At 38.7% G+C, this 66,095-nt stretch overlaps 1 protein-coding gene and 1 long non-coding RNA gene across 2 annotated transcripts; both read right to left on the bottom strand.

Annotated features, from left to right (window-relative positions):
- Positions 1-9,384: 9,384 nt before the first annotated feature.
- Positions 9,385-10,816, bottom strand: LOC140234816 (uncharacterized). Its single transcript, XR_011901654.1, has 3 exons — positions 10,782-10,816; positions 9,946-10,007; positions 9,385-9,615 (listed from the first exon to the last, which is right to left on the bottom strand). It is a non-coding gene; the product is annotated as an uncharacterized lncRNA (long non-coding RNA).
- Positions 10,817-24,996: 14,180 nt separating this feature from the next.
- On the bottom strand, positions 24,997-60,065 carry LOC140234688 (phosphatidylinositol-3,5-bisphosphate 3-phosphatase MTMR8-like). The gene is made up of 15 exons (XM_072314723.1): positions 59,659-60,065; positions 48,258-48,374; positions 47,146-47,308; positions 46,212-46,369; positions 44,648-44,776; positions 41,348-41,482; positions 39,717-39,849; positions 39,141-39,250; positions 38,524-38,649; positions 35,786-36,036; positions 33,523-33,657; positions 32,458-32,584; positions 27,838-27,993; positions 25,864-26,079; positions 24,997-25,416 (listed from the first exon to the last, which is right to left on the bottom strand). Exons 1-15 carry the CDS (start codon positions 59,716-59,718, stop codon positions 25,156-25,158), a joined length of 2,277 nt encoding a protein of 758 aa, XP_072170824.1. The 5' UTR covers positions 59,719-60,065; the 3' UTR covers positions 24,997-25,155.
- Positions 60,066-66,095: the final 6,030 nt, after the last annotated feature.

The following is a 66,095-nucleotide window of genomic DNA, read 5'->3' on the forward strand; positions in this document are numbered from 1 at the left end:
TCTCTAATACATATACCTGATTTTCACAAAGACTATTATTAAATTTCCAATATGATCCTCTTCTTGTTTCCCATCTATTTCCTGTTTTATTATATAAATGCAAAAATATTGCATGATGATCCGGAGCAACAGATGGAATTATTTCACATGTTATACTTACTTCATCCAAACTTTCAGATATTATCCAATAATCCAATCTACTTTGCATAAAAGGATTTTTTTGAGTATAAGTAAATTGCCTTTTCAAAGGATGCCTAATTCTCCAAATATCCAAATAATTATTTTCTGACATAAATTCCTCAACTACTTGATTAATTCTTTTTGGAGTCCTATCCACAGAATAACCAAAATAATCTAATTCAATATCCCTAATCATATTAAAATCACCGCCTACTATCACCGGATACCCTTTCTTATTAATTTTAGCAAGAGTTTTACAAACCTCTTTCCAAAATATCAATTGATCACTTTCATGATTTCTTGTGGGAAAATAAACATTACCTAATACCAATCTGGTACCTTGTATCTTACAATCTATAAATATATATCTACCTTCATTGTCTCGAAAAACCTGAAACACATCAATATCAACCTTTGGGGAGATTAACACAAGCACCCCTCTACTGTGATTAGAACCATGACTAAAATAACAGGGACCTTCCCACATCGAACTCCATCTGTCCTCTATGTCTCTGGTACTAAATGTTTCCTGTAAAAAAACAATATCTGCACCTTTATCTTTGCACCACAAAAAAATTCTATCTCTTTTCCCCCTGTCTCTAATTCCCTTTACATTAAGTGAATACATTTTGCAATCTATAGAATCTTTTCCAGATTCATCTGTATTACTCATTATCAAAAATATCTGAAATATGTCTCAAAAACAAACCTAACCTCAGAAAAGTACGAAGTTGCCCGGAACCAGATGCCCACCTCTTAAAACCCCCAGTAACAATAATCCAGAACATCTTTTCTTGACCCCACAGCCCTCTCCCCCACCTACCAAGCAATCAGTATTCAAAACTCAAGCATTGTACATATAACACATGAAATCTTAAACAAAATGACTCTTTGCAACCAACATTGCCTTCAAGACGAGTTTAACATGTTCAAATAAAACATCGATCTTCATTTGCATGTAAAAGCTCCCTAAGGCCTTCACCAATTCCTTCGCGCTAAAATTGATAATGTACATTGCACCATAATGACTGACAAACTAATAACCCTCACTCACAAACGAAGAGAGAACGAGAAAAAACACACACACTTGTCTGTTCTCATTGTGACATCATCTTATGCGAAATATAAGCTGGTACATTCCTTCCCCGTAGAACGCCGCAAAGCGACTGAAACGGAGAAGAGATAAGAAAAAATGGCATTCCTAACCCCAACACTCCTCGGAAAACACCCCCGACCAGCCCTGTGAATACTCAGACGAGTGTCCGCGGACCTTCTGTGCCGCGCTCCCCAATCTCCCATGCACGCCATACCTGAAACTCGGAAAAAATGCCGCCTTTAGTCAATACAGATAAAACACATTCCTAAATCAAAATACATCAAAATCAGACACTTGTTTCTATTTTTATCTTAAAACAAGTCCTACATTTACAGAGCAGATACAAAAAAAAGAAAAAGAAATCTTATCATAACTTTTGTATTTAAATGCATGAGAGACCGTGGGGGCGCGACCCACCAACCCGCCCATCTAAACACCAAACATGGCCGGCCTATAGAAGTATCCCCCGAAAACCGTGAAGCCTCCGAACCCCACAATCCTTCCACCCTCTTTTAACAACCTCAGCATCAGGTAGATGTTGGTACAGCTGTACTACCAGTGTTATCATTCCACAAACACCCCGTATCTGCTTTCGGCTGTAATGCTTTGGAAAAATGAATAAAAAAGCTTCATAGTCACCGAATACCAAAATGCAAAATACTTCGCAAAAAAAAAAAAAAGAAAAAAAAAAAAGGACTAAGTCTTTTCCTTCTGGCACACAAACATCCAAAACATCCAAATACCGTATTATTCAATAATCAAAGTACAGTTTGGCCCCACTTTAAATCCCTGTGCACATCTTTATTGTCTTTTAAGACGAAGAGCGAGAGGGGAAAAAAAAAAAACGACGACAAAAAAAAAAAAAAAAATGTCGTCCTGTGGACCGAAGCACTCAAAACTTCAGCCTTAAGCACTGTGCCACTCCCTATATCCTATACATATTGTCTGTAACAAAGCTTGTGGCGCTCAAGCAGAATTTGACATAATGTATTCAAAGAAACATACACAGGCTGCGTGGAAAAGCTCCTCATAGAACTTCACCAATTCCATCACCCTAAATTTGACATTCTTGCGTCTTGTAACTTGTAAACATCAGTTCAAACATATTCAGAGAAACATCTCATTGTCTATTGGGCTGGTTGCATGAAAAAGCTCCTCATTATCTATTAGGTTGGTTGCATGAAGAAGCTTCTCATAGTACTTCACCAATTTCGTCACACTAAACTTGACATTCTTGTATCTTGTAAACCTATTCAACGAAAACATCTCATTATCTAATTTGCTGGTTGCATAAAGAAGCTCCTTACAGACCTTCACCCATTCCCTCACCACAAACTTGACATTCTTGTGTCTCATTAATTCAATTTGAGAAACAGTTGGGGTGTGTGTGTCCCACCAACCCGCCCATCTGAACACCAAAACATGGCCGGCCTATAAGTGTCCCCCGAAAACCGTGAAACCTCTGAACCCCACAATCCTTTCACCCTCTACTCGGGCCCCCCCTCTCTCTCCACTCCACAGGGAACTTCCTCTCTCTCTCTCTCATATTAATGGATTTGCAAAACTCTGGAGAGGACCTCCTTTTCAAGGACAAATCACTGTGTACTTACTATAAAGAATATATGTAAAATATGCGTAAAAAATCACCGAATAACCATATTTCGGCCATTACAAAGGATGTAAGCATCCTGTTTAGCATGTACATATCAACCTGGTCACAGCAACATACTTTATCAGAATCTTTCCTATCCTTATTCTATAATTAATGATGGTTCCTTTTTTTTCCTTCTTTTTACCTGTGTCTCTCCATACGCATCTCATGACATACAATCGACGTGTGATACTTCCCTTCAAAGTGTGATACTTCCCCTTCAGCACATGTGCCTCTTCCTATCCACGATACATACTACATACACATCGACTTTTGCATTAAATACAAATACCACGCAATAGCCATTCCCCATAGGGGGGGGGGGGGTAACTTCAACCTTAGAGGGAAAATAAATTTTTCCTTCTGACTCTTCCATAACAAACTTTCAAAAGAGGTCATGGTATAAACAGTATAGACAAAAATGTATCCATCTGCTGTCCTTTCTAAATTTCAGATCATCTTGTATAGATGTAAATTTGTATCGCAAAAATATATGTGTACTAGCAGCAGAAAAAGAGGAGAAATAAAACCTAATGCTAATCTTTTGGCCATCAAAACATTCTTCTCTTTAACATACATCTATCGACTTGTTTAAATACCATGCTTTTTTAACAACCTCAGCATCAGGTCGATGTTGGTACTACCAGTGTACAGGATGTTTCCCAACCAGCTTTCATAAGTAACAATTTATATATCACACCCTTTCAACTGCCTGTTCCTTATTTTTTTTTTTTTCATCTTTATCTCTCTACAAACACCTCGTATCTGCTTTCAGCTGTAATGCTTTAGAAGAATGAATAAAAAAGCTTCATAATCACCGAATACCAAAATGCAGCATAATCCACAATATAAAAAAGTCTTTTCCTTCTGGCACACAAACATCCAAAACATCCGAAATACCGTATTATTAAATAATCAAAGTACAGTTAGGCCCCCACTTTAAATCCCTGTGCACATCTTTATGGTCTTTTAAGACGAAGAGAGAGAGGGGGAAAAAACGACGACAAAAAGTCGTCCTATGGACCGAAGCACTCAAAACTTCAGCCTAAGCACTGTGCCACTCCCTATACACTATACATATTGTCTGTATCAAAGCTTGTGGCGCTCAAGCAAAGTTTGACATAATGTATTCAGAGAAACATCTCGTTATCTAATAAACAGGCTGCATGGAGAAGCTCCTCACAGAACTTCACCAATTCCATCACACTAAATGTGACATTCTTGCGTCATGTAAACATCAGTATATGCTGTCCAAACATATTCAGAAAAACATTTCATTGTCTATTGGGCTGGTTGCATGAAAAAGCTCCTCATTATCTATTCGGCTGGTTGCATGAAGAAGCTTCTCATAGTGCTTCACCAATTCCGTCACACTAAACTTGACCTTCTTGTATCTTGTAAACATATTCAAAGAAGCATCTCATTATCTAATTTGCTGGTTGCATAAAGAAGCTCCTCACAGAACTTCACCCATTCCCTCACCACAAACTTGACATTCTTGTGTCTCGTTAATTCAAACATTTTCAAAGAGACATCTCATTATCTAACAGGCTGATTGCATGAAGAAGTTCCTCACAGAACTTCACCCATTCCATCACAACAAACTTGACATTCTTGTGTCTTGTTAACATCAGCTCAAACATATTCAAAGAGAAATCTCATTATCCAACCAACTGGTTGGACAAAAGAGCTCCTCACAGAACTTCATCAATTCCATCCCACTGAAATCAACATTGTTATGTCTTGTAGACATTGATTCAAACAGATGCAGTTCACTGCTTGTACCCTTATGCCCAGAATGTTTCACCAGTACCTGCATAATATTATGCAGTTTCACCAGTACCTGCATATATCGCAAAAATATATGTGTACTAGCAGCAGAAAAAGAGGAGAAATAAAACCTAATGCTAATCTTTTGGCCATCAAAACATTCTTCTCTTTAACATACATCTATCGACTTGTTTAAATACCATGCTTTTTTAACAACCTCAGCATCAGGTGGATGTTGGTACTACCAGTGTACAGGATGTTTCCCAACCAGCTTTCATAAGTAACAATTTATATATCACACCCTTTCAACTGCCTGTTCCTTATTTTTTTTTTTCATCTTTATCTCTCTACAAACACCTCGTATCTGCTTTCAGCTGTAATGCTTTAGAAGAATGAATAAAAAAGCTTCATAATCACCGAATACCAAAATGCAGCATAATCCACAATATAAAAAAGTCTTTTCCTTCTTGCACACAAACATCCAAAACATCCAAAATACCGTATTATTAAATAATCAAAGTACAGTTAGGCCCCCACTTTAAATCCCTGTGCACATCTTTATGGTCTTTTAAGACGAAGAGAGAGAGGGGGAAAAAAACGACGACAAAAAGTCGATATAACGATGATAATCGATCGTTGTAGTCTGTGTTACAGCCGCTTATTTGGTGTTTAACCACAATTATTACGTTGGCTCGACAGTAAAAAGTGGAAGAAAGAAAGTGATCTTGATGCGTCTGTTTTTTATCGTTTTAGTTCATTTTCTCCTGCGTGTGACTGTATATCTGTCAACATTTTTGCTGACCAAAATGATGGAAGGATATCTATGTTTTCAAAACAATAAAAGATACATATATATGAAAAAAATGAAATTGATTTATCCATCATGAATACTGCACAATAAAATGGACCATTACTACTACATGTCAATTTCAATATTCTGTTTCCACAGCGCCATGAGTATCTTTTAGTTGAAAATAATGAGCACTTTATAAGAATTCCACTATATTAATACATGATTACATACACTTTTTCTAACACTATTCTAATTAAATTAATTTATTATTATTAGGCCTATGTAGATTTATACCGGTACTACAAACAAATCCCCATTGAATTCAACTTGCTTCTCATCTTCTTTTCTCTCTCTCTCTCTTTCTTTCTCTCCCTCCTAATAGCCTTCTTCTTCTTCCACTTTTCCTTCACCATCATTCTATTCCCTTCAACACTATTCAAATTCAATTATCAACTTTTGTCATAATAAAATCAGTACTTGCCACAATTTTTAAAGAAAGGACGTTCAAATGCTGCAGTATGAATAATCTGTATCAATCATTTGAACAGTGATAACCAAGATCGTGAAGATAGTGGCAATGAAAACAATGAGAAAAAAAGACGAAAAAGAAAGTAGGGCCTACACATATTGCACAAGTCGTGTTCGATATTGTTAGTAAGTGGCTAATTAGAGACTACCAGAATCGATTATAATCATTGACATCGTTCTCTGCGAAATCGATGCACCACTTACTATACGTCGCCTACCGACGTACTTTTCAGCCCTGATTTCTAATTTTTCTTCCCTTTTCGGCTTTCTAATTCCATGAAAATATCTGATATGGTTCAATTTAGCATCTCCAATAGCTGCACAAAATTTGATTGACAAACGGCGAAGCGAACGGTAGGTGTGCATTTCTACATGATTACCAGAAAGGTAAAGTAATATGCCGTAGGTACTAATTCACTTTGCCATTTATTTTACCAGGCACTCACGTTCAATGTGACGTACGGATGTGTAAATAATTATGCATTAGATGATCAACAACCACAGTTGTAGTAGTTGTAGTGACAAACTGCAATGATATATATACTTCCAACAGAAAATAAGGGGAATCTTTGGGACTTTAATTTGCATACGCAAAGCACATCTAAAGTATACGTTACTTGCTCACTTCTGTTTTTGTCATGAGAGTTTAATAGTATTAGGCTCCATGAATTTCAAGACATGTTATCTTTGATAGCCTCCAAACTGTGAAAAATGATGTATGGTTGCTATGTGTCATCAATTCAATTCAATTCAGTTTATTTGACATCTCTTAAAAATTCACATACGTAGACATAATATACAGAACATAACACGGAAAAATACACAATACAATTTTGAAACGTAAATAGTACAAGGACTGTTACTGTAAACATGGTATAACAGTAAAAGCAGTATTAAAAATGCAGCGGATGTGAGGGAACAACAAAGGCCCTTGGCCTACTAGACGTCAAACCCTAATTTACCCTTGTGGACTGCATCTTACGAATTTACATCATAAAAATTGGCATCAACAACAAAATGGTGTATCGAAATTCATTCATAATCATAATTCTGCTTTTGTATTGCATCTTTCCGTTAGTACAGGGAGTTGAAAAACAAAGTTCTCAAAATGTCACAATTTATTACAGCACAACTGTCATACGTGTCAGATAAATGAAATTACACTGCTAGAGAACATCAAAAATCAATATATTAAATATTTGCCATGCTTCTTTACTATGAATTCAATCACATCTTTCGTGAAACACGTGGTCACCGCGCATGATGAAATTTGTATACAACATATTGTTGTTAACCACAGATCATGAAGTCCTATTCCAGAGACCATCAGATTCTGCAACCTACGCAAGCCCTTGTCCTCTACCTCCTTCAGTATGGGGCAGATGTCAACATAACGGACAAGACAGGGAATGTCCCTCTGCACTACGCACGAGATGAAGTTGTGCAAGACATGATTGCAAGGTAACCTTTACCATATTTAGGGATCAGGATATTTTGAACAATGTCGACATGAATGGATCCGGAGGATATCATGTTGTATTCAACTAGTGAGAAGACGTTGTGAGCAGTTCATCCATTTGCTGATACAATCCGAAGATAGATTCCCATTAGAATTCCTTGGAATCTGTTCCTTTTCGTAGTCATGTAAGCTCTTACTACTGTCTTTTTTTTTAAAGCACGTATACGATTAGACCTGTGTTTTCTCGTTACGTGACCCTCACCTAGGCCTACAACACCGGGCGCGCGATCTGTCACTAGCGTCTTTTTCCAAGACATGGAGATTTTTTAATGATATTTTCCAGATCTAATGTAAAATTTAGCCCGCAGTAAGGCTTTTCTTAGAGTCCCGTCGGCTTTTTCCCCTCTTTCATTACTAGACAGACGTAAGCTCAACGGAGTTATTGTGATGTTTACAGTGCAATGTGAGCCGAAAGTGGTTGCGATATTGGGCTATATTTGGTCTGTTTTTAGCATTGGAGCTTATTTATATTTACACTCCGTCTGAGATTGGTGTTAATTTTTTGATCTCATTTTTTTTCCTCCAGAATTTCTAGCTGTCAACGCTCCACAGCCTTCATCAGTTCACTGACCTGTCTTCACCTTGATCACGTGACGGTCGATAAGTGGATACTTTCGGAGTTGTTCTTCCTTATGTTAATTAAAAGAATTTCCGATACTATGCCTGATAAGTTCAACACGTTTAGCATTAAGGGCTTCAAATCCACTAGGACATTACGTCAGTGCTTAGTAGCGCCAAAATGACAAAACTGAGAAAAGGGACAGCACTGGTCCCATGTACAGGGTTCTTCGCCAATTGAAGACATCTAAAGGAATCGTACATTGGTGAAACAGCTCCACCTACCTCTGAAGTGCACAATCGAATTTCCAGGCCATCACGTGGACCTATAGATAAGGTGGAGGCTCTGAACCTGGAACCTCGATAATTTGAAAATGAAGTGAAGGAAGCAATCCACATCAGGGCCTGCCAACCATCTCTTAACAAAGATGGGAAGCGCTGTAAACTTCCGAAGGCCCTAAAGTGACGTGCTTATCAACCGTGATCAAGGTGAAAATGGGTCAGTCCGTTGCCTGAACGCTGGACGTTGACGGATGATTTTTTTAAGGTAAATAGTTTGTATTGAGAGTAACAGCTTAAGACCACTTTCACATTATCTAAATATTTTGACTTGATTCACTTTCTAGTTAGTATTGTTCACATTTACCTATCTTGCCATTTTGATTACGTTTATTTTTATGAAATTGGTTCTTTCCAGGGTTTGTAAAGTATCAGATGATCAGCTTACCTGGCTTTCTGCAAGAGTCCCACCAGAGAAGTACCATGAGTTTTGTAGCAAACTTTACATCCCTTTCACAAGAGCTGATCAGATCCTACGTGGGCAAAGCAATGACTTCAAAATGGCTACTCGACATTGCCTGAACACCTGGATGAATTCTACGGGTGGCAATTTAGGTGATCTTCTGAGGGCCCTACGTGACGCCGAGCTTGGAGGATTATTTCCACTAAAAGATTAGAATGATACAATTGAATTGAAAAAATGATAACATAGACTGATAACTGTTAATATATGACATCTATCTATCCCTTCATGTGTGTAAATCTTGATAATGCTTTAGAGCTCTGAAGCTGCCTGAATAGAAAGGCGATCCAAGGAGGTTGAAAAGATGGAGTTCCAACTGGCTGTAATTATTCAAACTGTCGTAGTCCGGCTTTCACGTGGGACGGTAACCACTACACTTTCACTCTCATGTAGGATATAACTGAATAAACTGAATTTATTTACAATTTGAAAACAACAAACTCTGGATCAAAACTTTTAACATAAAGACCTAAGACCGTGTTGACGAATGTCAAACATATGAACTGGTAAACACTGTGGTAAAGTCTGTTTCGAAGACTGCAATGGACCGCTTGAACACTATGGTAAATACGTTGACCTCTAAAAGAGACCACGTCCACTAAAGGAGATGATCCTCTACACAAGAAAAGAGATCTTGTCCTTAAAAGAGAGACTGGATAAGAGACGACCTTACAAGAGACTGTGTCTGGATAAGAGACGACATTACAAGAGACGACCCCTGTGAGATTTAAAGAAATCAGAAACAGGGCAAAGAAACAGCATGACAATATGCTAATAGTATTGATTTCTTTGTACATACAATTTCAGTGAAACAATATGAAACTTATCCTTTTTTCTCAATTAGATATTCAATGCATCAACAATCAACATTGCTTCCTTTGAATTGTTAATTTCTGAATGTGATCAATACTGTACAATATTTCATAATAACATGCTTTGATATTCTGCATTCTGTCATATTCATTCCGCAAAACACAATAGCGTAAATTGTATTCTGTCAAGAAAGTAATTTCTGTATACATATGAACATCGAGCCATCCTGACTCACCCAACTGTCTCCTCATCGCTCTGGTTTTCCAACCAGCTGAGTGAGTAACCCAAGTCCTTTATCTACAAAAAGATAACAATTTACATATAAGCCTATATGTAAAATCTATGCATTGTTACCAAGTCCTTTATCTACAAAAAGATAACAATTTACATATAAGCCTATATGTAAAATCTATGCATTGTTACAAAACACATATTTCTTGTGTTTACATTTTTTTTTACCTTTCATTCCTCATCTATACAGAAAATAATTATTGAGAAATTATTCACATATCACACATTCTTTGACAAGCGTATATCTAGCAATGTGCAAGTTGTATGACTATTATGCATAATGTGTATACATCCTAACATACTCAGTAACAACAATGCACTGTGATACTATAAACATTGCAATAGGTCTTTCCCCCTTTTTGTCAATATAAACATTGCCACAAATTCTTTCCCACACTGTCATTGCACTTTTCATTCATAACTTCACATACTATCTGTGATTATGAATATAGTGTATAGTGTATTGCAAACTTCATACACACATGCTGCAAGAATGCCTAGATCTAAAAATGATACATTTCAAATTGATTATGCCAATGCACTCTGACTGCTGTGCAGTGAACCAACATTCCTGTGTGTGCGTGTGTATACACTAGGCACATTTTACGCTTACACACACAACGGAGCTGAACCTACTGTAAACAACAAAAACAAATTGCTACATGCCTAGGTACCTTTCTCTGGGTATGTGGCTACTACACACAGGATGTGTCTGTGCTTATTTCTTATACATGTCACACATGTACTGGAAGTAATAAAAGAAATATTTACAAAACTTACTCAGCTCTCGTGAGCTCCTGAGAGGTTCCACCTCTCAGTACTTGGCTACTACTGAAGCTCTCCCAGTGTTCCATATTACTCCACAGAGTGAACACTTCATCTTGTACAATTTAAAACTTCTTTGCATTGTACTCTAAAACTCCACTGTTTCATATAAACTCTGTAATATAAATCAACTATTATATACAGATGAATCATTGTTTACAAAACAATAATTATACAAACCTATGAACATACAACAAAAGAACTTAGTTTTTGTGATGTATGAACATTTTATGTGCACACTTGAATGACTACCCTGGGAGTCATGCATATTCATGAGGATGATGAATATTCATGCTTTTCATATCATCACACAAATTCAGTAGTCAACTGATATAGGTGTAGAAATGAAGAGCACACTATGTTTCCATACAACTCACAATTATGTCTTCCCCAAGATATAACCAACATTTCTCTTTAATGAGAGATAAAACAAATTTGTCATTCTGTCTTTACTTGAGCTCCTGGATGACAGAATCAATCAACCACTCATTTAAGGGCCGTTCACACTGGAGCGGTTTTGCGGCAGCGGCAGCGGCAGCGGCTTGCCGCAAAAATCCCTCGCGTGTTGTACATGTACGACCGTTCACACTGGAGCGGTAGCGGCGACTTTTCAGAGCGGCAACCGCAAGCGGTTTTCTCGAATCGCTCTGCTGAGCGATTTTTCTTGTCTGCCGCTGCGGCGAGGTTGCTGTTGACCAATCATAATAGAGCTAGTTTGTGACGTTTTAATGTGGGTGGGGTCATAAACTTTAGCTTGAAAATAAGAGTCTCGCGAAGGTACAACACGTCGATCGAAGAGCTGAACGAAGACGTCCAGAAAAGACAACTTTTGTACAATAAACTCAATTATGTTCACAAAAACACTCCTGAGGAAAATACCGAATTGGAGACCATTGGTGATGAAATCGGGCTAAATGGTAAGTTGCTCGTTTGGTTTTCTCAAGGTTTTGCCATTTGTTTCGACCCATGACATCTTGTTAAGATTTGTGAAAAACATTCACATTACCACAAAACAGTTGTCAGATTTCTATTGATGTACAAAAGAATTTCACAGGTGCACTTGTGCCTTTGAAGATCGTTGTTCCAAGCCGCCGTCTTGCTGAGCAATCTGAAGATTCATTTTGAAAGTTATCATAATGTTGGCCATATTTTGCTTATTTATTTATTAAATGAAATGAAATTTCACTTGATAATAAAGCATGTAAAACAATAGTCAATTCCGTTCAGAAAATTACGCAAAAGTGCAAATCAGAGCTGTATTATGTGAAAATGTTTAAAACTGTACCATCCTGGAAAGCTGGTTTTATAACTTTTCGACTTAATTTGCCCAAATGAAACTAATATGTAATCTTCAGGGTATAATTCTTTATTGATAGATATATCAAATTAGTGCCCGCGTATGCCCAGTCGAGTAATTTTCATCCTCATTTCAGCATTTTTTCCTCAATTTCTGTTCGCGCATCCTCGTGTCTGTACTACCTATACCTTTTATAAGAAGGGATAGCGAAAAGTAATTACCATCACAAAAACATATCTTCCTTTGAAAGTGGCTGGTGATTATGCAATGAGACACGAGTCAATTGTCTTCGTATCGGCGCGGCAGATCCTGTTTGGCACATACTTCAAATATTTTTGAGCGGCGGCTTCGAACATAGATCAAAGGGAATAACTCTGTTGTTACTCCAACTCTTCGACCTCCTTGGGCGATCTAAACTCACCTTTGTGTTCAGTATCTGTAGGTCCTACCTTATGGTGCCGTGTATGTGCACCAGTTGAACATGCTTGAGAGTTCTTTATCTAGATTCAAGACAAAAACTGCGTCGTTTCATTCATTCAAATTTATAGCAGACACACAAACTCAATCAGCCACACACATCACACACCACACACACACACACACACACACACACGCTTCACAGAGTGATAGAAAGTTGATATATCGTTTAATAAAAGCGAATTTGTCATTTTTATCAGGCACGCCATCATAGTAAGCAGAATCGATACTTGACGCTGTAGTCTTTGAATAAGTCCACTTTAAAACTTGAAAAACTCAGAATGGGTGCAGTCTCGTACAAGATAATTGCACATTGTCGATGGGTTTGTGTCTTTGCCTGTGCATGTGTATATGTTTTGGCGTGTGTGATGTGGACGTGACATAGGAGGCGAAGCGATTTTGTTGATTGTTGCCATAACCCATTTAAAAGATAATTTCTCATTTTGAAGTGACGGCATAACACTGACAAGTCGCGAATGTTGCACTCTATCATGGAATCAATCCGAAATCTTGAAAGCTGGAGAATCCTCCACAGAATATCTAATCAAAATGTTACAAAAGAATTCAGGAATTTAGATATGTGAAACAGATCAAGTCAATAAATTCTGCTCTAAATCACTTTCTTATTGTCATAACCGTGAATCGTTAAAATATTTCCATCATATGTTTGATAACTACTCTAAAAAGTGAAAGTTCTTCTGTGGAGCGAATATTTGCTAAATGTCAGTTCTATGGTCAGTCAACTTGGTGTTAGTAGCTGTGATCAATAATGGAAGAAGAAAATGCCACTGCTCTTGGATAATAATTATTGTCTTGTGCGTATTGAGTCATTTAGCCGGGTTCACACGTACAAAATAGCGGGATGACGATCGCGATGCTCATCCCGAGTTTTTTTGCGAGCGTCCACACGTACCAAATTAGCGGGATAGCGATCGCGATCGGTATCCCGCTAATTTGGCGAGCGTCCACACGTACCGAATTATCCCGCTAATTGCCGATAGAGATAACAGCAAAGCCTGCAAACTGGGTCACGCAGTGCCCTTCTCTATCACTACCTGCGCGCACTTACCTTTGTCCATTGTCTTTTACGCGTCAGTGGTGTGGTTCGCGCGCTGTTGTTGTTGTGTTCCAAAGAGGTGAAGGACCTCTTCGCAGAGGCCTCGCTGTTGTGATGTGCGCATTGCATGATGGGATGTAAAAACTCGAGATTGTAATCCCGACCGTTCACACGTACCAGCGCGGGGCCAATATATCCCGCTAATTGAGGAACCAGCGCAAGATTTCTTGGGATTAGCATCGCGATGCTTATCCCGCTAATTTTCGGGTTTTTTCTGTCCACACGTGCAAAAAACTCGGGATGACGATCGCGATGCAAATCTCGAGATTTGTATCCCGCTAATTGGTGTACGTGTGAACCCGGCTAATAATTAACTTGCTATAGAGAGGCTGGACTCTAATATTGAAGTGGACATTTTGAGTTAAACTTTATTGTGCAAGTTTTATAAACCACGCAGTCTCTGTGTAGATTATTTGGACGTTTTAGTTATTAATCTAGTTATCTATTTATTTCCAGTTTTATTTAATCAGAGTAGCCTCGTCAGTTACAAAACTACAGTAAAGGTACCCGGTTTTCGACACTTTAGCACATTTCCTTGTTTACCATCAATACTGCACCGTTTTACCTCGGAATTTCGATATGAAGTTGAGCTACAAAGGCCAATAATAATATGCCTTAAACGAATTCCCATTAGAATGCACTCGCGTTCAATTTTTAAGCGATTTCCGTCACGCCGTCGCTGGCATCAGATTTCGACACCCAGCATCATTTTCCGACACAATCACAGCGCGCATCACACGGAAATCACATGGCGCGTACAGTACGCGTACACTGCATTGTGGACGCAAACTAGCAATCATACCGGCGCAAGAACTTGTTGTTTCCTGTATAGTAGCCCTACTACATATCGACCACCCTTATTGAAACCGACCGCGTATAATTCGCGCACTGAACACTTAGTACGCACTTTTCTGCGCGCAAAGCACATAAAAATGGATTGGCTTTGAATGTAGATTAGGATGGTGTGGGAAAAACGCGATAATTCACTGTTCATTAATGGTTTTAATCAAGGACAAAATTTCGAATGAATATTTTCACCGAATCGTAATGACAGCACAATGTTATGTCTATGGAAGTTTCTAAAAGGCTTCTAAAAAGCTTCGTACAACACGGTGTTCAATACAACTCGGTTTACGTGCATTGTCAATGCAAAATCAGCGGTCGATCCTAAAAACGCGATTTACCGCGGGGAGCTGAAACGAGGCCACGCAAGTTCGTCGGCGATATTTTTGCACTGGAACTTCGAATCGAAAAGGGAACAACGGCATTTGATAGAGCTGGATTTTCTCAATCACGTAGGTCAAGTTTTTTACGTGAATTTCAGTGTTAAATATACTTATCAAGCAAATAAACATTAGGCGGTCGATTAGTAGTAGGTCCAACCCTATAACGTGTCTTGATATGGGAATGTCGAAATCTGGTGCCACATTCTCAAAGCCAACTCTTTCTACAAGTTTGCTCATTTATCACGAATTCAGCCATGAAATTACTAAAGACGATTATGAAATCAAACATCAAGATTTGGCAAACAAACTGATACTGAAGCAAGATAACCGGCACGGGTGAATTTGATTTTACGGCGATGTATACAAAATGCGTCATATTGTTTTGAACCCCTAAAAATGGCTGACATTAACATTTCTGCTAGCTTCTGCTGACACTGTGTTGCTTTTCTCCTAAATATTCTACCGTCGGATTATGCTGACAAGTGACAAACGGTGTTTATATAAGACTAGAAATGTGATTGATAACTTGGTTGATTGCTGAAGTCAGACGTTTGTATTGAGTATAAAATTTTATAAGAATTATCTGCTGGGTGTCGAAATCTGGGTCCTGTTGAAAACTGGTGCACTAACGGTACTTTCAATGAGGGCTCTATTGAAGGGTAAAAACATACAAAACACAATATACATGACATTCAAAAGCAAGAGTTTACAGATAAAACTGCAACTCACAAAACATGGATTCAAAACAATAGATTCAGAATGTATTTAAACATGATAAATGATACATCATCAAAATATGCGTTAAAACACATTATAATCATAACATTATTGTATATTAATTTCCAAAAGTTGAATGAAATAGCATGCACGTTAAAAACACTGCACAATGAATAAACTGAAGATGATGAAGCGAAGAAATCGAAGAAAAAAGAAGCAGAAAAGGGAGAAGAAGAAGAAGAAGAAGAAGAGAGGAGAAGAGGAAGAGAAAGGGGGAAAGAGAAGAACAAGGAAGGCGAGGAGAAAGAAGAATGAAGAGGAAAAAGCAGCAGAAGAAAAGAATGAGATAAAGGAAGAAAGAATGGAAGACACTCATAAAGCATGACAAAGTACATGTAAACTGCCTAACAATCAGACGCAGACAAACAGATTCTGGTATGAAATTAAGAAACGAAGCATATAGATCAGTGTACAATAATATGTACTTTACAATCAGGGATGGGCCGCGTGCGTCTTCTCATTGATGCTCGGAATGCAGCGAGTGAATTTGATTGTCTTTGCTCTTGTCTAAGGTTATCATTTCATTTTATTTATTTCATTTCATTTATTTATTGTCCATAAAATGGAAAATCTTCCTGAATCAAGTGGCATACATGGTAAAACATACATAAAACACATATTTCAAAATGAAATAAGAGGTAATTAAAACAAATGTCATTCAATAATTTCATTATAATCGTAACTCAGAAATCATTACACCTAATAGAAAAAAAAAAACCCGTCCACCACATAACTGTTGCACGTGTTTCTTCGAACACACACACATATATAAATGAGTGTGAACCAATTATCCAAAGTTAGGCACCTATATTTGCCTATACATGCACGTATACTATGTATGAATGTGTATGTGTGTATTTGTGTTTGTAAAGGTATGTGAAAATACACTCAAGTTATCAATGAATCTCAACAAACCCTCCGCCATCCCTCCTTAGAGCCTATGGACTTGCCCACCAATAGATAGATAAATAAATAAATATATATATAGATAAATAAACAAAATTCCCAATCAAGACTCCGCCGACACCACCTGCCTACCACCCCCAAAGCACCATTACTTCATTAAGTTGTCTGTTTATATCTATGAATGCATAATACTGTTAAGAAGTGGATTTTGTGTAGTTCTGACATGTTTACAGAATTGAGTCATTTTTTGTATACATTTTCTTTTTTTATGTTGGGCATTCTGCCAGCTCCATAGCACAGTCTTGTATCATGTCAAAGTATTGAATCGCGTAAGATTTTCATGCCAGAATGGATTTCTTTTTAAATCAATTTGGTCAATTTGGGGTGTTGAATCTACAACACTTTGGTTCCTTTCTTTTCTTTTCAGGCGCCATTTTGAACTTTAGACGCCTTTGCAACATGCATTTTTACCAATATTCTCGTGTTGTAAGTACTAGTATTAAGGAGGTTCAAATCTTTGGCAAAATGCATGCTTAAGTTGTCAGACATGCTGAAACATCTCATCTTGAAATGATGGGCCTTTTTCCAACACTGCCGCCACATTAAATTTGACATATCGTGTTGTAAGCGTTGCAGAAAGTTCAAATTTGGGGAAAAAACAAACATGCTTATAATGTCGATTATATCATGCATCTTTTTTTTTTTCTTAAATTGCAGATTACTTGATATGCTGCCATCTTAAAGTTTAGAATGATCACCATGGCTAAAACATGTTTCATTGCAAACAGGGCTATTTGCCATTTTTGAAGACTTTATAATAAATCCATTATCAGATTATCAGCAAAAATAAGCTATTTCCTGTGATATACCACTTGGAACACATAGAGGGATATTCTTGAATGTATGACCATCGGAGGCTCATCCGATCCCCAAAATGCCAAAATTTCGGCGTTCCGATGACATCTGAGCCGACAAGCGGAATTTGGGGGTCCTGTTTTCTAGCAAATCCAACAAAGATCTCGCGTTGATCGGAGTAATCGGATCGCAGGCTGATAGCCGCCCGATATCTGTCATCTGTTCATCTGATTGTTATTGGAATGTGATCCGACACTGACCCAACACTTCCGACAATCGCAGGACACCAATTCGACTAATCGGTCATGGAAAACGACATGAGGAAAAAATATAAGAAAAAAAAATGACATTTTCACTTTTCTGCAGGCATTTAGCTACATCACTTTATTTACCTCACTCAAAAACGGGTTATTTTTTTCTGAGCATATGTTAGATACTGCTTACGAAATGGCGACATTTTAATCGTGGCTGCTTGGTCATATCTACTAGACACAAATACGTCTGGCTTGTTATACGACTGCATTGTACATGCACACAGGCCTAAGCCAATAACACGCCGTTTCGTGACAACGACTGACCACATTGTGTTTTTCATTTTTCGTTTTACTCGATTGAAACACGGAGCTAATGTTGGACAAAAAAAAAAAAAAAACACCCCGTATATTGCACCAAAATTGTCCACCTCAATGCATGTACCCCGACTTCTCTTGATGTTTTTAAAGGATCGGGTCCAAGAACCCACTTTTCTTATAAAAAAAAAAGAAGAACCCATTTCAATGTATCTTCCAGTGATCCGCGGCCTCGAAGCATCTATTTGTATTCATTAACTGACGATTTCCATAGGCTTTTTTGTTGAAGGTTCGCTCGTGTGTATTCATGAAAATGGTCCAGGAACGATCCAGTAAATATGGATTGAGAGAAAGCAGAAATATTAGCACATCGCATCAGTGAAGGTTTGAGGAAAATCACACTATCAAAAGTTACGAAATTTTTAAAGTTTCCGTGCCGTCATTGCTGGATTGAAGAAGACTACTACAATTAATGACGTCATTTTGGACAATTTACAGAAAATACAAGGAGAATTCCACAAAATCTCATTTTTCATGAAAAAAAAGCACACATTCCATAGTTCATAAAATATGTTAAGGTAATATCATTCCCCCTGCTTTCTGAAAGAGGTAAGTCAAGTGCTCTTTCATTATGCTAGAAAAGTGAAATCGTCTTGAATTTTCTTTACATTTTCTTTATATTGTCCATAATAACTTCATGAAGTGATTTCCTTATCTTGCGATGACGATATCGGCACTAAAATTTTAAAAATTCAGAACTTTTGAATCGAGTGTTCAATTTTGCTAAAGCCTTCACTACTGTTTTCTACTAACATTGCTGCTTTCACTCAATCCATATTTATATTTGGGCTTTGGTTTAGTTTATAATAAAGACAAATCACACGTACACACATGAACACACCTACACACACACACACACACACACACACACACACACACACACACACACACAGATATATCTGTAATTATAACCTCATACGTAGGAATTACATCTTATTCGAAGTCTCGTTCATTTGATTTTCTCTTATTTTATTCTAGTCCAACTGTCTAGTTGCATGCATGCAGACGCAATCAAATTTTGAGTTCTTCAAATCGGTGTAGCAAACACAGGCGCACATGGTAGGGCCCTAGGTCTCTAGACAGTACAATTGTATCTTTAATTGGCCTCACAAGTACTTCTGAAGAGCTTGTACATTACACAGTCTGAGGTTACAGTTTTAAGACAGAAAGATGAAAGAACAGGTCATAATCCTCCAAGACCACCCCTCCCCCCCCCCCTCAAAAAAAAAAAAAAATGAAGACAGACAAAGACACAACACATACAAAAACAAAATAAGTATTTCTCTAAAATTACCTGCAAGGCAGGAAGATTGCAAGATGGGGGAAAGGATTGAAATGGTTGCCCTCGAAACCCCCTCCCTAATAAACGTTCTGTGGTCCCTGGTTAAGAGAGGATATAATGATAATGTCTTCTTTATCCAGGGTAGCCTCTTCAGTGTTGCCATTGTTCTACCAGAGGGTCCTACCAGGTACTACTGTACCCATTTATACACCTGGGTTGAAAGGGATATGGTGGCTACAAACATCTTGTTCAAGAACATAAGCACTGGGTGGAAATCAAACTCGGGTCCTCCGATTGGGAGTCAGGAGTCTTATCCACTATGCCACAGTGCCTGTGATGAATATGCAGAGGAGATTTTGTGTGTTGCTCAAGCTCCCATTCACTGCCAATTACCTGCGCAGTAAATATTTGAACACACACTATTTCACTGTGAAAACAAAAATAATCAATCTTGTTAACAGTCACATTGCAAATTATTAAAAAAAAAAAAAATCATTTACAGAGCATGCATTTTTTAGTATAAGCATGCAGTGCAATATCTTATCTCTCTTTTCATAGTGTAGATTAAATATACCATATAATCATCAAATCAATCTCGACATCAGAGCCACTTTTTCCTTTTTCATGGGGGGGGGGGGGGGGCGGGGTTCTATGTGCACAATAATGATGTACTATGCCCAGGGCATGATCCCATTTTAGAAGTGCCAGTCTTCCTTTGCCAATGCAATAACAAAGACTTTCTTTCATGCCCGCTGATGCAACTTTGCCACAGTCTAAATGTAATTCCCAAAGGATGACTTTATACTTACATACATGTAGGGCAGTGTATGCACTTACATATGCTGTCCATCAACCTAGTCTTCATGACCAGAGGGAATGAGAAAGAGGAAGAAATACACTTTAAGTCAGATATATACTTTGCCTCATATACTTCCAAGCGAGATCTATCTTTTTTTATTATCATTTTTTAAACAATATTACAGTTTTAAATGTTAAATATATACTTTGATATTTGAGTTGCCTTGACACTGTCAATGTGAATGTGGTAGGTCTTTGAGTTCTGTGCATTTTTCCTGGCATTTTAGTCACTGGACAGGTCTCAGCAAGAGGCTATGTTGGCACTGTAATGTATGTCATCATTGTAAGCACAGAACATAGAAAAAGATATAGCAGAACGCATTGTACATATATAGACAGGGCACAATAACACACAGCTTCACAGGAAAAGGAGGTAAATGAGTTTAAGCTATGATGAGGAGGTAGGGAAAAAATGACACAAAATTAAAAACATGTCACAGACATGAAGTTGTAGTAAAAAAAAAAATAATAATGATAATAACAATGAGACGAGACAGGCTCTTCAAAGGCTTGCATCTTTGTTTCACTATTCCAACAAAGATATGAGACAGAGTTTTTTGTTGTTTTTTTCATTCTAAATTTCCAGCAGAATCTAAAATTGTGACATCAATCTTCCCAAGTGAAAGCATTGGTAAAGATAGCATACTCAGAAAGCAACAATAATTGTGTTTAGCTGCTATGAGTTTTTAATAACTTGCATCAAGCTTCACTGAGACTGCACCACGATATATGCGTTGCATTTGCACATTCACTGATTGTACCACAAAGCATCATAAAGTTTGTAAGATGTCGCTAATTGCAAAAAGACAGGAACTCAATTGCACTGCCAGCAGATAAACTTCTTATTTATATTATCATCCAAGGATGCCCCTGGGGATCCCACTGTTTGAACACTATCTCTTCACACTTGCCTCTTCATCACCAAAAATAAACCTTACTATGATACTCGACCTTAACATTACATATATAGATCTAAATCAAAAGTTGTATGCTCTGACATGTACACATTTGGCTCTGTATTTACAATATTGAAACATGATATAGAGGGCATGTTAGGGTAGAGTGAATACTGTACGTTAAAAGTTTTGAGTAACAATTATTTACAAATAAAGCAGAAAATCAATGATCTGAGCGAACATAAAACATGACTTTGATATATACATTAATAAAGATTTTCATAAGACTCTGAATGCTAGGAAGGACAGTATTTGGTATCTCGGCATTCGACAGCAGTTCATATCACAGAGAAAAGTAAACCAGTTTTGGCTAGGAACAAATTCTCCACTACCCACGTGTATGTATACCCATGGCCAAACACACACTGTCCACTCTCAGCTCTTGTACATGGGTGATGCATGAACTCTGTGTGCTTGATACACAGGTTATTGGTATGCAGGGGCAAAGGTCACATACATTTACTCCTTTATATGACTCTCCTGCAAAGTGGATTCTATGCTTGCTAACACACATTCATAAAAACATTGCCATGATATCCACACAACCGACACAATTCTGCTCTATGACATTTAACTATATTGACTATATTCTACAATGGTAAAGACATTCATGATCATGTTCCTCAGAATTCAATTTATAATCTGTCAAATATGACATGCTCTGAAATGCATCAGAATTTTCAAATCTATGTAGTCATTCCTTCCTCTGCTTTACAACTATTATAGTTAAGTTCATCTGGAGGTGGTTGCTAATGCCAAAGAAATCCCTGACATGTAGTACACCTTGAAATGCAAATCTTACTCAATATATTACCAATCACTTAAGCAAGAAAATTTTGAATGTTTACCACGCACACAAAGCAGTCAATATCAATTATAAACCAGGTGCCAACAACCCCTAACAATGGAATGCGACAACATAAGAATATCAATAAAATCATGCATTGTGGTTATCTATAACTGGCAAGTCGGCAAACTGGTAACATATCATGTGACAATTTATATAGTCTAATTTCATAGTTAAGTGTGACACTAGAAGTCCGAATATCCTCGTAATCTCTAGATTCCCAAAACACAGTTGTTTTTTAAACTGCTGCACAATGTCAAAACTATTACATTAATTTCACTGCTAATAATTCCCCACTTGTACTCCTGTACAACTTATTTGACAGGCATGGTATTCCTTATACATGTAGTTTCTTTTGAACGACCCCATCCATGCCCCCCCCCCCCAAAAAAAAAGATAATACCACTCAGTCTCCTTTCACTACATGACATCCTTGCTGGCACACAACTACTTGGACTTATAAATATAGGTAATGACCAATTTGATTTTTCTTGTTACATAGCAGCATAATTCACATTGTTGTAGGCAAAGTTCGAAAGTCATTTGAGTCATGCTGTCATTGTTTCCTTTAAAGTTAGGTATCAAACTGCATTGTCCACTTTTGAGTATTAGCCACGTCTCTAAATTCTGGTTGGTTCCTTCAATAAACATTATATATGTTTGTATCACATTCATGACATCCAATGTTACATCTGAAGGTCTTGTTTCATTATAGTCAAAATATATTCCATTACAGTAGAGAGTTTGCTATTGTGGCCATAAGAGGGCGTGCTAAGCAGTACTCATGAGCTTGGTGAGAGCCGAGAAGTGACTTGCCACTCTAATCCTCGAAAAGTGGGAGATATCATTTGATATCCCACTCAACATGCTTCAGAAATATACCTTTTGCACTTGTGCTACCACAATACACTTTAGCCATGGTCGCACTTACCACTACTTGGTATTTTGCTTCACATAGTTTGGGTAGTGTGACCCCACACTTCTCGAGAAACTTCCAGCATGCACTTGAGAAGTCTTTCATTTCTTGCAAAAACTATGCGTAGCTTTGTGTCGTGTAACCGCACACAGCTGAAACTTCAAGAAGTTTGTCACATGATTACATCCATTTCACGTTGTTTATGCACACAGCGCATTCTTTTGCATGCTGTTGCGCATCTGCTTTTTTTTTACATTCAAGGAGGGTACACGGTTTTTGCCCGTGCAGAGCATGCGTGTTAGAGACTGAAACTATGTGTAGAATTGCAAGTAGTGCGACCGCATGCTCAATTTTCTAGAAGTGATTGGGAAGCAAACGACACGTAGTTTCGTCTAGTATGACCACAGCTTACGGGGAAAATTTGTGGGCACATACTGTACGAGCTGAAATTTTCGCGTACAGATATTTTCGCGAATTGGTCCTTCGAGGGCATTTTTGCGTGTTGTTAATTTCGCGGTTGCGAGGGTCTAACTGCACTTATTTATTTGCGCGATGTTATTTTTGCGTGTTGTTATTTTCGCGATTCAAAGGCGATTCGCGAAATTCGCGAAAATAAAACCACCGCGAAAATTTCAGCTCGTACAGTACTGTATATGCCATACGTACTCTTTGCGGATTTTTTATTTTCAAGAATTTCGCGACACAAATTTAACAACACATGAAGATGCAAACTCTGATCCCCACAGGAATGCAAAATGCATGCATAAATTTCTCAATCCATTGCTGCACTTCATGATCATGAATTCAACCACTCAGGAAATTGTCTGGAAGTCCCGATCTGCCACAAATCAGACTTGCTTAATATACGGCATACACAGTCTTTGGCTGTCACAGTGTATCAACCACACCACCTACTTTGAAGGTTTTCTCGTCGGCAGAAAAAAAAAAAAGTGTGATTGACATACAGGTGAATACGATACTTGCTTTACCAGCCTTGCAAGAGTGTTGCATTGACCTTACATAGCTAACCCTTCAGAAGTCTTCAAAGATTCTATTTCTTGATTTTTTGAAAGGAATGTATTCTTGAAGATCTTTCCATCACACTTTATACCTCCGTGCTGTGATGTTATGTTTCTTTGGCGGGAAGCCTCGATATCACACACATTTTTCTTTTTCAACCTTAAACAGACTGAGCACCTAATACTGTAAAAGCTGTTATTTTCACGAATTATGTGAATTACGGTTGGGCTGTAAATTTAACAACACGCAAAGGACAGGCATTAGTGCACTTATGATATAGCCTCAAAGTCAAACTCACGAAACCAACATCTCGCAAAAATGTCTGTGACTTCCTCATTTGCGAAAATATCTCTTCGCAAAAATAACAGCTTTTACGGACCTGGCTGATCAGGAGATTTCATTTCTTAAAAATCTGAAAAAAACAACCAAACAATCTACGTTGTACCACTTCCTCATAACATATAATATTGTTACAGATGAATCAAACTCTGTTTGAGACGAAAACCACTACTTATTAACAACAGATACATTGTATCAATAGGTGTGGATTAAGATCTATGTTGTGAAAAAACTGGCATAATTTGGTCTACATGATTTCGTTTCAAACTTATTAAACACACACTGAGTAGGGTCTGTGAGGATGAAAATTGAAACAAACTTCAAGTTTGAGTTTTGAGCACTCAATAAAAAGATTAAGAAAATGCTCCCAAAGCAATAACATTGAAGTATTTGTTTTAGCTATTTAGTTTATAAGTTACCATGTGTGCACCACTACTTCTCTTTCACTTTCAAATTATTGGGTTCTTTTCTGTCATTTGGCTGTGTAATTTAGGGGAATTTTGACAAATTATTTGCATTTGCACTCTGAGGGAAATGGTAACCACGAAGTACATGTTCATAATACTACTATTAGTAATAAATGTACATCTCGAGAAGAAAAAAAAAAAAAGAGGGGCTTCCATGTGATTTCTGACATGATGCAATGTGGAGGTGTAACACCTTTCTTTCTTTCTTTTTCTGCTTATGCCCAATTGTTTCTAACATACATAACTGTCCGTCTTGGTTTGTTTTACATTTTAAAAACACCAGTCCACAATAAGTCTTCCAGTAATAACATTTAGACTGTAAGGAGTTGTGCATCTATCCACTGGTACCATCCGGCTTGTTCATTCTGGTATATGGATGGCAGATAGAGAGTTGGCCAGGGCAGACGTTGGCATTGGCAAGCTACCGGGTACCATGTGGGTGGGGGACAGCCCAACGGAAGGTGACCGGGATGGCGTGCTGGGCTCGGAGCACCCAGCCTTCAGCTCCTTGTAGCACGGCCTGCAGACCGGCACCGGCCGCTGGGATTCGTGGCCTGGGAGCTGGGTCTGCTTGTCGATGCAGCGTATGCAGAATACATCTCCACACTTCCAGCAATGATACTGCAATCATAGAGTGTGTGTACGAGAGAGAGGCAGAGAGAAAAAGACCGACAGAGAATGTAAAGAGGAACAGATAATGTGTAAAAAAAAAGGGCAACAGCAGGAACACATGACATTAACTAATTCAATTGAACAGGAAAGTGAAGTATAATGGTATCAAAAGATCTGATTTTTATTTACTTCAACACTACAAAGTCTATAAATATACCAACACAGGAAAGTTCATCTGCAAATCTTGTCATTTCCCTCCTTTCACTCATCTAACATATAACAATATTTTTATACTTGAAAGTATGGGTCTCATTTCACAGTCCTCTAGACGTCTTCATCCCATAGCCAAATTTTGATAAATCTTGTTAAATCATATTTGCCATATATACAAAATTAGGCTGCCATTGGTAATGATTCGAGTTTATCATTTGCATGATTTTCTGCCACACCACTCACCTTCATGCTGAAGTGATCAAATGGAGAAGAACAGGAGCACTGCCGGATGTTTCTGAAGCTCTGCCATTCCGTGGCGACACTGTCCACGGCGTTGTTCATGAGGGAAGCTGAGAGGACTTCGTTACTGTCCTCCCTCTTCAGCGAAGGGCTGGTCTTCAGCGGTGGCGCCATGTCATTGTTTGGATGACCGCCGTTGACGGCAATGGAATCCTGCTTCTGAGAAAGGACAGTGGCAAGGTTAGTGCATGAGCAAGCAGGGCTCTTTGGACCATATATTTAGATACTTTTTTTTTTTTAAATATCCAAGAGATGTTTTATTTGGTACTCATCATATAACATTCTAGAAGTAATCACAGCTGAGAGATACATGACAAAGAATACATTTTGTTCAGCTTCTTGATTATACATGCATGTATATATTTAGATACTTACCGATAATAATCCACTCTCTCTCTAATAAGAGGGAGGTTTGTGACTTTATGTCCTGTATCACAAGAATAAACTTGACATAATAATGAATACTAAAGACAAGGTAGTAGACTTACAGTGTGCTGTCTGACCCCCCTTTTTTTTAATCCTTCTAAATTTGTTTTTCTTTCTTTTTTCCTTTGTTTTAAGGATATCTGTTTGGCAAGGGGTAGTCTGGGATTTATGCTCTAATCCTGAGTCAAATCAAACAAAAAGTTGTGAAACTTTTCCAACTTTTGGAACATATTTCTTCCTTCTGAGTAGTCCATGCATTGCCTTCCTAAATTATCCTTCTTCTTTTTCTTTATATAATACCTGAGTAAAATGTGTTGAAGGTTACTTAATCATCATGAATGTCAGGGTGAAAAACAAAAAATGAACAATAAAACAGATCTGGACATCATTTCATAAAACTTGTCAGTCATTGACAGATGTTTTAAGCTACTGAAATCCTTGCATCTGATTGGCTGAGAGCAAAATTTTCAGTGAATATCACTGACTAAATACTTGATGAAATGTCCCATCTGGAGTCATCTCTTATGCGAGCAATAAAGACATAATTACAAATGGCTCTCAGTTTGTTTAGAGTTTTGATGGTAGGCCGTCCCAATTCTACACAATGCCACAGGGCCATGATGTCAATCCTTTGTGGAGGGCAAGGAAATGTCAGCATGAGCAAAAACACAACCAAGTACTGTATTGAGGCATTTCCTATGTGTGTCTGCATGTGTGTGTGCGTGTGTGTGTGTGTGTGTGTGTGTGTGTGTGTGTTGTGTGTGTGTCTGCATGTGTGTGTGCGTGTGTGTGTGTGTGTGTATGTGTGTGTGCTTTTGTGTGTCTATGTTTTAGGTGCTGTGATACAAGCAAGTACATTCTCTGGAAATGGAATATGCACAATGAGGTTTACAAGTACAAGAGTGTGCTGTCTAAAATGGAGGTGGTCGTGCAAGGAAGCTGCCATTGCTGTCATGAGTGCTTGTCTTGCCTGGATACTTTTCAGTCACTGGGGTAGATGGCAGCACACAGTTGCTGTAAAGTCTCCATATCAAATGCATTTACTTGGGTTACATTTCAGATCCATTGTGCTTTGTCACAGTGACATGAGTTGATAATCTTCTAGTCTATGCTAAGTTGCAATTATTCATTTTGTAAATTCAAAACAAAAAAATATGTAGGCTCTGAGCAACAGTTTGAATGATATATTAGTGTACCAATCAATATCTGAATAATGAAATGTACTTGTCTTTCTGATATTAAACATGTTTTTTTTTAAGCACTAGAAATGTTGGCGACTGGAATGCCTTCGCCATAACACATCATTCTCCCAAAAGCTCCGTAGTACATCTTGACAAAGTGAAATAACCTGTTTGAAAGTTTGATGGGACAACCCAAAATGCATAGGAAGCCCAATCCATTCAACTGATCACATTAAAAGCAAATAACAATGATGAATACACAGCTTAATGTATTGATACATTCAACTGGATGTTTTTAAGTAGGACTGACCTCGTTGGAAAGGTCATCTTTGGGAGTTATCGTGCTGTCTTTGTCCAGTGATAGTGGACTCTCTGTGCCGCCATTCTCCATGATGTGGGGCCTGTCCGGTTTCTCCTCCTGGTTCCCACTCTCACTGACCAAGAGCTTCTTCAGGGCTGCGAGTTGCTGTTGACACCATTAAAAAGAGAAACTCCATCAAGCTAGTGACCTCTGGGCATCATTTCATAGAAAGGTGAGCAGTCAATTTAAACTCTTTGTGTGCAACATTCACAAGCCTGACTCGGTCCAAGGCTTGCCAACTTTACATATTTTGAACCGTACATGAACTGATCGATAAGTCACAATATGCCACAGAAGTGGACTATTCCATTTCTGACACATACAGCTTGCAGGGCTTGGTGACTAAATATGGTGTTTCATTGGGATTTTTTTGAGAAAATTCTGACTTTCTATCAAAGTTATGTCTTCAAAAAGTCATTCCTCAAAGACCTATTATAATAAGAATAAATCTTGAAGTCTATTTGGTGGCTTTTATGCAGCTGTCATTTGTATGACGCACCTCTTGACCCCCGGGAAATGTGCGTCATGGTCGCGTCAAGTACCACCAATTTGATGACGCGTGGTGCCGTCACGGGAGCAAAATGTCCGTCACAATACTGACCCATTATGTGCGTCATAGTCGGTCATTTAACCAGAGTGTGTCAAAAGGTTCGTTAATGGGACCGTCATGTAATTTTGCGAGGCTTCTTGCATGGGGCATGGTATCCCTCCGTAACATCTAAAACAAACTCGCGATCGCGAGTCGGCCGAATTCACCGGCTCCTGGAAACGCGAAAATGACACAATTTTCAATCAGTTTTATTATAACATACTGATACTCACTTCATTCTCGTATGTCTTCTTTTTCTATCTGATGTCAGACTAAAGGTCTTTTCAGAAAGTTTGAGTACAAATTTGCTCCAAAACCACACTACCAAACACGATTTGTGATTAAAATCATCACATACAGCCCGCGGCATCGCGAAGCTCGCTATCCTTCAATCGCATTCACTGTAGTGTAGCATCGACCGTCGACCGTGGAACCTGCAGCAAAACCACGTGCGTGATGTCGACCATGTGGTACATGTATACATACAGTACACGCGTACATACGTATACAGAAGGCGAGGCATGGCAGAGGCCAGGCCCCAAAACACATGCAAACGATTATGGAACTAACATTACTGAGAGTCTATTAAAACCTGCATTAACTTAAAATAGTAAATTCTATTTAAACACTAGCCATATAAACCATGTACCTAACTTGGGTTTAATAAGGTTCGTGTTTAAATAGGCAGGGGCTTCAATCAAGCTGTTTTCGAATCGGGGAAGGGGAGGCGGGAGGTTACGGAAAAATTACTGTGGCCAGGCCGTAGTTTCGCGAAACTACATAGTTTGCCATAGCAACGTGTATGTCAAAACACGCGTTTCTATGGGATGTCCATGAACTAGGGAACGGTTTAGAGAAATTCGAAGTCATTCGAGGTTGAAGTGGTTTTTTCCTACGCATTTTTTTTTTTTTTTGTTGTTGTTGTTCATATCTAAAAAATTCGATTTCTTAATTTTTTTCAACTGGTATTTGGGAGTCTTGTAATATATTTAAAATGTTGATAGAAATTTCTGAATATATTCAGAAAGTACGCCTAGGCGCCTACTGTTTGGATAAACGGTAAACATGCAGTCCACGTTCGATACGAAGAAATCATTGTCTTTCACGAGGAAAAACATACAAAACAAACAAAAAACACCTACGAACGAAAGTTGATAGCCAAAACTTTGATAAGTAATAAGCAGTTATCATGAGCGTGAACTGAAATTAATTGTCATGATTTTGTTGTCTAATCAGGTGATGACTGCATCTCATTGAACCTACTCGTAGTGAATTTCTTTGGGCATACGAGACCTTTTAAGTATTTCTGGCTCAGTTGCATTTTTAATTGACTGATTAATCGATCTTTTTTTTATTGTTCAGGGAACATAAGATATTCGATCAAGTACATTATATTCGACTGTTTGATGTTTCCTACTATGCGCCAAAAGAAAGGCTATAGAATCACGATATCTTTGCAATGATTCCTTTAATTCAACTAATGAGCTGGTTCTTCGATCGATATTTCCATGATATTTACACGCTGTTTATTCCAGTGCGCGCATTCTTCCGTCTGGCACGCACCTGGGTGTGGCACCTGCTTTTGTGGAAATTTCCACAAGGGGAGAGGGGTGGGGTGTCAAGTTTCTTCGAGCCGAAGAGACTGCATGTAGAACAATCTCTTCGCTCTAATTTATTGTCATTCGTGCTTTCCCCTTATTCTTTGCTGATACAATGTATTGAACATTTAGATTTAACTTTACAAAGGTTGGTAGCACGTGGTTCTATTTTGTTGTGAGGTGTATGTAATTTCTTTTTTTTTATCATTCTTGGAAAGGAAAAGAAGAGTAAGGGGGAAAGAAGAATAAGAGGGAAAGTAAAATGGAACGAACGGCACGTACGCTCAGCATTCACAGTAAGCCGTCTTTTTACACCAGCATAGTTATCATCACCATCAGACATCACTCAGACCATTTTAGCCTTTTCCTATCAACATTAAGAAAAATAAATAACAAATACAAAGTATCAACACCTCCCAACAACACAAATATTTAGAAAAGACAACACACGGCACACTACAGCGGCTGGTATCAAACTTCGTCGCTTCGATTCGAAAAAGTATTGCAGCAAAGCGGAGAAATCGCCGTTACGAAAATAGCAGTGCGAGACACTTGAAAGAATTACGTCAAATACTTCAAAGTATAAAGGGAACGGATAAAGTGATATAAAATGGAAGAAATCGTACCAAACGATGTGTGAGAAACGACAGTAGAGAACGGTAAGTTTAGTAGTAGGCTTAGGCCCTAGCAACAGTTTACAGCACCGAAAGCTACGCGAAAATAAGGTGAAAATAAATACACATTGGAAACTCGGTATTGCGACAAGATCCCTAGGATCAAGTCAATAAACGATACAAAACAAAGGAAATCAATTCATTTTGACCGGAAAATAGTTTGTTATAAGTATTCTGTTGTATGAGATCTTCTTTGATAGGCCGAGAAATACATCGAGCTTCCACGATACTCGGGGAAAGGCAGTTCGAACGCTTTTCACCTGCACATACTGCAGTGCACATCAATACACGAACAGAAACTCACCTCTTCCTTGCAGAAAAATGATGCAATAACGTTACAAAACACACACACAACACTCTAAAAATCATTTCATACTTGGGAGGCAAGGGACAAGCGGATGAAGAAGAAGAGAAAAAGAAGCATACATTGCACAACGGAACGCTTCTACCCCGATTCGAATCGAAACAGGGTACTGGAGTGTAGTGGCAGCTGGCTACAGTGTGCAGCTAAGCTACTATACTAACGCTCCCCAGCCGCCCACAACATGGGGATACAGTACCACGGCGATCGAAGTAAACATCCAGGGTCCGTAGGCGACAGGGATTCACGCGGGCGAAGTTCCGTTCGGTGTACCCAGTTCGCAGGCAGCGAATTGCGTGAGCGCACACAGAGCTCTGCAGCATTCCAGTCTGGCACGTACTGCGAATAACATGTGCGTCAAGGGTCAGTCATTTTCACGAAGAGGTGCGTCACCATTTTGACTGGTTAATGCGTCAATGTCTCATAGAGGTGGGTCACTTTTTGTGACGGAGGGTACGTCATGGTACCTAAAAGGTATGACGCACATTGGTACTTTGACGCACCTATCCCGGGGGTCAAGAGGTGCGTCATACAAATGACAGCTGCATTATTTTGTATACTGGTCATTTAAAACTTATTATCACAGCAAAGCTTGCAATTCTCCTTACAACTGTGCTGTACTGCTATTCTAGCACAAAGGCTTCAATAACAAAGCCACATAGCTTTGAAAAACAGAACTGTTTTCCGATAGGGATCATGTATTGCGGTCTAAGAATTATGTGGCACACAAATAGTTTAGTTACAAAACTATGACAACAATGTACGGACTCAAAGCTCATAGGCTGTTGCTAAGTGATTCTCACCATAACTGCAATATTGTGACTTTTTTTTTCAAAAAATATAAAAAAATATAAAAATGCACATGCACACATATCCATCCATATATACATAAATTGTACATGCAATACATAAATGTTTACATTCATACATACACACAAACACACACACACACACATACATGAATACATGAATGCATTGTAACCCACTGTCACTAACTGATTTAAAAACAACAATAGTGGTAAAAACAAATATACTTGACTTTCTCATGGAATTGCAAAATTACACAAATTCCTTGCATTCTCAGTATATCGCACTGTAAGGACAATACTGTATACGCTGTTATTTTTGCGTTTGGATATTTTCGCAAATAACGAGGTCATAGACATTTTCGCGAGATGTTCTTTTTGCGAATCGATGCCGACGCTTACGTTAATGCTTTATTAACACAGCGCATGGAGTCATTTTCACGTGTTAATTCGCGATCCAACTGTGATTTGTGAAATTTGCGAAAATCAAACCCTCGCGAAAATAACAGCTTATACAGTACATCATATTATGACAACTTACATTTTCCAAGAATTGCACATGATCAGCAAGTGACGTACTGTGGTCCTTCATTGCACTTAACACGTCAGTCACAGACTCTCGGGGGTGGACCCCATTCTCATAGCGATTGTACATGCCACGCCAAAACCTGTCCACAGAAACATTATTCAGTGTGTTAGGTACATTCTTACTCCTGTTGGGTATGATAATTATAATATAATTGCCTGGTATATTCAGGTAGGTATGCAACAACAACAACAACAAAATTAATACTGATAACAGTATTCTTAATAATACACTACATGTATCTACTCTGAATGCCCTGTATGGCCATGCAATGTTAAATCCACCTATCTACATGGAACTTACAGTCATTGTATCATCATCTACAACATCATCTTTATTTTCTTTTGCAGAGCAAGGAGGTAGTGCGAGGCAGTGTGCCCTAGAGTTGTGAGAAAAGTAGCTTGACTGCCTTCTCAAATAAGACTTGCAAACATTCAAATGCTGAAAGTCATGCACAATTAAATTTCAAGGAAATTTTTAAGATCTGAAATAGAAGCCTACATTTGTCGACCACACCGTCATGAAATTATTTGCACAGAGAAAAAACATGCAGCTAAATCCAGGTACAGGGATAGGGAATTGAAGGATATAGACCAATCGAACCTGGCAGAAATGTGCCATTACTGCAGTGTCTCAAACGTGCATGCACACATTTGTATGCTCAATGCATGATATATCGTCATGTGCATGGCAGATTGTTAACACGCTTCCCTGCGCATGGCAGACTGTCGTTACAGTGCTTCCCTGCGCATGGCAGATTGTTGGTAGGTTGTGAGAGTGTGCACAGGGTTAACAACATTCTGCTATGCACAGGGAGGCGTGTTAACAACAATATGCCATGTGCTGGGAAGCGCATTAACGACAATCTGCCATGTGCAAGGCGGTATTTTGCGGCAGGCATGATCCAATCGCAATATATATCATGCATTCGCACATGCGCGCATGCCTGGGTCACCACAGTAATAGCGGATTTTGCCGCCAGGTCAATCAGACTATAAGGTGGAGAGTTTTTGTTCTTACTTGAGCATTTGAGGACTGAAGTCTGGCTTCAGCATTCCCCTGCAGGTGGGGAGATTGGGCTGGTAGAGAGGGTTGATGTAGTCCGACATGCGAGCCTGCATGTACTGCCACAGTGAGAACGTCTTTTGAGACAGCCTTTCATTCATGGTACACAAATATGATAGAAAAACAGAAGTACATTACTTGACAAAAACTGCCAAAGTACTGTCGCAGATAAAAACTAGAAATGTCGCTATGGCGACTGATGCCTCCGCCATAATGCATGATTCTCCCAATAGGCGTATAGTACAATGTCTTCACAATGTGTGATCCATGACAGTTTCACATAACTGGCAAAATATTGAAATGACAGGTTTGTCAGAAATGTCTTGAACTGGGTTTGCTATAATTTTCTAAGAGTGCAGGTACACATATTTGGGGATTTTTTGGGAAGTTTATGCATTGATTAATTTCCAAGGTATGAAGAAAGAGTGTGATAATGGTACAAAATAGATTTTTTTTTTTTTTTTTTTTTTGGGGGGGAGCATTGAAACCTGGCCTTTGACCCTTAACCTTTGACCTTTGACCTTCTGGATGGAAATTTCCCAGAGAATCTCCATTAGGTAATGCATGTATTAAGTTTTGAAACTAATAATTCAAGCATTGCATATTGTACTAGTATATGAGGGAAATAGTAAAATTTTGAGGAGTTGACCTTGACCTTTGACCCCTGACTATTGACCCATGACCCCTAAATTCCCTAGATAATCCCTGCCAGACAGTACAAGCGTATGTACCAAGTTCCACGAAGATACATTGAACCATTTGCGAGAAAAGTGATATTGCAACATTTTCACCTAACCACTGACCTTTTGACCTTTGACCTTATGACATGAAACTCTCTCTGGGGAATCTTTATGCAGTAGTACATGTCCACACCAAGTTTCAAGAAAATACCTTCGGGCATTGCATAGATATGGGGGAAATTGCAACATTTGTAGCATTTGACCTTGACCTTTTGACCTTTGACCTCTTGCCAATGTCACTAAAATCTACTCAACTAAGTGTCCCATCATTCATCATCCTTGGACCAAGTTTGGTGAAAGCTGCTTCATCCAGTTTTGAGTTATCACGTAAACAGATAAATTTTAGGATTTGACCTTGATCTTTGACCTTTGACCTCTGTCCGAATTTCACTGAAAAACTAATCAAGTAATTGTCCCATCATACATCATCCTCCAACAAAGTTTGGTGAAATTTGCTCCATCCAGTCTTGAGTTATCACATAAACGGATACAATTTCATGATTTGACCTTGACCTTTGACCTTTGACCTTTAGCCAATTTCACCCAAAATCTAATCAAATAATTGCCCCATCATACTTCATACTTGGACCAAGTTTGGTAAAATTCCAGTAAATATAACTCAAGTTATCGCGTAAACGAAAGCGGACAGACGGACGGACGTACGGACGTACAGACGTACGAACGTACGGACGGACGGACAACCCGAAAACATAATGCCTCCGGCACCACTTCGTGGCGGAGGCATAAAAAAAAATCACAAATGTCTAATGAAAATGCCTTCCATACTTGGTACACACGACGAGAACAGCAACAAAATTGTCATATCATGAAAACCTTAAAATTGACATTAAAAATTTCTGCCTCCTACAAACACAGACAAATCAGAAACAAGGCATATCAATCCTCTGAGAAGGTCACATTAAAAATGTAAATAAACAAATTTTTATCCGATGTGATTTGTAGATAGACTATTAAAGTTTGAAACAAAAATTTACAGTCCCTGAACAACCTTTCAACCATTTGGAACAAGAATCAATTATATGCCGTTGATTGCATCATGCTGTAAAATTGTTGATGAAGATCTTTTGACCAGTCAACACACATATAAATTACTGCATACAGCATACATTTTGCAAGGATTTTCTTTTTGAGGATTTCGGTAGTTGGGCGTTTTTTAGCAAATTTAACAACACACGAAAATTTCTACTCTGCTCCTGACGTAAATGAGACATGTATGCATACATTTCTCCGTTCATTACTATACTTGTGAATTTAACCACTTGCAAAGCTCATGAAGAGCCCTGATTCGCAAAAAATTAGACTCGCTGAATATATGGTGTATAAAGTGCTACATCATATCTTATAAGCTGCCAGTAAACTAAAACTTTAATTGCTACATATATGGTGGAAAAAAAAAAAACCTTGGCACAGATCTCATTTCCTGAACTAAATTTGCACTTTGATGTGAGTGGGCTCACCTCTTGCCGAGTCGCTCCTTCTCGCAGTTGCCAAGGAAGTTGCCAAACTGGCTGGAGAAGACGTGGTCGTGCAGCTCAAGCAGGAACCTCTCGTTGAACTGGAATGCACACGGGAACTGGCTGCACAGCTGCCAGGCTGCATCCACAAACTGGGTGAAGACGGGCGACACCTCCCGCGGGTCGCACGCCAGGAGCCCGCACCGGTGGAGGAATTTGTGGCCGAATGCGAGCCACTCTTTTTCAATCAGCACCTTTAGATTCAAACGAGACAACACAAACCTCAGTATGAATGCGGTCATTTGATACACAGGGATGCCAGTTAGAATGAAAGCAAGGTCCTGACATACATCTACATGAAGCCTCTTTGTACATGAACAAGCCTGAATTTTGAAACTGCCAGGGCCTGAATTTAGGCTTTTGCCTATAAACTGGCATCCCTGGATACATCTATAAGGACAAGTGAGAGACTATAAAGCACACACATTATACTTGTGATGCTTAGTTCCTCAAACTGATTCATTGTGCGTAGTGCATGCACAGCTTATAGTTTCAGAGCAGATACACACTTCATCCTCACTATGCAAGCACAGTAAACCTCGTCATTTACTTTGCATGACACGTAAAAACTCAAGAACATGAAACTAACAAATAGAACAAGTTTGGAAATGAAACATATCACAGACAATGACTGGTGTGGAAAGAAGCACTCAGAATGATACTTCCAAAGTGTGCAATGCTTTGTAAAATCTTACAATCTCCCAGAAATAACATTTAAAACTCTAAGGTTAGATCAATCTGTGTATTCCCAACAACAGAAAACATCAGTGGTTACATAATGTGGGTACATCACAGCACTTTGACAGTAACAACATCACCAACAAGCCTTCAAGTAGCTATGCATGGCACAGTTCTAGCATTCTATGCCCCATTACAAACAATGCATGTACAAAAATTTTCATACCCTAGTTTTACTACACACTGCTTCCCTAAATCATAAATCACTATATCATAAAATATTGGAAACCCAGATTTAGGCATTGAATACAAAACAATTCATTGTATCAATTGCAAAAGAAATATCATTGATACATCAACTGGTGTATAATTTGTTATTATTTGTTTACACAAAATTATTTTCTCACATCAGAGAATATCCCAACTGAGTGCCTGCCAATGGGAAAATAGTACAGAAAGGTACGTGTAACTATGCTTATCCAATTTGCAACAGGTAAGTAAGTAACGCATACAATACATAATCATATGTTCTGGTATTTCCGAAGACAAGGACACATTTATGGCAATTTATCCTACAAAACGTAACAGCATTATGATCATCCATAATATTTAAAAAACAAAAAACAAAACACATCCCAAAATACGCCGAAATAAACAATCAGAAAGATATCTGATATTACATAATGCTTAAAATTTCTTTGACCTGATTGCATAAATTGCAGGCAAAATTTGAGGTTTAAGAGGGATAACTTCAACAACAACAACAACAACAAAAAAAGAAAAGAAAAGAAAAAGGCCTTCGAACAGAAACAACTTGATTCAAAAATTCCTGAAATTATACCTCTGGTGCTAGCAGCATGTCACTCATGGTTCATTCAATGACTTCAAACAATTCATCAACCACTGCATTATAAATAGTGAACTCTTTAACGCTATTGTGGGGGTTTTTTTCCACAGGTTAGTATCTGCAACAATTTTGTTATGACACTTACTACATAAATCAAACATATATCAGACATTACATTGAGGTTTTGAGATACCCACTTAATTGGATACTAAAGGAAGTTTCTGCTCAAAATCATGTGAATCATGTATTCATGCACGGAGATGATGAACACTGCATATATGAAGAAGACGTAGTAGTAATTTGTTTGCCATGAATGACTGACTTCAGAGTTTCAATTGGGACTCTGTCAACTAATGGGTGATAAGAAGAAGGAACAGGATACCCTATACTGAAACCATCACGTTGAACAAGAAGTAATGTTTGCATGTACAGTATGTGACTGATCATAATTATGACACTGTCTTTAACACAAATGGATCATAAACTATACAACGAACAAGACTGCACAGCCTATGCGAAAGAAGACTATCCAACAGCCATAAAAAAAAGAGCAATCACTCTGCTGCATGCAGTCCCATGGGATGCCTCCACTTCTCATGTAATAACAACATCTGCCATAATTAGATGGCCCTACAGTTATATCTTAATGTAAACTGTTCTTGAACACTGACCAAGGACTGTTCTTTCACTCTCTGTTTGCATTGTGCAATTATCATTACATTCCACACTTCATTCATGAAGTAACAACTGCAGTAGTATCTGCTGATTAAAATTTAAGATAAAGTTTGGCCAAACAATCATCTAATGTTTTAGAAATGGGAGTTTTTGAAAGTGCTCGTATTTCAGCATTGCTTATTCCAGTAGCCTTTCATCATTGAAACAGTACATTATTAATAGAAGAATATTTCACTTTTGATCTGTCCCCATACTCGGCTGTTGTGCACATTCCAGAAACACTCAATTATAACAAGTGAGGTGTCATTGTAAAGATAATTAATCAGGGTTTCTTATTGTGTCAACACATTTAACATGTTACAGGTAATCTCTACTACAAGTCTTAACAACATCTCACACATGCATGTTTGTAGTAAGCATGCCTTGGGATTGGAAGTCACTTCAGGGGTAGCTTAATACAAATACTGCAAGTGTGGCATACCTGAAAACCCTGTATGGTCCTGTAGTAGGGGTCCAAAATGATGCTTGCCAAGGAACATGTCTGAGCCGTCCTGTCCCAGCCATCTGAACAATGCACCAACACTGACAGCCCTTCTTCTCCTATTGCCTGCGGGAGCAAGTAGATCACATACTGTAAAACCACAAGTTTTCACATGCATGAAACTTTCACAAATTTTGCAAGGAGCCAAGATTCGAAAAAGTAAAATGTACAGGAAAGTGTTTGTCTACACAATGCCAGTGGCAATTTGCAAAAGAATCATGCTGCGAAAAAAGCCAATGGCTTCTATTCTCGAAAGTTTCGTGCTGCAAAATGTTTGTGATTTTACAGTACCAGGAAATCTCATGCACATGGCGCATCCTAATGTTTTTTTTTTAACTGATAAATACACAAACTAAAAAAAAAAAAAGACTGTGCAAAAACATGCTTTGCATTTTCATGGTACTGCTTTTATTCAAAGTTTAACAAACATTCCCCCCCTCCAAAAAAAAAAAAAGTGATCAACCAAATACTTTTGTACTAACTATCTTCATATATATTGACAACGAATACTGGTTCAAAATCCTCTGTTCACAAATTAATTGAAATGAATTCATTACCTTTGCAATAAAATGTGATGTGTCTAGGATGGCTTTGATGTGCTTCAACCAACAGCTGGACTCCAGACCACTCAAGAAAGCGTCCATTGATGGATTCTTTAGTTCACACACTGTCAGGAATTAATAGCAAAGTCATCTTTAAGGGCCCTCCTATTACCACTGAATAAGTTATTACGTTTGTGACATGTGCAACTCTGGGCAAAGTTATAAATTTATCAACACTTGAGAAACATAACTGTCTAGTCTCGGTTATATCCACAGTACATTTATCCATTATCCAAGACAGTCTCCAGTACACAGGATATTACACTTTGCAACACTGTACAAACCAAGACATCTCTCTGCCAATTGCCTTTCCAGTTCACAAGGTCTGTTGTAAATTTAATGCAAAGGACTCACTGCCTCTTTGGGAACTGCACGCTGAATTAAAAAAAAAAAATCATTTATTATTCTCTTGCTGTAAGATCCACAAATAATAAAGTTGACAAAGTGAGCCAAAAAATAGCAGATCACCTAGTATGATACTCAACAATTCTACAAGAGGCAGAATGTGATTCTCTTCCTTCACTGTCTCACCTTCAATTAGCTTCTGCAGACTACTCCGCATGACGTGTATATTTTCGATGCCGAGAAATTTGAACTTGATGTTCGTATAGACATCTGTACTCTCATAGCCCTTCCCAGAAGCTTTATTGACCATTGCATTGATCTGTGTGACGAGAAAACAAAAAATAGACTCGGAGAATGTTGATTATTTTGCATAATCAGGAGACATGAGGTGCTTTCAAACACATTGGCCCTAATTCACAAAGGTGGTTTAAATCTAAACCATGGTTTAAGCAAATTTCTTCTCTGTAAATACGATTGACAGATTGCGTATGCCAACAGACATCCAGTAACAAATGCACATTGATATGTGCACGTCAAAGACATGCTTTTTCATGCTTAATTTCAGACCATAGTCTAATAAGTTAAACCACCTTCATGAATTCATGCCATCGCATCTACAATAGCCACACAACATATGACAGGGAAAAGTTTCAGTATAAGGACATTCACACAGAAAAAGGTCATATGACTGCGTAGTATCGCAAAACAATGCTCTACACACCTAATCACTGTATCATGCATGGTCATAATTTGATAATTTGTTTCGATAGGCAACCATTAACAACCCCCCCCCCCCAAAAAAAAAAAAAAAAAAAAAATGTTTTGTATGTCATAGAGGGAAACATAGCCTATGTGAACAAATATATGGCATTGTGAAACAAGAACTCTGAAAGTCTGAAAGGGGGAGGGGTTGGTTGGCACAGGTCTGGTTTTGCTTTGACTTCTATAACCACTTATATACCTTCTCTGAGTGACTAACAGGCCATTACATAAAATTACATTGCAAGTCAAGAAAAAGTTGTGTAAACATGTTTATGCTATTAAACCTGACAGCACTACAGTATAATATCTGAAATTAGGTTCATAAAATGCTCACATGATTCAAGTTTCTTCATGTACAACTTACAAGATATGAAATAGTGTCTGGGCATACTTGTATTCACATGTTTTTCATTTCTACCAGGTACAAAACAGTAAATGGTACTATATGTATGACGAATACATATCAACATTATTATACAGCTATCATGTAAATTTGATACATATATTTGAATTCTTTGTCAGTTTTCTGCAGCTATAGGAATTTTCTGGCCATTTATTCTTGGAACGGTCACAGTTCAATTTCTTTGAAAAATTTTCAGACAAACTGAAATCAGTAATGGGGGGGGGGGGGGGCTATATAATACATGTATGGTTGTCCAAGGCACTCAGTAGCAATGTTCTTACTCAAAAAGGACCCTGTGTTTGTGAGTTGTAGCATCAGCAATTCCTTTAAGTGAACTGAATTTAGTGAGTGTAAGCTGCTGTAGACATATTTAAGACTACCAGACCTCACCATTTCAGTACATTCATTGAGGCCCATCTGAACCTATACAGGTCTGCAATTTTTTCAGCTCCTCATACCCACACATGGCACCATCAAGCATTCAGTAAACCCTCAAAATATATGTGGCCTACAACTGCACAACCACCACTCAGAGCCACAGAAAAGAAGAGAACTCCACCTTGCATTTGCTCTCGGCCATTGCTGAGAAAATCATACCTTTTGTCACATTTTTTGAAGTTCTTATTACTAGATGCAGTATTGAAAAACTCACCTTTGGCCTTGTATCTACAATGTACATGACATCTGACTTTGGGTTCGTCTTGAGGATGGCTTGTAGCATCTCCTCATCTTCCACACAGCGAGCACTAAACCCTGCCAGGGGCTGACTACATCGACACATGGCAGCCTGGAAAGAAATAGATTTTGTTGAAGGAAGCATATTTTATGAAATGTGAAATATTAAAGGACAAGTTCACCTTCATTAACATAAGGATTGAGAGAATGTAGAAATATTAGTAGAACACATCATTGAAAGTTTGAGGAAAATCGGACAGTCCGTTCAAAAGTTATGAATTTTTGAAGTTTTTGTGCAGTCACCGCTGGATGAGAAGACTACTGCAGTGTATGATGTCACATGCGTACAACACTATAAGGAAAATATAAAGAGAATTTCACAAAATTTCATATTTTGAAAAAAAGTACACATTCCCTTGACTCGTTACTGACATATGTTATGGGTAATATTATTCCCATTGCCTTTAGAAAGAGGCAAGTCAAGAGCTCTTTTATTATGCGAAAAAAAGTGAAAATATGTTGAATTTTCTTTACATTTTGTTTATACTGTTGTATTCATATGACATCACGAGCCTTAGTAGTCTCCTCATCCAGCGGTTCCAACACAAAAATTTAAAAAATTCATAACTTTTTCATCGATTGTCCAATTTTCCTCAAACTTTCACTGATGTGTTCTACTAATATTGCTGCATTCTCTCAATCCTTATGATTATGAAGGTGAACTTGTCCTTTAATCATCATGACAATTCTCCTGATGAGAATGCTGTGATATATGGCAGTAGTGATGATGATGATTCAGGGAATAATTTTCCAAGTCAAATTTGATTAGCAATTTCAGCTGATGAACAATATTTAAATGGTATCCTGTACACTTCTATGGACGAAAACTGCTACACAAAAGTTAGTTTGTGTAGCAGTGGTGTAAAAATGCATAGCAAATTGCGATGCGATACCAGGAAAATTATTCCCTGTGATCATGATGATAAAGATAGAAATCAAAATAATGATAATATCATCATCATCATCTCTGTTCATAGTTATTATTATTATTATTATTATTATTATTATTATTATTATTATATTATTATTATTATTATTATCATTATTATCATCACCATCATCATCATTATTACCATCATCATTATCACTGACATTATATATTGGTATTACAGTGCTCAGCCATTCATCAGGAACCGCTTTAGAAGGAACCCTGCTGAAGTGCAACAAAACTTGATGTAACATACTTTTCACATGTTATTTCAACCACTTAATCGGAACCATAAACTGCTTTATCGGGACAAATTCTGGCACTTGAAACATTTCATTGCCCGTCACTAAAGGGGCATAGTCCCGGTAGTATAGATGGCGCTGTTCATGATACTGCCAATCACCGTTAGCATTGATACGAAGGTTACCGAAGTTGAGCTGTCATCAAGAGTAAAGTGCGAAGGTGTTGCTAAGTAACGTTGCCTTTGTTGTCTTTTTTGCGCATCGCGCAGTCTGCAGTAATGCCAGGGTGCGTGCATATGTGCTTGTTATTATGACATCACAAAAGAAGTTTGCTTAAGCTGTCATCCTCCTCAGCCGAATCATGAGCCGAACTGTGATCGGACCACTGACTACAGTGCTTCGGACTTCTTCGGACTTGGGAAAGAGGGCCAAAGCGTAAGCGCCAAAGAGAAGTCGATAGCGTAGGTCTCTATAGGAAACTTGCGCCGTGCGCCCGCGCACACATTTGACTAAAACATCGGGACCATGCACCTTTAACATCTAAAAATAACAAATAAATCCTTAGAAATAATTGCAAGGTTTTCATTCCCCTTCTAGAAAGATTATCTTTTAACAAATTCCCGATATATTAAAGGGAAGGCAAACCCAAATAACAATGTGGATTGAGTGAAAGCAGCAACATAAGTAAAACACATCAGTGAAAGTTTAAAGAAAATCGGACAATCAATGCAAAAGTTATGTATATTTAAAGTTTTGGTGTTGGAACCGCCAGATGAGGAGACTACTAGATGTTATGACGTATGAGTGGACAACATTATAAAGTAAATATAAAGAAAATTCCACAAAAATTCATTACAAATTCCATCAACTTGATACTGACATATGTTAAGGGTAGCAATTATTCCCTCTGCTTTTTGAATATGGTTATTCAAATGCTCTTTCATAATGCTAGAAAAGTGAATTTTTGTTGAATTTCCTTTATATTTTCTTTGTATTGTGGTCCACTCATACGTCATAACCTCTAGTAGTCTCCTCATCCAGCGGTTGAAACACCAAAACTTTAAAAATTCATAACTTTTGCATCGATTGTCCGGTTTTCCTCAAACTTTCACTGATGTGTTCTACTAATGTTGCAGCTTTCACTCAATCCACATTGTTATTTGGGTTTGCCTTCCCTTTAAGCTGATTGCACAGTCCAAACATTTGCCCTTACGCAGTAGGACGTGGTGCAGGTGATCATATCGAACATCGTCAGTTTCTACTCCCGCACTTACCAACCCCCTTCAGTACGATACACAGAGCCACCTACCGCATGTGCGCCACATACTCTCCTCTCACTGTTTGTGCATTGTGTGCTTGTGTTTGTGTGTGTGTGTGTTTATGCGTCGCAGACGGCATAAGGAGGAGGCATAAATACAATAAAAAATGTATTCATCACAGAAGCGCTATCAGTGATGTCGCGTAAAGCGTTTGTTGTTAGCAGTGTTGCCGCTTTCTCTGCATAGATAGGGTAATCAGCATCGTGACTCGATATGTACAATGGACTGTGAACTCTTAAAAGGTTATTTTGTGGATCAAATGATAGAAGGTTTGTTTTAACGATACATTTGCACAATTATGAGACTGCTGTGTCTTTTTTTATCGCCATTTTGTATCTGCGTGTCATAATGCGTGTGTTCTTGATGCTGTGGTCATCAGTGGGTTTAATAACTCTGCATGACTTACTGTATTGCCAACATACTAGGCTTCATGCAATGGGATTTGCATGGGCCAATACCAGCCACCACTTAAGCGGGAGCACCGCTTAAGCGGGAGAAAAATTTGTGTCCTGACACTGTACTATAACAATGATTATAAAGATGACAATCTTAATAACACACACTACTGGGAAGCCGATGGCGCCAACAGTATACTGATCACAAGCCACTTTTCAAAACATGATTATCCAAGCAATCATGAATTGATTACATATAACACAAAAACACTTAAGATATCGATTGTTCATCACAACTAATTAAAAGCAAATGCTACACATGCACACACTAACCTTGTTTTCTTGATGGAGATAGGACAAGACTGGTAACCGACCTCTACTTCTGAACCTTGCACTGCCCACCAGGACTGGTGTACTGACAAATGTTGGAACATACACCGTCTTTGGATACGTATCACAGATCTGATGGAGAGATAATTTGTGGAGCAGATGTTTCACTATACACACAATATCTCTGCATACATTTCAGCTGGTAGACTTTACAACAAAAGTACTTGCTCTATTCCTCACCTTTGTTTAGCATCATTACTTGATAAGCAGTAACCTTGACTTTTTCGACCTGAAAAAACAAAATGTCTACCAGCAAATTCACTAAAAAAAAAAAAGCAGTAACAAGATAACATCAGCAAATGGCATAACACCCAAAATGCAATAACTGCAATATCATTCATTCAGCATTTTACAAGATATAAAAGACTTGCACACAGAGTGTCTTTCTTCTGATCAGAAGCATTACTAACATGTTAGTTCAGGCTTCACATTTATGTTCCGACCACCTGTTTGCACGGAACTTATCATAGAATTTCACAACATTGTTTTGAAATTGTACTCAGTTTTACCACTCAACAAAAAACAAAAAAAAAAAACAAATTAGAAATGTTGGTATTGCGAATAGAATGCCTTCGCCATATCATATCATTCTTCTGAAACTACCTTCAGGCATTGTAGAAATATGGAGAAAACAGTGACATTTTGAGAATTTGACCTTGACCTTTGACTGTGAGCACCCAAAATTTGATAGGTACAACTTCATCCACTCATACATTGCAAATGCCAAGTTTCATTTGGATACCTCAAATGGTTCTTAAAGGGATGGTACAGTATTGGTGGAGATGAGAATTGGGCTTTTAACTTTTTTGCGAGATACCAAGAAAACACTTAAGATATAGTACAAAGCATGCAATTTAAGAGGAATTGAAAATTTATTTGATGAAAATCGGGTTTGGAATGACTGAAATATCCAAAAACAAAGAAAAGCAAAGCAATCATTATAAAGTGTGGGTCCCACACTTTATTGGAATCGCTCTTTCTTGGATATCTCAGCCATTTCAAAACCAATTTCATCAAATAAACATTAAATTCCTCATAGAATTATTTGCTTTTTCATATTTTATAAGAGGTTTCTCATTATCTCGCCAAAAAATGTTAGAAACCTGAATTTAGGTCTCAACAAAAACTGTACGACCCCTTTAAGTTATGTCGTTCACAAAATCAATTATGGACTGATGGACAAACTGCAGGACAGACAAACAAACGGATGGACGAACGGATGGATGAACGGACAAGTTGAAAACATAGTGCCTCCAGCCCCACAATGTGAATGGAGATATTAGGGAGAGGAGATGAATTTACAGCAATTGGTATAAGTGACTGCTTTAGAACAACTGAACATCGGCTATAAAGGTATCAACCCTAGCCTGTCATCACAGCATAATCATTGTTCTTTCCAAGTTTCAAAACTAGCTCTCAAGAAAGGAAGAGATACATAGCCTCGCTGGTATTACAACACTTACAATAAGTTTCACATAAAGATTGATAATGACAATTGCAGTCATACCTCGTAATTTTTGTTGATTGTCGTGCTGCACCACTCCGCATTGGGGATACCCATCCGTGCGTACTCAGCCTGCAGATCAAACTGGTCCCAGCCCGTCATCATGGTGGGAACTACAGTGGCAGACTTGTAGTGAAATGCATACAGGTCCTCCAGCTCAGCTGTAACAGAAAGGACAAAGCTGTCAAATCCACCAGCAAGGAAGATTGGGTGGGAATCTGTCTGAATAAAGATGGGGATTTGACTAAATTGACAACATCAGCCCAGTTGGAAGCCGCAGTAAGAGATTTTAAGGAGAAATTAAAACTGTCCCACTGTGGTTTAAAATGGCAATTGTGCATGCGATAAAGAAAAGACCCTAGTTTTAACGTAATTCTGGCAGTTAGCATAACTACTTGAAATGGATATAACCAACCAAAAATGCAGTGACATTATTCAATAACCCAACACTTTGAGATAGCTCTTTTTTTCCCCCAATGAGCATTGCATGGATTCAAAAGGAGCCTTTACTACATGTTGACTCAGATGGAATAATGCACAAGTAACCAAAATAAGAACATAATGGAAATAATTTCATGAAAATATGCAAATTAGTCAAGACAATGATGTCACTGCCTCTCAGATCTTCAAATATACACCAATTCCAACCATATTTTTCTATTTGTACAAAATTAAAGAGAAAAGAATCCTTCCCTCTCAATTTTCTCAGAGGTACCCTGATTCAACAGCTAGATGAATTCTCTTGAGGGAGACAGCATATATTTTGCAGAATTGCCAACCCATTGAAAGAAACAGGTTATTTGTCGTGATTCAAGATGTACAACATCAAATCTAATGAAGGAGTTGTGAGGTTATCATCTAATTATGACATTATCTCACTACACTGTCTACTGTATGTAAATGTGTCCAACACCACTGTCTTTGGAGAGATTTGCACCTGGATTTGAAAGCTTCTGCAGTGACTTGTAGAGCTCCTGGCAATCTTTTTCACGTGGAATCACAAAGGTGGCGGCTTGGAATGTCTTGCAGCGGATCTGTATGGGAGCCCCTCCTGTCGTCAGGGGAAGTTTCTCCACCGACGCAATGTGCATGTGCAAAATCTGAAGGAGGGGATCACATAGAGAGAGAGAGAGGATATATCAAAACTGAAACTTTTACGAGGACTATCAAGTTGGAGCAGGTTTTTAATTGAGCCAAGACAGACAAAGACGTTTGTTCTTGTAAACCATTTGAAAAGCTGTCAAGTGACTCTTGCATTAAAATTGCTGCAAACGTGACATATTTGTACATGTACCTTGTGTTGACTTATGTAAGCAAATCAATGAAATACCCATTTATGATTGAGATTGTTATCAATATCATACAAAAATAATAAATGGCTTAATCAGTGATCTTTATACCTCACTCTGAAGCTTTGGTTATTGATCTAGATCGGGATTGATTCATGCAAATAATGTGTTCATTGTACAGTGTACACAATACAGTACCAAATCATACACTTCACTTGTATTCCCATTTTAGAAATGTACACATAATAATACAAAGTAACAGTTGATGCAAATGAAATTTACCTCTGATATTTTGAATTTCACCAAATTTTGTCTAAGGTTTGGTTATTTCTCTTCACCCCAGTGGTTAATGAGCAAATGAGTAGAATAATCAAAACAAATTCCACAAATTCCACATTAATTACAAGCACTTGTGGGAGAGATGTGTATCAACCCATTGAGGACGAGTCTCAAATATACTCGGGCAGGTGTCTATGGGAATTGTGTGTTGTGGCAAAATCAGTCCGTTCTTAACAGGTTAAAAAGACAGGTGCACCACGCACAAATTAAGATGAAAGCCTGCAAGGTAAATGTTGAGTTTCTTATGTGGACTCTAAAAAGCAATGCAAGCAGCATGATACACAACATATTTTGCTTTGACTGTTTGTTTGGGTTTTTTTTTCTATCCTTCTTGAACAATGCTGTTACTACATGTAGTTTCACCCCTCTCTTGTCTATAACATGGACAGGTTAAAGATCAGGTTTGACGAAGTAGACGTACCCATGTCTCCTTTTTTCCTGCGGGATCCACAAAGATCAGGTGGGTGGCTGTCAGGTAGAGCGTGCCCACAGCTGGTTTGCGAGCATTAAAGCGATCTCGCAGACGCACATTCTCGATCTGCAGGACAGGATGTAGAACATTATGACATTGCAAATGAAAATCACTTTTAATTGTAATATGCACATATATGTCTTCCCAGACATGGCATATTTTTGCACCTGCCCACCCTGATACCATCAAGCTCAAAGTGATAAAAACGTATGGCATTCAACATATGACATGTACCAATTGGAACTGAGTGGGTCCTGTGGAGAAAAAACAAACAAACAAGAAAACAAATTTCAAAGACGCATACATTGCATGTATGTACATTGATGTCAAATTTGTTTGTCATTCCATATTTTCTGATCTTGTCATTTTACTTTTTCCCTGGGCATTTTATTTCCACAAATCTGAATGTCACCTTGTGGGAGTATCAAGGGTGACCAGCTTGCTACTTGTTGCATTTTGACAAAGATACCCTTATTTTAAGCTGTTATTTTCACGAGGGTTAAATTTGGAATCATGAAATTTTGCGAATCACCGATGGACTGTGGATTTAACATCACATGAAAATATCTTGAACTGACAAGCATTTATGACAGCCTCAGTGTCAAATCACAAAAACAACATCTCACGAAAATGTCTGTGACCTCTTCATGTTCGAAAATATCTACAGTACACAAAACTATTAACAGCTTATACAATACTGTGCATGGCAACTAAATTCTATCAGTGTGATATTCTGGTGCAGAATACAGCCAGAACCATTCCAGACAAGATGTCTGGATGATTCTCCCAGCTGCCTCCAATAGAAACAACAATCTCACCTTCTGTCAATCATCAGAATTACATGTATAACAATGTTGACATAATTCTGATAAATGATAATCACTGTCTTGAAAAGAAAACAATCGGAACTCCGATTTTAGTCGGAAGAATATCATGCCTGAACATACATGTATGTCAACCCTGAAATTCCCTTGAAGTGAAACACAATGCTTTGGTGTTGTCGGGAACATTGACATATACATGCGTACCTCTATGAACATGTATGTACAGGTACAGTGTACATGTACAATTTGATGAGTGTCAAGTATGTATTGAACATATTAATGTCACATCCAAGGTTTGACAGTCATCATGTAACATCTTATTTTAGTGTACAGATCTGTACATCATTCTGAATACTACATTTCACATACGGACAAGGTAGGATTAGGACACAAAATTGCCTCTGTTTCTTAGAATACTCAAATCATTTGATTACTTTTACCACAGTGTACATGTACAGTATATGAACTACAATTTTAATTGATAACTTTATAATGTTCCAAGTGTTCTTTGCTAATATTATACATCATTAATGATTACAGCATTAGTTACTTCTGACAAAGCCTATTGGATTCACAGAGATATTTGATAGTGACTGCATACACACTTGTGCATCAACACAAGAAGCTTTACTTCTGAACAAATCAATGAATTTATTATGTACCCTGACTGTTAGAAGAAATTACCACCCCATATGGCACCCTGTTTTGTAATGATCTCTTCAAGAGCCAGACCACCATGCTTGGCGATCACATTCAATGCACTTACCAATAAAGAAAGTCTCTTTTCCATGAGAGCAAAATGACCCTGTAGGTTCTTTGCCAAGTTAATGTCACAGTTACAGTATGAGATACAGTAGTGTAGGTCTACCAGCTTTCCACATTGAGTTGCATTATACACATACAACTTGTCCAGTTGTACAATGTAGTCAACATGCTTGGTTCCCAAGTTTTCATTACATGATTTATAATGTACATTGTACAGTGCACATTGTATTTGTAATAGCATGATGGATTCTGTGAGGGTATCCCTGTGTAACATGTTGGCTTTGAATGAGTTCAACATGTGAAACATACAATTTTGTATATCTAATCCTACACTTAACTCCCAACTATGTAGAGCTGCAGTGCAGTGAAGGCATTTAGTACATTCCAGCAATGTCCACACTTTAAAAGTGACTGCTACATTGTACAAATATCTGCATCAAATACTCTTTTTTTTTTTTTTTTTTGGCCTTCTACATTTCTGTACTGACACTCCATACAGTAATGTGTTTTTTCTTGACCAGTAGTTTGCAATGATAATGTTTAAACCACAAATTTCAACATCTACAATGTCATTAATATACAGATTACAAAGAAAAAGTTTAAACCATTGCTAGGTTTGTGTCATAAATTTGTCAAAAAAAAATATGAAAGTGATTACAGTATCTTTTCTACAATATTCACATCACAGATTGCTACAACACATACTTTATATTTTATGCACATGATTATAATCCCAATTTGACAAGCACTATCATACTCAATCCCTCAACATGTGAAACCTTGTGTATGATAATGCAGAAATACATAGTGTAGCCTGCAAAATCACCTCTCTAGTGGGCTCAGTGAGTTGGTTAAAGAGTCTGGTCAGACATGCTGGCTGAGCCGAGTAAATGGCAATCTCCTCTTCATGCTGTATTACGTGATCATCATGACTCCTTTTTGGCCTCACACTTTTGACATCATGTTACTCTATACCATGGTACCTTTTAAACAGTCTGGGCTTTGCATCTACATGCACTGTACAGCCATGTTTTGTTTTTGTTTTTTCAAGAAACATGGACTTGTGAGAAAGGGACTAAACCATCTGCAGCGGCTTTAACTGTTTTTACATGTGATAGTCATCTGCAAAACAAATACTGTTCTTCCCTTTTCTTAAAAGAACCCCAACAACATACAATGCATTATGATGACAAACTTTTCAATCATCTCAGTCCAACAGATGAATAACAAATTTGGCTTTCCTACAATGCACAAACATGTGAAGTCCTCCCTGCCATGATGTACAAATTTCTGATCAATTAACCTGACATACACTTGTACATGTATTGTACAAGTATACAACACAATTTTTCTTTTTCTTTTTCAGTAAACCATTATAGATTATGAAGTCATTCAAATTTCAACACAACATCAGGCCAAATGCCAGTAAGACCCTTTGACACCTGGGCCCTGTTTTATGAAGAGTTAAAATTGATTATAAAATAAAGTTGATTTCTATGATAAGTCTATGGCAACCTGTGTGTTAAGGAAATTTAAAATCAATTTATCTTTTGATAAAACAGGGCCCTGGAGTTACTGGTCATTTGCCTTCTAGTCTTTCAGCATTCTTATAGACAATCTCACAGCAATATCATAATTATGTCAAAATGCCACCTTCATAAATTTTTGTTTTGGTTGTCTACTTGAAAGTTCACAAGTACCAAGTACATGTACATGTACCCTGTTAACATGCATAGCAATTAGGCTGCAATGCATAACGGGGATGCCTTGCGTGAAAAAGCAGTGCCCCATGCACAAACCCACTCAGCTACCATAATGTAAACACCCACACATAGCAGACAATGAGACAATATTTAAATCATGATTTATTTTCTGCTAAATTACCATATCAAGTTGGATGGGAATAAGTCCAAATATTCTCCAAGTACTATTATACAAATGTACATGTACATATAAATATCATTAAAAAAAAAAAAATCTTTTATCTTTTACATAGTGATGTACAATCTTCACGTGACAGTCACCCTCTAATCTATGCATACACGCACATTGGCTGTAAATTCATGTGATAAGTTCAATGTAGAAACACTTTGAATCTAGACAGACATCCATGCACCTTTTATTTTTCTATTATGTTTATGTCACAACTTCAATAGAATGTCCTTTAGTATCTGAATGTAACATAAACAACTCTCAGAATCTTATCTTTATCAGGAAATATATCACTTTTGCTTGGGCAGGGGGATATTTATGATCTGTCACATAAATGAGCATCAAGTACTGGATCATGTTATACTGTGTACATGATGTCTGGGGATGGTGTACACACACAACTGAAAGTGGCTGCAATATCTCCTGGAATTTAATTGTTATATTTAATTGATTGCATGCTATGGATCAACCACTAATGGTTGATTTAAGATAAAAATTGCTATCAATAAAGACTAGTACAGAAATCAATGTCAGAATTGCATTAATTGCATCATGCACTATATGGCAAATCATATTACAGTATCACAAACCTCTCTTTGTCTCATATTACACTACCTTGCAACCTTGCTACCTTTCTACTGTTGTGGATACTTTTTAGTTTGTTTAGTGAACTACTGTAAATGCCTTATATTTAGCGAGTCTAAATTTTCACAAATCGGCACTTTCCGACGATTTCGCGAGTGGTTAAATTCGTGATTGTGTAGTACTGAACTGAACGGAGAAATGTGCATACCAATACGTCACATTTATATCAAGATCAGAGTCAATTTTTTCGTGTGTCTTTAATTTCACAAATGGCACCTGACTCGCAAAATTCGAGAAAATAAAAACCTCGCAAAATATTTGGCGCATACAGTACCACAGCATTCTACACCAAAAAATTTTATTCCTCTGGTTCATCTGTAAAACCTTGGTCTCAACATCATACAGTGTAATCTAATGTTCTGTACATGATAGACTGTTGTACTTAAAAGTTGGGTGCATATCAAGAGGGCTTCACATTATGCAAAGGGGTTCAAGCAGACAGTGACAGTTCCAGTATTGTTTTTCTGTAGTCCTGTAAGGTTTAATAGCATAACGTCGCTGGGGTGACAAAACCTCGTATCTCAAAAATGTCAAATGTTCAGGAGAGCGAAAAAACATGGCGGCCAAAGCAACTATAGTGAATGGGAAAGCCTTCTCTTTGACATGCCATGGTGGCTTCATTTTTGGAGTAAGACAGTTGGGATTTGGCCAGGACATCACTTGACCCATTGTTTGACCATTAAGCTAAAAAAAAAAAAAATTGACATTTTTGAGATACGAGGTCTTGTCACCCCAGCGACGATAAACATGTTTACACAATTATTACCTGACTTGCAATGTTATTTAATGTAATTGCCTGTTCGTCACTCAGAGAAGGTACAGCTGTATATAGGCGGTGGTTAGCTGCCATCAGCCGGGAGAATGAAGACGGATCCCACTGGAGTCCAGTGAAGTCAAGGACGATATGCTCTGAATTCAAATTACTGGAAGTAAATGATAACCGACTACTAACCAGGTGTACTCGTTAGGTACATGTACACATCGGCGAACTGAATGTCTGGCCACGACGTAGGGTCATTGATCCACGAGTCTGCGGATACACGGTAGCCCGACCAGACGCTGTTAATACGCTATGCGAATACGTATGTACAGCGGCGACTGGGCTGTGTATAGTTAGGTACACGGTAAGGACAAACTGCAAGGCCGATGGAGGACAGTTTAGTCTCGTATCTCTCCTTTGCTTCCCGTGAAAGTTTATCACAGTAATCGAAAGACATCTTATAATCTATGAAAGCATATTTTAACTGAAACAATGAACTAGATTCAGCGGTAAATAAAAGTGAAATGAACAGCATTAAACGCGACAGTAGTAACACAGCGTGAACTGACAGCTCCACTGCAGATCCACGTAAACTCCGTTTATGTGTGCTAATGAACGGTCCCATATATTGCAATTCGCGTATTGTATGACGGCATTGCATGCTCTGTTGCACGCTCGTTTGACGGCTATTGTTTTCATCGCACTAAGGGCAGCGAGTTTGTCGCTATGCGGAAGTGACGTCACTCCGCCCCCGCCTATAAGTGGTTATAGAAGTCAAAGCAAAACCAGACCTGTGCCAACCACCCCCCTCCCCCCCCCCCCCAAAAAAAAAAAAAAACTTTCAGGGTTCTTGTTTCACAATGCTATATAGATACCGTACACTGTATGTCCCCCCAAAAAAATTACAACGGGACCCTCCGCATTGATATCTTTAAAATAGTGAATCAATCTAAATACAAATTCAGGGTATGAAACTATAACTCATTGCCCACATCTTACAGAAAACCCCATTCGATTTGCCTCAGTGGTCAAAGAGAAATACGGAATTTTGTAGAGGATGTCGGGAATCTCTTCCCTCCAAGTTCTGTCTATTGTATTCACACACAAGATCATCGAAGTGCTAAACTTGGAAGAATCAAACTCATGACATGCTTTACAACAATCCACATTTCTCTGTGACCGAATGGGGATGGGGATGTTATATTTTAAGACCCTGAAGTAGCATTGAGACAATTTAATCATATCGGGTATAATCAATGCAAAAACCTGATTGTAATTTTTTTTTTTGGACATACTACAGTATGTCCCAAAAAAATTACAATCAGACTTTCGAATTGATAACACCCAATATGATCGACCTGTCTAAGTGCTACTTCAGGGTCTTAAAATATAACATCTTAGCTCTATTTTACAAAAAAACAAAAAAAAACATTCAATTTGGTTAAGTGGTCACAGAGAAATGTAGATTGTTGTAAAGCATGTCATGAGTCTGATTCTTCCAATTTTAGCAATTCAGTGCTCTTGTGTGTGAATACAATAGACAAAACTTGGAGGGAAGAGATTCCCAACATCCTCTACAAAATTCCTCATATCTCTTTGACCACTGAAGCAAATCGAATGGAGTTTTCTGTAAGATGTGGGCAATGATTTATAGTTTCATACCCTGAATTTGTATTTAGATTGATTCACTATTTTTAAAGATATCATTGCAGAGGGTCCCGTTGTAATTTTTTGGGGGACATGCTGTACAACAGTGCTTGTTCACAAAAGTTAGGCTTCCCTCTATGACATTTGTACAATTGATTTTTAGCTCCCAGTTACTTTAAAAGTACTGTGATGTGTCGCATAATATCAGATCACTACATTGGAACTTCAGTTTCAGATTATGCAGGCACAGTAGTGTACACTACACTGTATGCCACGATCACAAAGGGTAAGTTTTTTTGAGCTACGACACGAAAATAGATATCGACAGCGACACTTTCCAAGACTCAATTTCATTTTAAATTTACGAAAATATGTGAGTGGAAAAAAAAAGCTACCTTGATAATTATTATGTATGTTATTTTGGACTTTTGGTGCAATTTGGGCATGAAGAATTTGAGATATGGATACGAAAGTGCATTAGATCTAAAATTGCTATTATATAGATCTTGACCTTTATTTTAGATAAATTGTATGTAGATTCTAACCAAACGTCGGCAAATAACACATTTATATGTAGACAGATTAGATTAACGCAAGGCGCCCTTAACTCGACCACAAAGACGTTCAAAATTCGACCGGCTGCTACATTATATACATGTAGAAACCTAGGCCTACAGTATATGCTTTTGCGCATGGTTGAACCTTGGCACAGGAGGTTCTACCTTGGTGTGGGTGCCGATATAGATACACACCTGTACTGTATATTCTAAAAGGCATAGGGTCTACAGACCATCCAGCTCAAGAGCTCAAGTCTTGGCACCGAAGCCGAAGGCAGTTGTGGAAGTGACGACAGGCACAGCCTAGATCAACATGGCTTCTTCTAAAATTACTCAATTTCATTGTGCCTGGCCTCTGCATAATCTCATAGTTGTAACTTTAATACAACAATAGTCAACATGAGCATTTGCCTTGTTTAACCAACACTTGCATACAATGTACATGATGAAGAATGAGCATACTCGTGTCACAAGTGATACTGAATACCAACCGTGTCTTGTGTTCTCTCAGTACCGAAGTTATGGCTTAACTCTGCCTAACAGGTGAACTCAGCCCCTTGTAATGAGGGTGCCATGGGCCAAGTTTACCCGCAATGGCGCTAAGCCGAGTTTACCACTTTACTAGTATTCATTTTGTAGAACTAGAAGTAAAATGTACTACTTGAAGTGCATGACGTTATTATAGTAAATAGGAAGAGTAAAATATGTCTTGTGATTGGTTAGATTGCATCATGTGATTGTCAGAAAACTTTGGCAGAGTTAATAGCATGGTCATGCCACTGTAGTCTGAATGGAGTAGCACACACAGGCGCATGCACGTGACAGCTACAATGTAAAGGCGGCCAATCCCAGTGGCGGCAGCCTGGCACAGGTAAACGTGTAAAGTGACGGCTAATGGTAACCAATCACACGACAGGGGCATACAGTAGAACACGTTCTACATAAGGGGGCGGCTGAGCATGGCTGATCACAGCTACGTGTAGTGTATCTAGGTGTGTATGCCAACCTTTTATGTGGCAACACTAGGCATGCGCGTTTGGGCTGTGGGTGCCTGTGCCCGACTGGGCGCAGACCATAAACACAGCATGTCTCCAACGGTTCGTTCGAAAGGTCCGGTCTCCAAATACCGCACCAACCGGATATGAAGCCACGAGGCGCCATCTGCTATGGGGCCTATGATCCAGCTCAGTGATGTTCCTGTGCTACGTTCCTGCACATCTGCATTCCTGTGCTCCGCTCCATTTCTGAGCTCCGTTGTTCCTGAGCCCCATTCCTGTACTCCGTTCCCGTTCTCCGTTCCTGTTCGGCCATTCGGTTCCTGTTCTGTTCGACCGTCCAATTCCCATTTCGTTTCTACCAAGAAGCAGTAAGCTTGTTTCTGCCAAGTCCGTCCGTGACAGGTGTACCATTAATCTGTGTTTTGACCACACCACTATACCGAATGCTTTCTGCGCGTCTACACTTTGTCTATGTCGAGATTTACAACAAGGGACGTAAGGTTATAGTAGTAGGACCAGAGCCGTAAATACGGCTTTCAGAAGGACAAGGCCAATTCTTTCTAATGTATGTGTGCATACACAGAGTGCTACATAAGCACTTGCCCGATTGCCCGGGGCAAGTGAAAATCAAATTCGGGCAAGTGTTTTTGAACAATAAGAACAAGTGCTTGCCCGAATCGGGCAAGCAAAGAGGTTTTACACCACCTTTTTTCTCACTTATTCCCCCAACAAGCCCACAAAGTCAACCACACAAAAGCCAAAATATAATGGCTGTTTAGTGATGCAACGCACTCTATATTTCATTTCACCATCTTTCCAACACTAATATGTGAAGAAGCCCCAGTGCAATGCAACAGCAACACTTGATCGGACCAAATTTGTTACTCAGTATACTCCATTCCAGCAAATCAATGTGTTCCGATGATTATGTTTTATCAAGCCCTTGACTAACACATGTTTTTGTATATTATTTCCTTATATTTTGGGCTTTCATTTCGGGCAAGTAAAATTAATATTCGGGCAAGTGTTTTGCAGCAAATTCTAAAATCTGCTTGCCCGACCGGGCAAGTGGTAAAATAAAGTCGTGTAGCACCCTGGTAGAGCACAGAACGCAGAAAGTAGCAGTTTAAATGCAAGTCTGTTCAGCAATACGCATGCGCAGCTGTGCCAGCTGTACGTGAACAAGGTATTGTTACTAACGTGTTAGTATTCTGTGTGCGAGTAATCATTACGGTGTATACTTAGAGTAAAACCTTCAGTTTTCGGACACTTAAGCTTTTCTGCAATATTTGTTCTTGAAAGTCAAATAACACAATGCAAAATTATATCTGCCACAATATATGTTAAATATATCAAACTACAGTACTTTTTCTCAATGTTGATTTTGTTAAATATAAAACATAAAATTTCACAAAATCCCAACATTTTATGACCTTGATAATCCCCAAGAATCTGTCCGGCCTCTCCAGAATTCAGATGCGCGCTATGCACATTCAATGTCAATGCGCATACATTTACAAGGCTGCTGAAAAATGCGCTGCGCCTTACCTTGTTGGCGCAAGGTTGCATCGTTGCGCCGCCCATTCCTGTCCGAATTCTGGTGACTCACCACTTGTATTCAGCCCCTGTACTTGTGTGCATTCATTCAATGCATCGGCACGTACGGAGATTTTGTTTTTCTTTTGTATTTTTGAGGATTCTTAACACAGGACCTAATTTGTGCATGGTTTGGAAAAGTTGCGCCGATTCTGCGTTTTCACAGTGAAATTCTGGATTTTAGATGGATTTTTGGAGGTGACTCAGGCACTTTCCTGTTGTGAACGACTGTGCAAGTATGTAGTGCCAGTTACTGCTACTGACATACTAGACAGAAAGATCCGTCTGTCCGGAGGAGTCTTTTATCTTTTTGACGTTACCACTCTCCTCCGTAGACAGATGGAAGTTAATAGTACACATCTCTGTGTGGATGGTCTTTAACCACTGTCTCTATGGAAAATTGGGTGAGGTACCTCACCCTTCTCGATTGCGTCTAATTCACGGCCCTAGGTCGGCAAATTTAAGCTTGTATAGTAAAATCAAAATTTCAAGAATGCAGTACAGTACACTCACCAGATTAATGAATAATCCAACATTTTGGTAGAATTTTCAACGTAAAACACACATCAACCAGCCCGTCGCATCATAGCCAAACTGCAGAAACATATGAATCTGTTAGCCAATCACATGCGAGGTAGTTTCTACGTGTTTTTTTTTATTAAAACACGTACCTCGTATGTGATTGGCTAACATATTCAAAATGGCGACTTACAGCTAGCGAACGGTGATGTTGCGATATGGATTAAATTTCTGCGTTATAACCTAGTTACTGTGAGTATTTCGATTGCACAATGTGAGAAATTTACCCCAAATATTGCTGCATAATGTGTCGTGTCATGTCAAACTTGTTTGAATGTAAAAAGCTGTCTGAAATTTGGTTTATCGTAACGTTTGATCTGTGCGCAACCGCTGGCAGCACATCCACACAAGAGCTGGCATCATTGACTTCGGTCTGTATAAAGAGGGGATCCGTGAAGCCAGACGCAGTCTCCGCGGAACATTTCACCGACGACCAGTTACAGACCGATCTTTCGGTCAACTGACGTACTGGACTATTGCCCATGAGGGCATGATGGTCGATGGTACATCGATGTATTGTTGTGATTGTGTAGAACTCCAAATAGATGTCCTAGATGTCTACTCTAAATAATCTGAATATCCCTCATGCAGTTCTATTCACCTCGCCCTGCAGACTCGGTGAAACAAAACAGCACTCGGGATAATTACATAATAATGTATTGTAGACCCATTTGTCGTTCTACAATCCAGTCAGTATCACCTGCCAGTACAGAACACGAACATGATGGTGGATGAGCATGAGCATAAAACCCCATTGGTATAATACTTTAATAGAAAACTAGCGCCAACTCAATAACTAAGTGATCATCAATCATCTAGAGTTCTAAAAATTCTAGCTAGCGCACTAACTTTGTTACAGCAGCAAGATAATTGATTGTGTCGCGAAACCATTCAGAATCAGAGGCTAGACACTCAAGCATCACACAGTTCACACACAATCATTCTTCACAGAAGAACCACACATGCACAGGCTAGGCACAGCCTATTCCTAGCTACACGTGACATGGTGACACCATAGGAAATCAGTCTCCACAATGCTAAGCATACCTTTGGAGTAGTAATGTATTCCATAACGGAATTAGTTCGACTGCTCCTCCTTCTCGGCATTAGCTCAACAACATGAGTAGTCGTATGCTTTCTTTCCTGTCCCGCCGCCGGTCATGTACAGACGATGGGGTAATGAATCACTCGCACAGTCAGTCGCAGGTCGGACTCACAAGCTTGATGCTAGCTGCTGCCTGTCCTGCTGACGATCTCAGTCCGTGCACTGCACTGTCGCTGTACCGGTACCAGCGAGACGTTGTCAGCAAGATTCCCAGACGGATCCTGATCAGACCACTAATTGACATGAGTTGTCAAAAGAATGCGAAAAAATAAACAGTACAAAAAGCCGACCTCTTACTTTCTCGGAATCTGTTCATATCACCTGTGCATATTATAGTCTAATTATGCGAATATTTGGATCCCATCCACTATTATATAGCACACGTATGAACCCGTGTCCTCCGATCTCTATCCATCGCGACTGACTCGCTCATCGCTCTGATCCGATAAACCATAGCCTACAGATACACTGTGTACTGTCACACTACGTTTTACACGCGCGTAGTGCGCGCGAACCCGTCCACGTCCCTCTTCATCCATAAACACCACCATCCTCTAATGTGCACGCGTTTCTACGTACGCCTCTCACCTGACGCGTACGCTTGTGACAAAAACAGACGAAGAAAAGAACAAAATCCCCTCAAAAACAGGGAGGTGGGACCCCCTGCTCAAAAGAAGGGAATCTCTCACCAGTACACGCCCACCAGTTCAGCAGTGTATCCAGAATTATCTTTCCCTACCAAAATATAAATGATTAATATTTTAAAATCATTAATATAAATGATTATAAAGACTATAGTTAATGGACTGCACAATAATGTAGAAATCATATGAAAGATCATATTTCTAATTGTCAGTCAATATCCCATTTCAAGCTCATTGTTTCTCACTTTACTGTCTCTATAGGGAATAACATTACCATAACGAATAACGTAATGATAGCATCATCACCCAGTATTTCCTAAATCCTCGAAAGAGTTATACACAGAAGGTTGTCTATTTCCCTCAATATCATTAATTGATTTAGGCCTACTTGTCCCTGTATACCAATTTGGTTTTGCATAGATAAAGTGACATTCTGCCCTGTTATTGAATAGGTGACAGATTTTTTTTTTTAACAAAGAACATATGGTTGGAGGTTTTATGGGTTTATGAAAGGCAACGGCGTAAATCCGGACTGAGGAGGGGGGGGGGGGGGGGGGGGGTGGTCACCATCACCACGATTACAAGCCCATAACCGGACCGGCGCAGCCTTGGGGGGGGGGGGGGGGGGGAAGGGGAAGGGAAGCTTGATGAACCCCCCCCCCCCCCCACACACACACACTTTACAGGGATCGGATGTCCCACTCTTTTGCAAGGAATAAGTTATAGTGGGAGGAAAGTGGCAGGAAAAATATGAAGACGTTTTGTTCTTGTTGCTTTTTTTTTTTTGCTTGTCAGATGACTTTCGGCGGAAAATGAGACCTTAAAAGTATGAAAACATTTTTCTTTTTGTTTTTGAAATATCTGTGAGAGGGAGCGGAACGACTGAACGGGGGGAGGGTGTGTATCCCTCTCCCACACGAGGAAGATTTTGCATTTTCAGACCTGAAATTCAGCGATTTGGTGCACACTTTTGGTGAAATTTTGTTTTCTTTTCTTTAAAAAACAATAAGAAAATGAAATATTCACAATATAATTAATTGAATGACTAAATCGTGGTATTTCAGCTCTTGCTCCGCCTGTGCGACTCACTGTGAAGGCCTACTAAATAATGGGGCCTATCGCCGGCGTAGACAGGATTTGATCTTAGAAGGAGCGGTTATGTGCCACGGAGGGAGCGAAGCAAGCGAGGGGGGGGGGGGGAGGGTATGGTAGGGAGGTTTCCCCCTCCCACGATGAAATCTTTTTACATTAATAATTTAGACATTTTACAGTCCCAAAACTGCCGTTTGTAGCTATATTTTTCGCTTTAGAAACTAAGGAGGGCCGCACCGGGCGCAACTGCTGTCAATCACTGGCAGCAACATCAGGAGAATGGCACAGCAATTAAATGCGAGCGAGCTTGAAATTTTTGATATTTACAGTCTAAAAACTGCCGTTTGTAGCTATATTTTTCGCTGTGGAAATCAAGGGGGGCCGCACCGGGCGCAACTGCTGTCAATCACTGGCAGCAACATCAGGAGAATGACATAGTGGTTAAATGCGAGCGAGTGGAGCGAGCGAGCTTTAAAAATTTTTGACATTTTACAGTCCAAAGACTGCCGTTTGTGGCTGTATTTTTTCGCTTTGGAAATTAAGGGGGGGGCACACCGGGCGCAACTCCTGGCAATTACTGGCAGCAACATCAGGAAAACGGCATAACGATTAAATGCGAGCGAGCGAAGCGAGTGAGCTTGAAAATTTTGATATTTTACAGTCTAAAAAACTGTCCTTTGTGGCTGTATTTTTTTGCTTTGGAAATTAAGGGGGCGCACCGGGCGTAAACTGCTGGCAATTACTGGCAGCAACATCATGAGAATGGCATAATGATTAAATGCGAGGGAGCGAAGCGAGTAAGCTTGAAAATTTTGACATTTTACAGTCTAAAAAACTGTCGTTTGTGGCTGTATTTTTTCGCTTTGGAAATTAAGGGGGCGCACCAGGCGAAAACTACTGGCAATTACTGACAGCAGCATCAGGAGGATGGCATAATGGTTAAATGCGAGCGAGCGAAGCGATCGAGCTTCAAAATTTTGACATTAAATTTGCAGTCCCAAAACAGCCGCTTGTAGTTATATTTTTCGCTTTGGAAATTAAGGGGGGGGGGGGGGCGCAACGGGCGAAAACTGCTGGCAATAACTGGCAGCAACACAAGGAGAATGGAATAATGATTAGTAATGCGAGCGAGCGAAGGGAGCGAAGCGAGAGAGCTTCAAAATTTTGACATTTTACAGTCCCAAAACTGCCGTTTGTAGCTATGTTTTTTGCTTTGGCAATTAAGGGGCGCACCGGGCGCAACTGCTGTCAGTCACTGGCAGCAGCATCAGGAGAATGGCATAGCAGTTAATGCGAGCGAGCTTTAAAATTTTGACATTTTACACTCCAAAAACTGCCGTTTGTAGCTATATTTTTCGCTTTTGTTGTCCCACTTTATGGGGGAACCACCCCCCCCCCCCCCCATCGACGCCTCTTCATAAAAAACTGCTGTCAGTCACTGGCAGCAACATCAGGAGAATGGCATAGCGGTTAAAAAAATGCGAGCGAGCGCAGCGAGCGAGCTTTAAAATGTTGACATTTACACTCCAAAAACTGCCGTTTTTAGCTATATTTTTCGCTTTTGTTTGTCCCACTTTATGGGGGAACCACCCCCCTCCCCCCCCCCCCCCCCCCCCCATCGACGCCTCTTCATAAAAAACTGCTGTCAGTCACTGGCAACAACATCAGGAGAATGGCATAGCGGTTAAATGCGAGCGAGGCAGCGAGCGAGCTTTAAAATGTTGACATTTTACACTCCAAAAACTGCCGTTTTTAGCTATATTTTTCGCTTTTGTTTGTCCCACTTTTATGGGGGAACCACCCCCCCCCCCATCGACGCCTCTTCATAATATAAGATCTGCTCCACACTCTTTGATAAATTAGGGAAATATACGTCAATATCAAAAGTGTACAAAGTTATCGAAAGGGATCCTGTATAGCAGAGCATTTGCATGTTTATGATTGCAATACAACGAGCTGGTGCATAATTCTGGCGATATTTGGACAATATTTTCCATTAAGAAAGCTCGAGATTTGTCCTCATCTCGGGAATTGCTTGGGGGATAAATGATTTGTCTGCCTAAACACATAGGGGCGGGGCAAATGCCCCTTTGCCCCCCCCCCCCCCAAATAGATTCGACGCCCCTGATCTTCCCTGGGTATGCCCATCCTGACTGAGTCATCAGTCACTGTCGTTTCTCAATAATGATTCAGGAAATGGAGGGGGTTCAATTATGGCGATTTTTTTTTTATTGTTTGTTTGTTTGTTTTCGTACATATTTTGCAGATGGTCCCCAGTTACTCGCGTCATAGGATGTTTACATGTAGGCCTATAATATTTGACGTTGTCAACGTCTGAGCCATACCTCGCAGCGTATGTCGATTTTACTTTCTGAGCGAGCGAGCGAAGCGAGCGAGCGCCTGAGAAAATTGTGTATACATTTTCCTACAAGATAGCATATATTGTTCAGCTCTGTTACCTGTCTGAAGGCCGGCGTACAAACGTCATGCAATATGCCAAAATTGATACATATCACATTTCTGCTTCCTCCATTTTTTCCCTAAAAATTCAGGGGGATGATTGTACAGGCCATCCCCCCCCCCTCCTCCTTTCAGGGGGGGATATATCCCCCCATCCCCATCCCCCCCCCCCCCGGGATTTACGCCCATGATGAAAGGCATATAATTTTGTAGACAGAAAGATCCGTCTGTCCAGAGGACTCTTTATAGTTTTGCCATTGACGCTGTCCTCCGTAATATACGGAGGGGATCCGTGAAGCCAGACGCAGTCTCCGCGGAACATTCCCCGACGGACAGATACAGACCGATCTTTCGGTCAAATAATTTTGATACTATCGATCATGACATATTGATCAATATTACTGATGAGTTATGGTGTCCGGGGTATAGCTTATCTTGGGTTAGTAATTTTATCCAACAGAAAACAAAATGTAGCATTTCACTCTTCAGAATCCTTTTTATAAATCTAATATTAATATGTGGTGTCCCTCAAGGATCCATATCGGGTCCCTTTTTCTTTCTAAAAAGAAAACTTTAATGACATCATAAATTCACCTTCGCTTCATACTCTTTTTTTTTTAATTCCCACAAATATTTGTAACTCCTATCACCACACTAGATACTGAGATAAAAAGCCTCCCATGTTGGTTTGTATGTAATAAGTTATCCTTAATATTTCGAAGACAAATTTGGTAAGATCTAAGTTGTGTAATGTTTCAAATGTCGAGTATATTAATTACACTATTCGTGTTGACGAACAGGCAATTTTTGAAAAGAGATATATAGGGCCTGCTAAATTCTTAGGCATTACTATTGATTCGAATTTGTCTTAGAATGATCACAGAAACAATGTTCATGCTTCAGTTTCTTGTCTTCAGAATCTCATCATATACCACCTGCATGAGAAACTTGATTTCTGCGAGGTCTTTGTCTATTTTGAAAAAAATAAAATGTCTTTTTATATCTATATATCAAATGCTGTATTGTTTTGGGAAATAAAATTGTGGTTCGGAACTAAAAACTCACTCAATATATTACTTTTGCAAAAATGAGCAGCAAGAGGCTGATTACGATCTCATTATGTTTATCTTCTTATGACCCACTGCTTTCTCCATTTGAAACTAGTGATGTGACTTTTCAAACAGCAACCTATATGGCATAAACACACGTTCGACCAACTTCCCTCGGTGTTCAATGACTTTTAATCCCTAATTCCAACATTCATTCTTTCTATATACCCAACTCGCCGTTCATCTGATGATTATCATCTTGAAAACCCCAAGAATTAAATAGCGCAAAAATCTGTAAAACATCGTGGCCCTGATGTCTGGAATCTTTCACCCGACAGTAAATTTAAAAACAGTGTAAATCATTTACTTGTATTTAAAAACAACTTGATGACATGATATTACATCAATATTAATATGTCTGATTATTAGAGCATATCGTTGACGTGTTTCATCTGCTTCTTCTTATTCATTCACTTCTATGATTCAATATTAGACAAAGCAGGGTCACGAGCTTAAAACACAATGAATATGATAGAATATATTAAGAAACATACACACAACTGACCTCCACACAAACTTTCCACATTTTTGCACAATGCACCGTTGAACCTTTTTGTCTTCATTTCCTTTTTTTTTCCCCTCTCCACTCACTCACAGTGAGTGGTGACTAATTGAGTATATCCCGCGAATTTTTCGTATTGTTTATTGCAGTAAGGCAACTATAATTTCTGAGGCCATTATCTCGTCAAGCGTTTGCTTATACATTATTATGATGATGATCTTCTCTATTTCTGTTATTTTTTTATGTTTATGTTTGTCTTTTGAACAGAAGGTACATGTGATTCTTAGTTTTGCATATGCATAAAAGGACACCTGCATGCTTCGTTCTGTATTATCATGGAATGATGTCGTATATAATCATTATCTGTTTCATTTTCATTTTCATTTCATTTTCATCCATTTTTGTTTAATGCACGACTTGCACGTACTTCAGTCCGAGGACTGTTCTTCCGCAGGTCCGTGCTAACAAAACACCCAGAAATGTATGTAACAGAAATGAAAACAATACTGTTAGATTCATTGTACTTGATTACTTCGTTCAAGTGACTTTTTCTTTTACGTTTATGTATAACA

The sequence above is a fragment of the Diadema setosum genome, chromosome 11 (genome assembly GCF_964275005.1).
Source record: "Diadema setosum chromosome 11, eeDiaSeto1, whole genome shotgun sequence".
Taxonomy (NCBI): Eukaryota; Metazoa; Echinodermata; class Echinoidea; order Diadematoida; family Diadematidae; genus Diadema; species Diadema setosum.

What these genes read in the sequence shown, in the direction of transcription:
- LOC140234688 (XM_072314723.1), bottom strand. Translation starts at nt 59,718, where the DNA reads ATGCCGAGAAGGAGGAGCAGTCGAACTAATTCCGTTATGGAATACATT. An exon ending in TCTGCAGAAGCTAATTGAAG is followed by an intron (nt 39,251 to 39,716) that starts GTGAGACAGTGA and finishes AATTCCTGACAG; the next exon opens with TGTGTGAACTAAAGAATCCA. An exon ending in CATCACATTTTATTGCAAAG is followed by an intron (nt 38,650 to 39,140) that starts GTAATGAATTCA and finishes TTGCTCCCGCAG; the next exon opens with GCAATAGGAGAAGAAGGGCT.